The 72089-nt window shown below is 41.1% G+C and overlaps 2 protein-coding genes across 8 annotated transcripts; one reads left to right on the top strand and one right to left on the bottom strand.

Annotated features, from left to right (window-relative positions):
- Window positions 1-18407: 18407 nt before the first annotated feature.
- LOC115255345 (SPRY domain-containing SOCS box protein 3) lies at window positions 18408-71024 on the bottom strand. 7 transcript variants are annotated; one of them, XM_062850426.1, is made up of 5 exons: window positions 70252-71024; window positions 52236-53042; window positions 30001-30550; window positions 19169-19427; window positions 18408-19099 (listed from the first exon to the last, which is right to left on the bottom strand). In XM_062850426.1, the coding sequence occupies exons 3-5, from the start codon at window positions 30528-30530 to the stop codon at window positions 18842-18844; spliced, it is 1047 nt and encodes a 348-aa protein (XP_062706410.1). In that variant the 5' UTR covers window positions 30531-30550; window positions 52236-53042; window positions 70252-71024; the 3' UTR covers window positions 18408-18841. The 7 variants fall into 7 exon arrangements, with proteins under 7 accessions (XP_062706410.1, XP_062706408.1, XP_029709231.1 ...); XM_062850424.1 differs by having other exon boundaries at window positions 70442-71024; XM_029853371.2 differs by having other exon boundaries at window positions 52236-53037; window positions 70442-71024.
- Window positions 59996-61267, top strand: LOC115255503 (uncharacterized protein K02A2.6-like). Its single transcript, XM_029853633.2, has one exon. It carries the CDS (start codon window positions 59996-59998, stop codon window positions 61265-61267), a length of 1272 nt encoding a protein of 423 aa, XP_029709493.2.
- Window positions 71025-72089: the final 1065 nt, after the last annotated feature.

Genomic DNA, 72089 nt, shown 5'->3' with positions numbered 1-72089 from the left:
TCAGTTTCAGGCGCCACCGTGTAAAGGTCAGTGACCAAAATGGGAAAATTTTTGATTAACTTTTCAGAAAACTTGCCTATTGAAGATCATGGAACGTTGAAACATAGATTGGTTAACGTCAAATGGACGAAAATAAAGTTTTAAGTTGAAAAACACTTTCGCATTTTTTCCTGCCGCATACTGTATTTGCTTTTAAAAATTGTTCGGATTGGTCGAGGTGTTCCGGAGTTATGGCCATTTCAGTGATCCGGACCAGCACCGGTGGAACTGGCCGTATACAAAACTGAGCCAAGTCCCATCAAACTGCGGCGAATTTTAGAACCAAGATGGCAGCCTAATATTAAAGATGGCGGCTCCAAATTCAAGATGGCGGCTGTTCAATGGAGTTTTAGGCTTTAAAAACATGCAATATGTGTATATTTGGTATGAGGTCCGGAGTCCAAAAATGGCATCCAGAATATCCAAGATGGTGGTCTAAGATCCAATATGGCGGCTCCAAATTCAAGATGGCGACTGTTTAATGACGTTTTAAGACCTGAAATCATGCAATATGGGCATATTTGGTTTGGAGTCTGGACTCCAAAAATCGCAACCAGAATATCCAAGATGGCGGTCTAAAATCCAAGATGGTGGTTCAACATTCAAGATGGCGCCTGTTTAATGGAGTTTTAAGCTCTAAAAACAAACAATATGTGTACATTTGGTATTGTAAAGATGTCTTGGGTCAAAAAATAACTTATTAAAATATCCAAGATGGCGACCAAAATATCCAAGATGGCGTCTCAAAATTCAAGATGGTGACTGTTTAATGAAGTTTGAAGACCTGAAACCTTACAATATGGGTATATTTGATATGGGGAAGAAGTCTGGACTCCGAAAATGACAACCAGAATATCCAAGATGGCGGTCTAAAATCCAAGATGTCAGCTCAAAATTCAAAATGGCTTCTAATGGAATTCTAGGCTCTAAAACCATGTAATGCGGGTATATCTGGTATTGGGAAGAAGTTTGGAGTCCAAATATGACGATTAAAATATCGAAAATTGCGACCAAAATATCCAAGATGGCGTCTCGAAATTCAAGATAGCGGCATGAACTTCAAGGTGGCGGCTGTTTAATGGAGGTTTAGGCTCTAAAATCGTACAAAATAAGTATATTTGGTATGGGGAAGACTACCGGAGTTCAAAAATAGCGACCATTATATCCAAGAAGGTGTCTCAAAATTCAAAATGGTGGGTGTTAATTAGAGTTTCGGGCTTTAGAACCATTCAATATAGGTGTATCTTGTATGGGCAACAAGTCTGCACTCATACAAAAATTAAAAATTTACACATGACGAAAATCATCAACGCACGTAAATATTCCATAACTGAATGGCAAATTGGACTAAATTTTACATCCATCAATTGATTGCACAAAATGTCAACAAACCCATCCCACCAGATACGCAGAAATAGTTCAACATTGATCATCGTCCGTTCAACTCGGTGCAATAGCCCCGGAGGTATAGTGTGTGCTTTTCAACCAGTAGACCAGTGTTCGAATCCATGCCAATATTTTACTTTTACTGTTTATTTTTTATTTTACTGTCAATTCGGTTCTAGCGATTGATAGGCCAATTGTTGCTGTTCAAGGAGATGCAAATTTGAGTCAAACGGGCCGCTCCTTTTATGTGCATCCAAGTGAACTTAAATTTACATGATTTTTTCTCCAAAACTGACGACCAGAATTTCCAAGCTGCCGGACTTAATTCCAAAATGGCGGCACAAAATTCAAGATTGCGGCTGTTTCTCAAGAGGTTAAGGCTCAAAAATCAAAAGCCAGATAAACGATATGATCTCTGATAACATGAAATGGATTTCTGTTAATTGTATGAACGTACGATATTCATCAGCATGTAACTTGAGTTGTTTTGAAATGGTTTTCGAAGGCACGAGAAAGGCGCCATCACCGCTAGGTGGATTAATTATAGTTTTATTTCTTTTGTCAACCCTTTGGAACTGGAGGGGTCAAATATGACCCCAACATAGAAACGGCTGTATAAAATCACCCATTAAATAAAACAGAATACTGTCTTCGGCAAAGTTGTTGTAAATTGAGTTCTCTATTGAGGAAAAATGAGAATATTTGTATTTGGGATGCTCTAGATGTTCCAAACTGCCCTATAGTGAAGTCCTGCAAATCTACAAGAATAATTCAAATAATAGCATTGCAAAACCTACTGGGATCCGTGAAGCCCTTGACTTCTACCTTGACATTTATGGACACTATAGGGATATTCCAAGTCAGCCAAACTACCTTGGAGTTCAGGACTTCAGGTCTACACTCGTAACAGTAGCCCTACCTGTTATACTGAGTAACATTGCATAATGAACTGCAGTTACTGGAGCAATATGAAGTGTACTAGCTTGATATAAGCTTTTGGGACATTCAGGGTTGTCCAAACTGTTCTATAATCATGTCCTTCATATCTACAAGAATAACTTTATGTGTTTTCGTCATCGTCATGGGACATTCAGGTTCGTCCAAATTGTTCTGCAATGAAGTCCTTCAAATCTACAAGAAAAACTTTGTGTTTTTACAATAAATATTGGCATAGAATAATCTTCGGAGACCCGTGAAGCTCTTGAAATCTCAAATGTCATATAGAGACACTATGGGAATATTCCAGGTCAACTTTTGAGTTCAGAACTTCAGGTCTACACTCGTAACATCAGCCATATCTGACATACTGAGTAACGGTGACTGGACCAACCTAAAGTCTACTATATATTATTATGATCCTTTGGGACATTGAGGGTCGTCCAAACTATCCTGACGTTTAGCTCTTGATATTAACAGTTGATATTCTCACAATGAACTTTAAACTGTAATCTGTAGTCCCCTGTCATATCATGAGTCATTCCAAGACTGATTTGAGATGTTCCAGATCAACAACACTATTCCGGGGACCATAGCAGGTCTACACTTGTGACAATAGCTTTTGCCACTACGTGAAGTAGTGTTACATAGTCCACTGTACTTACCAAAGTAGTTAGAGGAACAATAAGCGATGTTATATATTTTTGGAATATTGTGGGCTTCCTTACTGTTATGGAGCTAAGTTGATAAAAACAACCACTGTAACTTTCGAAAGACTTACTAGATATGATAGATTACAAATCTTAGTTTTATATGAAACAAGTTACCGTTACACCCGTAGACTTTAGGATCTAAACTTAAGAACAGTTTGTATGACCAAGGATATCCCGGCTGATCTGATACTGTTTTTCAAATTTCAGAAGACTTACTGAACATGATTGATTACAAACCGCTACTTTGTATAATGAAAGAAGTTACCGTTACACCCGTAGACATTACGATCTAAACTCAAGAACACATTGGATGGCATAGGATATCTCGTCTGAACTGATACTGTCTATTAAACTTTCAGAAGACTTACTGAACATGATAGATTACAAATCGAAGCTTTTTATAATGAAAGAAGTTACCGTTACACCCTTATACTTTAGGATCTATACTCAAGAGCAGTTTGGATGACCTAAGATACCCCGACAGATCTGATATTGTCTTTTAACCTTTCACAATACTTACTGGACATGAAATCGTAGCTTTGTATAATGGAAGAAGTTTCTGTTCACCCGTAGACTTTAAGATTTAAACTCAAGAATAATTTGGATAACGTAGAATATTTACATTCACATTACAAATCACTGCTTTTTATAATGAAGGAAGTTATCGTTACACGCGTAGACTTTAGGATCTAAACTCAAAAGCAGTTTGGATAACCTAGGATATCCCAACTGATCTGATATTGTCTATTGAACTTTCAGAAGACTTACTGGGTATGATACATTACAATTCGTAGCTTTGTGTAATGAAAGAAGTTACCGTTACACCCGTAGACTTTAGGATCTAAACTCAAGAGCAGTTTGGATGATCTAGGATATCCCGACTGATCTGATACTATCTATTGAACTTTCAGAAGACTTACTGTACATGATAGATTACATATTGTAGCTTTAAGAAGTTACCGTTATACCCGTAGACTTGTGGATCTAAACTCAAGAACAGTTTGGATGACCTAGGATATCCCGACTGATCTGATACTGTCTATTGAACTTCCAGAAGACTTACTGTTTAATATACATTACAAATCGTAGCTTTGTATTATGAAAGAAGTTTCTGTTACACCCGTAGACTTAAGGATCTAAACTCAAGTATAGTTTGGATATCTCGACTGATCTGATACTGTCTATTGAACTTTCAGAATTCTTACTGGACATGATAGATTACAAATCGAAGCTTTTTATAATGAAAGAAGTTACCGTTACACCCGTAGGCATTAGGATCTAAACTCAAGAGCAGTTTGAATGACCTAGGATATCCCGACAGATCTGATATTGTCTTTTAACCTTTTAGAAGACTTACTTGTCATGAACTGTCTATTAAACTTTCAGAAGACTTACTGGACATGATAGATTACAAATCGTCGCTTTGTATAGGTAAAAAAGTTACCGTTACATCCGCGGACTATAGGATCTAAACTCAAGAACTCTACTGAACTCTATTGAACTTTCAAAAGACTTACTGATTATGATAGATTACAAAACGCTGCTTTGTAGAGTAATAGTTATTTATGTAACGAGTTGCAAAAAGTTGATTTTTTCAGCACGAGTCGTACATTTATCCAACGAGGCTTGCCGAGTTGGATAAATACGAAGAGTGCTGAAAAAATCGAGTTTTGCAATGAGTTCCATACAAAATTTTATGCAATGATTTTTTCATTATACAACTCATTTGAGTTGCATAATGTTCATAATGCAACTCAAATGAGTTGTATAATGAACATTATGCAACTATTTTTCATTATGCAACTCATTTCAGTTGCATAATGAACCGGTACGGAAAAGTAAGTCATTATGATACTGAAATGAGTAGTATAAAATAGAAATTATAATACTGAATTGCATTAAAGAAGTTACCGTTACACACGTAGACATTAGGATCTAAACTTAAGAACAGTTTGGATGACGTAGGATATCCCGACTGAACCAATACTGTCAATTGAACTTTCAGAAGACTTACTGTTTAATATACATTACAAATCGTAGCTTTGTATAATGAAAGAAGTTACCGTAGACATTAGGATCTAAACTGAAAAATAGTTTGGATGACGTAGGATATCCCGACTGATCTGATACTGTCTATTGAACATTCAGAAAACTTACTGGGCATGATAGATTACAAATCAAAACTTTTTATAATGAAAGAAGTTATCATTACACCCGTAGACTTTAGGATCTAAACTCAGGCTCAGTTTGGATGACGTAGGATATCCCGACTGATCTGATACTGTTTATTGAACTTTCAGAAGACTTACTGGGTATCATACATTACAAATCACAGCTTTGTATAATGAAAGCAGTTACCGTTACACCCGTAGACTTAAAGATCTAAACTCAAGAATAATTTGGATGACCTAGGATATCCAGAAAAAGATTCTGCATCATATTCTACCGTTTTGCCTTTCTCGTACACTTAGTGAACTGGAAAGGCTATATGTTCACTTCAAAAATTACTTTTTGATAGAAGCCTCAGAGGGTCGAGACACATATACCAATCGACTCAGCTCGACGAACTGAGGTGATTTCTGTATGTGTGTGTGTGCATGTGTGCGTGTGTGTATGTGTGAGTGTGTACAAAAAAATTCACATCACTTTTTGGTAGTAAACCTTAACCGATTTTTATAACCGACGGTTCATTGGACGCAGAATTTGGTCCCATGGTTTCCTATTGAAAATTGTTCAGATCGGTCCAGCCGTTCCGGAGCTATCGCCATTTGGACCGGTACCTCAGGAAGGAGCCATATATGAAAATTCTACAAACCCATGCATACGACACATCAAACCGCGGCATTTTCAATAACCTGATGAACGGTAAACAGCAAAATATTCTCAGTCTATATCTGAACCGGTAGTGTTCCGGAACCAGTTCCGGGTGTCCCGACGGAAGTGGCCAAATATAAAACTGAACCAAACCCATGCATGTGACACCTCAAATTGCGGCTTTTTCGGTAACCTAATGAGCAACCAGTTTGAAAATAGTCTCAGACCATATCTTAACCAGTGACGTTCTGGGACCGATTCCGGGTGTCCCGTTGGAAGTGGCCAAATATAAAAGTGTACCAAACCCAAGCAAGCGACACATCAAACCGTGGCATTTTCAGTAACCTGATTAACGGTAAGCAGGAAAATAGTCTCAGTCTATATCCGAACCAGTAGTGTTCCGGAACCGGTCCCGGGTGTCCCGCCGGAAGTAGCCAAATATAAAAGTGAACCAAACCCATGTATGTGACACATCAAATCGCGGCTTTTTCGATAACTTGATGAACGGTTAACAAGAAAATTGGATCAGACTACACTTGGTAGTTTTCCGGAACCAGTTCTGGGTGTCCTGACGAAAGTGGTCAAAACTTAAAGTGATCCATACCCATGTATGGGCACCCAAATTACGGTTTTTTAAGTAACGCGATGAACAGTTAGCAAGACAATAGTCTCAGACCATATTTGGGCTAACCGGTAGTGTTCCGAAACCGATTCAGGGTAACTCGCCGGAAGTGAAAAAAAAAATCTGAACCAAACCCTTGCATGTTGCGACACATTAAATCAAGGCTTTTTGATAACCTGATGACTAGTTATCAAGAAAATAGGCTCAGACCCCATTAGAGTCTACCGGTTGTGTCCTGGAACCGGTTCCGATTATCCTGATAGAATTAGTCGAATATAAAAGTACATACACCAAACCCATGCATAAGAAACCTGATGAACAATTAGTCAGTAAATAGCCTCAGACTATATTTGGGAGATCTGGTAGTGTTCCGGAACCGGTTACGGTGTCCAGTCAGAAGTGGTAAAATGTATAAGCGAACCATACCATGCGGCACATTGAATAGCGACTTTTTTGATAGTCCGATGAACGATCAGCAAGTAAATAATCTCAGGAAGTGGTGAAATCTAAAATGAACCTAACTCATGCATTCGACACATCAAATCGCGTTTTTTTCAACAACCTGCCGAACGGTTTGCTAAAAAATAGCCTCAGATCACATTAGAAACAGCTAACAGTGATCCGGAACTGGTTCCGAATGTCCCGCTAGAAGTAGTCAAATCAATTTGTCTACCTATGAATGCGACATATAAATTCGGATCTTTTTAGGTAATCTGCTGAACAATTAACAAGAAAACCAATCTCAGACCATATTTGAGATAACCGGTAGTGTCATGGAATCGATTCCGGGTGTCCCGCTGGAAGTGGTGAAACGTAAAAATGAACTATACCCATTGTGCAGAAAAAACTTTGTCGAAACACGCAACAAGATCTGTGATTGTGAATAAAGTTATATCCTAGCATGTAATTATTGTCTTGATATTGATCGTCCTCCAGTGATCAAGCTGTTAGTGATATTTTTCAGCACTTTTTTGCCGTCGAACCTAACGTCGGAGTATGTGCCATCAAAAAATTTCTCAATTCGGTGATGGCTTTACTAAAGTTGTTACTTTTCTTAATAAAGTATTCTCAGGATTCAGGAAAACATCGGCTAACGTCGACGGAAACATCATGAGTACATATACGACAAGAAAGGCACTATCACCACTAGGTGGATTAATCTGGGGTTTTCATGCCATTGACCACCAAAAATACAGAAAAACGTAGAGAAAAAAAAAACTCCATTATAACACATATAAAAAAATCCGGCTTCGAAGGGATAAGTCAAGAGATTAATGACAAAATTAATAATCAGTTTAAGCTGAAAAAAGGGATAACAAAACTAGTTTCAATTCAGTTATGATTTGACAAGTTTAGTCTCACATAATTTGATATCATTTTGTTATGAAAATATCTCAATTTATTATACTTTTGTTTTAATTAGAGGGAGTTTTATTCGATTGTTTGTTATTTTAACTACTAACGGTACATGACGAATAACAACAGTTACTTCAAAAATCATTGAAACAAAATTACAAAACCTGTAATAATTTTGTTTTTTTTTTTTTCATCAAGTCGGGTGATCCCCAATGGACAAAAATGGATACTTCTCAGAAGATAACACAATCCATTCGAAACCAGGATGTCATCAGAATGTTGATAAGAAAAAGTCGGATTCTCGTTACATGGTTACTTCAAGTTTTCGTACATTTGCATTTTATTTTCATGACACATGCTGCAAAAAGGCGTAGATAATTGTTAAGTATCAATTCTATACTGAACATACCGTTTGCGTTGTTTGTTCGTATTTTTCTTTTTACGCGCTGTATTGTTTCTACTCTGCGTGTTAATGCTATGAATTTGTTTAATATCAGAAATCTCTTAAGGAAAAGTACAGATACTGTTTTTTTTTACTGTACAGCCTTAAAATCAGTTATTCACTATTACCAATTTTCATGGCTCCGTTGCTCAAAACGAAACGAATTAATTTACTTAACCACTAGGTACCTCGAACTATAGAAAAATAAACACCGTTTGCTGCATTCGCATTATCTTTGATTCAAGTGCTTTCCTTCGTTTGTACACATGCTCGAATTTTACATCCTCTTTCCGTGTCCGTTCCCGGACGTATTGCACACTCTATGGCCCATTTATTGACTTTCACACACATATATTTCCTATTGTTTTTTGTTTTTTTTTTCTGTATCACTCGCAAATACATATTTCTATGTGGAATGAAGTTGATCAAATGCTTAAGTAGTTTTGCCGCAGGCTGTTTCAGTTTATATGTTCAAATTCACATCAATGTACGATAAGTTGTTTTTTTCTATTTTATGTTATGCTTTACAGAATATTTTAATTAAGAAAAACTGGTATAAGCGGAGGTGATTAAGCCAAACGACTAATCGAATCTATGTGACAGTATGGCACATACTCCAAATCAGCATACCCGATTGGAGTAAGAGTTTTCACGGGATTATATCTTTACCTACTTGGTTATTGTATCAGCTAATATCAAACAACTCAACTGTGTGCGTTTTGTGAATGAACAAAGTTGGAAATATACAAAATCAAATCACAGAAAGAATGACTGTTTATCTTTTGTGTTTGCAAAAATTGAGACATGACTGAGTATTTTCCAACGTAAAACACTTCAACAGCCAGATTTGTTATTATTTTAAACCATTCAATATGGAAAATTCTAAAACTACCATCACTTCCTACTAACTTACTAAATAACCTCGTCTACGGGTTTGTATTCGACGATGCGCCTTCTTATTGCCTATACACATTCGAAATATCCTTCCTAATGTCATCTATACATCATCCGCGAACCAACACATTGCATTGGATGCCTGCCTTGTCGCCCACCCGCTCCCATCATTACTGTCTTATAGCCTAAAAGCAAATTTTGAATCAATTCGAAATTTTGCCGATTGTAGTTTACGTTTGTGCTCTGTTTTGGAGATCGATTATGACTTGCTGCTAGGAAATTCGATGAGATGCCGATCATTTTCATTTGGTTCTATGTTAAAAAAGATTTATCATAATCTTTGTACAGTACTGGACAGAATAATGTGAGCATTGGCAGTTTTTCATACAAACTGCTCAAGTTCGGGGGTTTGAATCTCAGCTTCTAGTGCACCGATTGCTCTCAAATTTGGACTGGGCATTATTATAAACCTAAAACTGTGAGGTATGTATCTATGAGGAAATAAGATATTCTAAAGCAAAATTTTTTTTAAATATCACAGAACTCCAATATTATGAAAAATAGATTTGTTTTTTTTTACTCTCTTGTAAATGAACTATTTCAAGAGATTTTAAGTAAAAATTTTGTTTAGACAAGTTACGTATTTCGTTAGAATGAACAGTGATATACAAGAGCATATTTGTTTGAATATACAAATCTCAAAATAAAAAAAAATTGCGATTTTTTTTAAATGAGAGATTTATGATAAATTTAAAAATTTTGCATGAAATGGTCTCACTTCTTAACATGGTTAATTTCAAGTTATTAAGAATGCCCAATTAAAATGTGAAGTCTTTCTGTGGTCTACAAATTAAGATTCAGAGCTCCAAACTTGAGCATTATGTGATTATCGGCTAATGCGTACTTTATTCTGTCCGGTACTGTATTAGCCACCTATACTCAGTCTTACAGCTTTGAAACATCTCCGAATTCATTTAGCAACCATTCCATGTTTGGTAGGCCGAGCTCTTGGAATTATCATTATTAGTCGAGACGACGACTAGATAAGTACCACAAACATAACAAAAAAAACAAGTTTCTTTGCAAGGGACTGCCTCCGGAACGGATTCCATCCGTTGAGTTAGGCGAAAAATATTCAAGTTCATTTCAAAAGTGGACTGCCTCAGGAACGGATTCTGTACGTTGAGTTAGGTGACAAGATTTCCAAGCTTGCCTCAAAAGTAGACAGCCTCTAGAACGAAGTTTTCCGTTGAGTAAGGCGTTTCACGAGACGAGATAGATCTGCTACGTTCTAATTTCCGGGTACACAGTTAGAAAAAATCACCGACTTCGGTAATGTTTTACCGAAATCTCAACCGTTAAGTTTGTTTTACAAGAAAAAAAATCGGTAGAAGTAGCAACTTTTACCGAAATTCGTTAGAGTTTGACAGATAAACGATAACATTTTACCGAAATTTGGTAATTTTTTACAGAATTTCGTCAAAACCCCATTACCGAATGCTCAGCGGTTGAGATTTCGGTAAAAATTAAAAACGCGATTATCTGTGTATATATGCAATCCTAAATTTGAACGGTTGTAGCCCTCGATGCGACTATGAGAAAGTGCCATCAGCTTAAAGATTGCGATTAACAGGCGATGGTCGGTTTCGAATGCGAATTGGTAAAATCAGAGGAAATGGTTACTCAAGGTTTCTAAATCTCAGCGCTCCCCATACTGGCAAGGCCCCCTTTGGAATGTCAACATTACGCCGTACGGAAAAAATTTCCAGGGGAATTACGTTTTTACGAAACTTTTACCGTTATTATCGCGGAAGGGGCATTCCTGCAGGTATTCGTTTTATGAGTTCAGCCAGAATTCTTCTAAATGGACCGTCGAGTATTCTTTTAGAATGTAGTCCATCCCATGTACTTCTTAACAAATTCCTCCATGATTACCGTCATTTTGCAGAATGATTTTAACGAAAGGTCCCCTGAAGATTGCCCCAAGGATTCTTTTTGAATGCATTCCAGAGATTCTTTCCGAAATTCCTCCAGCAATTATTCTTCGGAATGCTTTCAGCTGTTTCTCAAAAAAATTCTCAAAATATTCAACTTAAAACTATTCCACGGATTTGTTCGAAAATTCATACAGAAATTCATCCAGGGATTCTTTCAGGTAATAATAAGGAAGTTCCTCCAAGGATTGCTGTGGAAGTTCGGGCATGTGTGTTTTTTTATATGTATTTCTTTAAACGTTTATGTCCAAATTTTCTCTAAAAATATCAGAATTTCTGCTAGGGTTTCCCTTAGGATTTCTCCAGAATTTTTTCTAGAAATTTCTCAAGCAATTGTTTTAGGATTTTTTTAATGCGTTCTCAAGGACTTCCACCAAGGATTGCTTCGAAATACGCAATTCCAAGAGATTTAGCTTTGCAGAGTGTCGGAGATTTTTTTCGGAAATTCATCTATGAGTTTCTTTTAGAAATTCTATTTTTTTTCAGAAATAATTCCATATATTCAGGCTTTTTTCATGCATTTATTAAGAAGTTCCTCCAAGGATTCTTTCATACATTTTTCTGCTTCAGATATTTCTCCGAAGATTATCTTGATTCCATTCAATTCAGTTTTATTCAATTACTGCGCAAATTACTCCAAAATCAATTCCAGGGATTTTTTTCTAGGAATTTTTCAAGAAATCCTCGTATGAATACCTGCCGGAGGTCTTCCAATTCCTGTGGCTGAATTCCGGCGCACAATATCTTCGAAGAGAAGAAAATTTCTTCCATTGCTCATCAGCAAGAAAATTTTCTTTTTTTTTCTAAGAAAAAGTGCGCTGGAATTCGCCTTCTGTTCCGCCTGTTTTTTTTTTTCTTTTTTTTTGTTTCTGCTAGATTTTTTTCAGAAATTTATCTTTCGGGTTTTTTTCTCAGGGATTTTGTATAATTATTTCTTCAGAAATTGTACGAGAAATTCTTCTATCAACGCCTCCAGAGAGAGGTATCTCCAAAAGTTCTTCGAACGATTCCTTCAAGGATCCATGAAAAATTAATTGATTGATCACCTCAAGCATTCCTCCAGTACAAATGTCAGCAATTTCCGTCGGGATGTTCGGCAAAAAATCCTCTACAGATTTCTACAGGATTGCTTCCAGAAATGTCTCAAGCAATTTTTTCATGAAATTACTTTCAGAGTTCTTCCAGAAAGGTGTCTCATGATTATTTTTTTTCTTTTGAGAATTAAGGAGAATTCATCATGGAATTCCTCAAGAGATTACTCCTGAAAATGTTTTACGAACATATGTCCACGAATCTCTTAAAAATATTCAAGTTTTCCCTCTAGAAATCTCCAAAGATATCAACAAGAGTTTCATTAAGAAGGGATCCCTTGTGACAATCATCCAGGGCATTCTATAAAGAATGCCATGGAGGAAATTCATCCAAATCTCTGAAGCAATGTCTAAACCAACTCCAACAAAAATCTTTGAAGGAATCCAAGGAGTTATTTTTGCTGGAGGCACACAGGAACAATTTCTAAAAAAAAAAATCCTTGTGGAAGTTTCCACAGGAACCCCTGAGAGAATTTCTCATGAAATGTTTGAAGGAGTCCTTTGACAGATACGTATTTCGACCTCAACTGTAAGGTCGTCTTCAGTGTCCTCTACTTGACTCAACTCACTCGACTTACAGATATTACCCCAACAAGCCCAGGTTAATCATCATCATTTTCGACGGTTTAAATCCATGAAGGAACATTTGAAAAAATCACTCACTGAAATTCCAGAAGAAAGCATCCAAATTCCGATGAAATCTCAGAAGATATTTTTGAAAAAAAAATCCCTTATGGAATATCAGAAGTAATTCGCGCAGGAATTTCTAAAAGAATCCCTGAGAAAAGTTTTGAAGAAATCTCCCGTAGAAATTCCCAGGAAGTACTTTTGAATTAATCTCTAAGGGAATATCTGAAGAAATCCTTCGGAAATTTTTGATGAAATCTCAGCAGGGGTTTATGAAGAATTGTATAGAGAAATTTCTGAAAAAACTCCTAGGAAAGCCTTGCTGGAATTTCTAGTTTATTTAGTAATTAAAAAAAAGCTCATAGTGAAATTCATCGACAAAATTCTTGGAGGAGTTTATGAAAGTGTTCCTGGAGCTATCTGTGGGTGGACATATTCCCGAAGAAATTCTGGCAGGAATACTTAGAGAAACACCTTGATTAGCTTCTTTGAAAATGTCTAGAAACACTCTTCAGGTATTTTGAAAGGAATTCCTGCAGAAACTCCTAGGAAACATATCTAAATAAATTCTTAAAGAAATTCGTGTAGAAATTCTTAGAAGTTTCTTTGAAGGAAATGACCTAATATATTTTCCGAAAATGCATGGAAGAATGCCTGCAGGAAGTCCTGAAAAAATCGCTGTATGAACTCCTGCTGGATTTTGTGAATGAATCCCAGTAGAAATTCCTGGACACATTCTGGCGAGAAATTTTAATGGAATCCTTAGAGCAATTCCTGAACAAATCTCTGGTGGACTACCAGAATTATATTATTTCTGAAGGAATCTCTGGAAGCTTTTTTTTTTAACCACAAAAATACAAATGGAATTTGTGAAAGATTCTTTCAGAGCATTTCTGACGAAATCCCTGTTGAAAATTCAGAAGTAATCCTTCGAAAATATCCCAATGGAATCCTGGGATAAATTTGCAAAGAAATCTCATAAAAAATTTATGGATTCCCACGAAGCGTTTCTAAAGGAAACTTTCGACGAATTTTTGAAGGATTCTGTGGACGATTTTCTGAAAATAAAATCTGTTAAGAAAGAATTCTGCATTTTGATTTGCTGAAGGAATTGCAGAAAGCAATTCTAATAGAATCCGTTGATGATATCATGAATTTCCGTACAGAGTTTTTGAAGAATATATGGGGAAATATCTGAGAAAACCCATGGAAGCTTTTCTGGAAGAAATCTTCAAGAAGTTTCTGGAGGATTCTCTACATGTCATTCTGAAGGAAATTCTTGAGCAATTTCTGAATAAATAGTAGCTGTTCTAATAGAACTGTCAGAAGGAATCCATGGAAGACTTTCTGAAAGCGAAAGATTTTCTAAGGTAATTCTGGGAGCAATTTTGAAAAAAAATTGAGGAAGGCTTTCAAATGAGTATTTTTTAGGATTAGTATTCTATAGGAAACTATGGAGAAAACTTCAAAATAAACTATTAATTTTCGGTGGCATTCTTTGGAAGAATCTCAGAGAAATCTTCAAAGGCATTCCTGGCATTTTTTTTTTATTTTCTGGAAGATTTTCTGAAGGGATCGCTTTGGGAATTTCTGATGAAATACCAGGAGGGTTTTTGCGGTAATATCATAGAGGAATTTTAAAAAATATACATGTATTTGTTTTCCAAATGAATCCTTTGGTAAATTTCTGGAGGAATTTATCAAGGAATTTCAAGTGAGTGTAATCAGTTTCATACCTTTTAATTCCGCCAGATACGCGTATTTTGACTACCACTTGTAATCTGATTACACACATTCGAAGAGGGTATTCTGCTTAGAGGGTTCGAAAAGTCGGTACAAGAAGAAATTTCAGTTATTTATCCCGAAAACCTTTTCTCTAGAAACCCCACCTAAAATTGGATCAGGAAAATATCCCAAACCTCTTCCAGGCATTTTTTAAAATGACTTTATTTCATAAAGTTAGCAGAATATTCTTTCAGAAGTGCCTTGTCCAGCAATAAGTACATGAGCACCTCCAAGCCCCCCTTACACTTAATGTATTTGGCCTAAATTTTCGCCGTAGCTCCTGAAAGACCAAAACAACAGAATTGGGGTGTAAGACTTTGCTTTTTTTGAGTATTTTGTTGTTCACATAAGTGTGGGCCGCCCTACTCATGTATTCTAAAATTCTATAGAAATTTCTTCTTGCGATTTTTTATCGAAATCTTAAAAATGTTTTTCGCAAGAATTAAGATTTTAGATAGAAAATCTTTTAGAAGTTTTGCCCTGGCATCTTGTCAGAAATGCTCAGAAAAGTGGAGATTATTCCATAGGTATTCTGAATCTCCACGCCAAACTAGCCCGAAATCAAAATTTTAATGAGTTGAATCGCCGATTTTTTACTGGGCGGAGCTGTCAAGTAGTTGCCCAGCTGTCAAAAAGTGATATGAAAATCTCTTTGAAATTGATTAAAATTGTAGGTATTGAAAAAAGTTCGAAAAATCCGTAAAAATTAAAAAAAGGTGCTCTTTTATTTATTTTTTTATAAGGGTATTCGTTCCCTTATTAAGCATGTGGCTCCCATTTTCATCCTACGAAAAACAAAGGATTGAAGCGATGTTTGTTTTGTTTCTTATTTTTGTATTTTTTGTTAGAAATGAGCACCCATGGAAACAACGGAATCAATTCGGTTGTTTTCGAATAGGATGAATATGGGAGCGTGGGATTAATGATGGAACACATACCCTATTTTTATTATTTTTATTTTTATATGTTTTTTCTTCAATTAACTTCATCTGCTTACGCTTGATGAAGCTTAAAGCTGAGAAAATCCATTTTAAGTAGACCAAAACATAAGTTATCCTCATACAGGCGTTAAAAACTCATTTCTTTAAAAAAATGTACAAAATTTAAAAATCATTTTAAAAAAAACAATTTCTTTATTTGTTCCTAAGGCGTTTCTTTGCGGGTTTTTTTTTCTGAAAAGATCTAGATATTCCTTCTGATTTTCCTCGGCATATATCTTCTGAAATTCATGCAGAAAGTCCCTCTGAGAATATGCAAGGAATTGATTTAGGAATTTCTCCTGAATTATCAAGATAGAGCACCTTCTGAGAATTTTTCTCCTGGAATTCTTCCATTTGATCCTTCGTGTGTTCTTTCTGTGGATCCTTCTAAAATTTCAATACGGCATTCTTGAGAAGTACCAAAAGGCACAAATGAGGGAAATCCTTGTGGATTCTGAGGAGGACCTCTTCAAATGTAATTTTTGAGATAAAAAAGACCAGAGTCCCAGAAGAAATACCGGTAACATATCCCTACAGAACCTCTGGTAGAAATAGCTCAAGAAAGTCTTGGAAAAATATCAGACTTCTTCATAAGAAGTCGGGAAAAAGCTTATTGAAGAATTTCAGAATATCAGAAAGAATACCAGAAGCAATTTCTGAAAAAAAAAAAAAAAAAACAAAGAATTTAAAAATAATTCTGTAAAATTAAAAATAAAACATTACGAATCTAGCAGCCCTTTTTCAAAAACTTTACAAAAATGTGCATTTCGGATTCCATATTGAACGAGCTGTCAAGCAGTTGAACAGCGCTGCGCAGAGTTAAACCAACCTCTTTGAAATTGATCTTATAGGTATCCAATTATTGGTCTTATGACGGCTTGGTCTGCACTGAACTCATGAAAATTCTGCTCTTTGCATGTACATCATCATGAATTAGTAATCTTTTTATCTTAAATGAAACATACGTTACAAATCAACATGCGTACAGTTTGAAGTTCGTAGGCAAAGATGCATTGAAAAATTGACATTGTTCTCGTGGGATTTGAACCCACGACACCTGAATTCGTTAGACAAGGCGCGTTAAAAAGCTACGCCACAGAACAGATAACGACTCTGTGACTTTCTATTGCGAAGTTGGTTAACGCGCTGAACCTAGCAACTGTTTTTGCATTTCAACTTGTCCATTTTTAGCACATCTGTTCCTATGAGCTTCAGATTTCTTCTTCCCAACATAGACAAAGCCTGCTTCTCAGCTGTTCTATGAGCACTTCCGCAGTTATTAACTAAGAGTTAACCTCTGCAAATGACCATTTCTATCTGAAGACTCTATGTCCAAGAAAGTCAAGGAAATTTTCTTTTCAAAAAGTTCCTACATGGACATGCTGAATACTCACGCCTTTACAGCTGTGACTATATGAGCTTCAGCTTTTACGTATGTTCAATCATACCATATGGGCTTGCTAGGCGAAAAACAACAACATTTGTGTTGAAAAAAGGACGTCAAAATATCATAAATATCATTTCGAACTGTCAAAAAAAATATGTTCAAAGTGATATTCACTGGAGTATTTTCACCCTGATGAACTATCTTTGGTGTTCAGCGAAAAACAACGAGGTGTGTGTGACATTTACGGTTTTCTGACGAATCAATGATTTAGGTATCCCAAATGTCGTTAGTCATCCACTACTTTTCATAATTTCATTAGCTTCCCGAAATGATCTCAAGCTGGCATATTTTTCTAGTTCAGTATTCAGTATTATTCCTAAAAGTATCTTCTTTACTCAAAATCGGCAGATATCCTGGTAAGTGATCATGCATTATCTAAGTCGTAAACTTTCTTGCGCTTGACTTCGAAGTAAGATATTCGCAACGTCCAATCATTCGCAAAATCTTGCCACATCAGCTATGAATATGTCGTAACTCACCGGAACAACCCGTTTTAAGCCATCTTAGCAAACTAGAGTAGAAACACTTGGCATTGTACGGAACTCACGGCATGCTGCTTGCTGTCACTAATGCTTGATAGGGGAAGAGCAGCTAAGGGGGATGACACTATCGTTGCTGCTACCCCAAATCAGCAGCACAAAAAGCATGCGCTAGACATATATTTTTACAATCGTGTTCAAATTACATACATAATCATCAAAATTCCTAGCAGCAATCGATTTCCATAATTTTGAAACTAAAACTTAATAGCCAAAAATTCCATACTTCAGCTCAATATATCCCTGTGTACATTAAACCAACTTACTTCTTAACAACACATCCACACAATTTCGCGACAAACTCAAAAAGCATTAAATTTATGACGATAACTTCATTCTCAACCATTCAAGTCCATCTTTTGACTCCGTCCCAAAATCATCCATATCTCTACGATCAATGGCATAGCTACATATATTTACAATACTTTGCTAGTTCCTTGTTCTTTTCGTACTGTTAAGTTTCATCTACACACTGCATCGCACCATATTATATTAGAGTCCAAATTTGTCTTTTTTACTGCCATAAGCTATACTTAACCTAACACTGAGATACACACTTTTATATAGATAATCTTATGTATATTGTGTTTAAATACAAGAATCACATGCAGTTTATGTGCAGAAATGCATTTTTATCAGTACCCTAACGACTAGAGTGGTTTCCTACTGCATACACAGCAAAGTGTGCACGCTTTTGCGTGCTGTTCTCACCAGCAATCGCAAAATGACTAGAATTTCACTCACTTTCGAGCCACTACTGGCTCGTTGGAGGAGGCTTTAGAAATACATACTTCTTCGATTCGTTTCGCATTCAGTCTACATAGTGACTAGAAGCATCGAAGGGATCAAACATATTAACAAAATAATTAACGAATAATTTGATGAAGTCACAGACAAAAAGACAACAAATTTGATTTTTCAAATCATATACCTACTTGTCGTTGCCCTCATCTTAGGGTTATCTTAAGCTAAGACTAGTTCAAAAAAACGAAACTGATTCGTTTCCTTCGAGTACGGCCTTGAGATCAACATAAAATTTGTTTTACAATAATAATCAATAAAAAATAAGAATTTACCTATCAAAATAACAACATTGAAAAATAGCACTAAAACTGCAAAATTTACCACAGAAAATACGCCCCACTCTGGAAGCACACAGCACCACCGCCCAACCAGCTAAAACAGATAGTAATCAATCAGGTGCTGGTCCAAGGGCGTCACCGGAGTACTGCTATCGGTCAACGCATCGGCCAGATAGTTGGTAATACAGTGCGGCAGATTCAGTCGATCGAGCTTCTCACGTGTCTTGATGTGCTTGATGATGATCGCCCGGCAGCGGTCCTGCAGGTTGACAAAATCCCGCCGCGAATCCGTCAGCACCATTTCCGTTTTGGCGGCCGTCGAACAGACGATCGGGTACAGAGGTTCACGAATCTGAAACAGAGAAGACTTGTTAATGTTAACTCATCCAACATTTTCCCACATTTCAACCAACAATCTCACCTCATTCAACCCCCGGAAGGCAATTCCCAGGCACACCTCGTCCTTGTAGTACGTCAACGTTCCGGCAATCCCATCGAACAGTATCCCAATCTTGGTGGCCTGATTCTCCTTGAAGCGTTTGGTGTAATTCCGTGCCATACCATCGTGCCACAGTAGTCCTTTGTGCGATAGGCCCCAGCCGTTCTTGTCCTCACCGAGCAGGTTGGTAAAAGCGTTCACGTGCAATCGGGCCTTTTTCGTACCGATGCCGAACATCATACTGTGGAACGAGAAAAATCATGAAGTCGAAACGTTACAGGCATGTGACATTTTCCTGTTTTATAGAAAGTGAAATCAATGAACAATATTTTGTTCCCTAACTAACATTCCTTTCCTTGCCTTGGGTACAACTGAATGGCCAAGCTATTTGTTTGCTCCAACAGTATACCTCAATGTCTCATTTTTGCGTTGTTTGAAATAATCTTTTCATTGAGTGTTTGTACATTGAATAAATTATGTTTTTCATCACACTTTTATTATCCATCCATGAACCAAGTGTTAAACACTTGCATTAATGCCTGAACGGTTAGCATGACTGGTAGTTCCATGGGTGTTAAGGGGATTTAAGGAGTGTTCCAAGCAATTTCAGCAGCGTTCAAGTGTAAAGGGGGTTCAGTGGCGTTTCAAGAGGTTGCAGGAGGTTTAAAGGCGTTGCGAAGAGTGTTCCAGGGGATTTCAGGGGCATTCCAGGGATGTCAGAGGTGTTCCAGAGCATTTCAGAAGGTTTCAGTGGCGTTTTAAGGCTTCTCAAGAGGTTTCAGAAGCTTTCCATGTGGCGTTCCATGGTTGTCTGGGGTGAACGTAGAGTTTCAACGGCTTACTCAAGGATTTTCAGTGGCTTTCCAGGTAATATCAGTGGTGCTCCATGGGTGTCTGAAGTGTTCCAGAGAGTTTCACGAGTATTTCAGGGGGTTTTCGAGGGGTTGCAGGGGCTTTCCAAGAAATTTTAGGGGCGTGGGTGCTAGGTTCCATAGTGTTTCAGGCAAGGATGGGAACACTCACTTGCAAAGAGTTACACTCACTTGCTTTTTTCTCAGCTCAGAAGTGTGCTATCAAGAAACGATGTATGAACGACTTTTACCTTGTGGTTTTGTCTAAAAGTTGGCCGAATAGAGTAAGGGTCGCACACACATACCGAAGACGTGAGAGAGCTGCGAAGACAACTCTCCAAGAGGTGAATGTAAATTACATTCACCTCGTGGAGAGTCGCTTTCACAGCTCTGTCACAACTTTTATATGCGTTTGCGACCCCTACTCTATTCGGCAAACTTTTAGACAAAACTATAAGACAAAAGTCGTTCATACATCGTTTCTTGACAGCACGCTTCTGAGCTGAGAAAATAGCAAGTGAGTGTAAATCTTTGCAAGTGAGTGTTCCCTTCCCTGGTTTCAGGTGCGTACCAGGGAGTTTGAGGTGCGTTCCAGAAGTTTCAGAAGAAGAAGTTTCAGGGGTTTTAAAGATGTTTCACGGGTATTTCAGCGTTTTAGGGGCGTTCCAGGGGGTTTTCATAAGGTGGGGACCTAGGATTCTTTTCTACGCGAACCATATCCGCACACCAGTGTGGGCTTACCAGCTTTGGCACCGGGAGGTGAACGAGCACCGGGGCATATGGATTGCTCAAACGGAGTAAGCCTAGGCGGGGGCCCTGCAGTGGGCTCTGCTGAGACTCTTCAGATATTCCACACATCTGGAAGCAGTTTCTGAGTGGGAGACGGATATCGCCATCATTTCGGACCCATACCGAGTACCCGCCGGCAACGGCAACTGGGCCTCAGATGGGACCAGAAAAATGGCGGCGATATGGACGACGGGTAAATACCCCGTTCAGGAGTTGGTGTCTACTACCTATGAGGGCTTCGTGGTCGCCAAAGTAAACGCGGTCTTCTTCTGTAGCTGTTATGCGCCTCCGCGGTGGCCGATCGAGCAGTTCACGCAAATGCTGGACCGCTTAACGACCGTGCTAACAGGGCGAAGGCCGGTGGTAATAGCGGGCGACTTTAATGCCTGGGCCGTGGAATGGGGAAGCCTTTTCACGAACCAGCGGGGTCAGATCCTGCTAGAAACACTGGCCATCTTAGATATCGACTTGGCTAATGTCGGTACCAAGAGTACCTTTAGTCGAAACGGAGCGGAGTCAATTATTGACGTGACCTTTTGTAGTCCTGGCCTAACAAGTAGTTCGAACTGGAGAGTAGATGATGGCTACACTCACAGCGACCACCTGGCGGTTCGCTACAGTATCGACTACAACAACAGCAGACAGCGGATAGAAGAAGAGGCGGCTAGGCCAAGGCCAAGCCCTCGTAGGTGGAAGACATCATACTTCGACGAAGAGGTATTTAGGGAAGCGCTCCGCCGTGAGCGAAACTTAATCGGTTTAGACGGCGACGAGCTGGTAGCGGTGCTCTCACGTGCGTGTGATGCGACCATGCCCAGGCGAGTCCACCCTAGAAATGGGAGGCCACCGGCTTACTGGTGGACCGACGCGATTGCGGACCTGCGCCGCGCCTGCCTACGGGCTAGGCGGCGGATGCAGAGAGCACGATCAGAGGAAGAGCGAAACGAACGGCGGGTGGTGTTCGCCGCTGCAAAAGCCGCGCTCAAGACCGAGATAAGAGCAAGCAAAAAGGCCTGCTTTGAGGGTCTCTGTCAGAGTGCCAATACGAACCCGTGGGGTGACGCCTCCAGGATCGTTATGGCCAAGACGAGAGGTGTGATGGCTCCTACAGAGCAATCTCCAGAGATGTTGGAGGGGATCATTGGAGGACTTTTTCCGCGTCATGATCCTAGTCCTTGGCCTCCTTTCGTAGGACAGCCGGGGACTGGGGCTGGCGATGAGGAAAGGGTCACCGATGTGGAACTTGCGGGGATAGCTAAGTCCCTTAACGTAGGTAAGGCCCCAGGTCCGGACGGAGTTCCGAACCTGGCCTTAAAAGTAGCTATTGCAGAGGCTCCCGAGATGTTCAGGTCTGCTATGCAGAAATGCCTGGACGAGGGAGTTTTCCCAGAAGCTTGGAAGAGGCAGAGCCTGGTACTATTGCCAAAGGCGGGAAAACCACCCGGAGACCCGTCGGCATATAGACCAATATGCTTGATTGACACGGCGGGGAAGGTGCTCGAAAAGATCATCCTCAATAGAATGTTGCGGTTCACCGAGGGCGAAAATGGTCTTTCGAGTAACCAGTACGGCTTCCGGAAGGGGAGGTCCACCGTAGACGCTATCTTGTCGGTTACAAAAACCGCCGAGAAAGCACTCGACCCTAAGAGGAGGGGAATTCGCTTTTGCGCGGTAGTGACTCTGGATGTAAGGAATGCGTTTAATAGCGCCAGCTGGTCTGCTATTGCCGATGCGCTCCTGCGTCTGGGCATACCGGAGTACCTGTACAAGATTCTCGGAAGTTACTTTCAGAATCGTGTACTAGTCTACGACACGGAGGTGGGTCGGAAGTGCTTTCACATAATCTCAGGTTCCGTCCTGAGTCCGGTGTTATGGAATGTCATGTACGACGAGGTGTTGAGGTTAGAGTATCCAGTGGGAGTGGTGATTGTCGGATTTGCCGACGACATTACGCTCGAAGTCTACGGTGAAACGATCGAGGAAGTAAAGTTGACTACCAACCACTCGATCAAGGTTGTGGAGGCGTGGATGCGGTCCAGGAAACTGGAGCTGGCTCACCACAAGACAGAGGTGACGGTTGTTAACAACCTGAAGTCGGAGCAGCAGACGGAGATCAGTGTAGGAGAGTGTACCTTCGGTAGCCACGTCGATTATGCCTGTAAAAGAGCCTCCACAGCTATTGCGGCACTGTCCCGGATGATGTCCAATAGCTCTGCGGTGTACGCCAGTAAGCGCAAGCTTCTGGCTAGTGTTGCTACGTCCATACTTAGGTATGGCGGCCCGGCGTGGGGCACCGCGCTAAGTACTAAATGCTACCGACGGAAGCTGGAAAGTACTTACAGGCTTATGTGCCTGAGGGTTGCGAGAGCATACCGTACCGTGTCACACGACGCTCTCTGCGTCATTACTGGTATGGTGCCTATCAGCATTCTTATCAGTGAGGACATGGAGTGCTTCGAAATGCGCGGCACAAGAGGCATACGCAGGACTGCCAGGATAGCCTCTATGGTCAAATGGCAGCGCGCGTGGGACAGTTCCACCAAAGGAAGGTGGACCCATAGGTTGATACCGAGGGTAGATAGTTGGATTAATAGGCGCCATGGGGAAGTTACATTCCACCTGACACAGGTCCTTACAGGTCATGGTTGCTTCCGACAGTATCTACACCGTTTCGGGCATGCGGATTCTCCCGAATGCCCAGTGTGCAATGGTTCGTGTGCCCGCGTTTTCGTACAATGCGTGACCGCATGGTTGCCACATGCGGGGAGGACACAAACCCGGACAACTTGGTCCAGAGGATGTGTAGGGATGAGTTTGGCTGGAACGCCGTTTCAACGGCTATCACCCATATCGTCTGGGAACTACAGAGGAGTTGGCGCGTGGACTCGGAGAGTGGCTAGTCCAGATGCAATACAAGAGGTGGTCCAGGGGTTCGGAGTCGGCTTCGTAGGTCATACCGGTGCCCTGCGGTCGAGATCGACCCTTACAACGATTAAGTGGCCGCGGAGAGGAAGTCCCGGTAGCGGTGCTGTCGTGGCGTCGGTCTACTGGGCTGGATCCGAGCCCGCGGTTGGAAAGGGGTCCCCGGCAAGGGTCGGGGTAGGTGAGATCCTGCTGTCTGCAACCTACGGGTGCATCTGATAGGGCCTTAAGGGTAGTGATACCCTTCCTTACGGGCAGGTCAGATCGGGTTGCACGTGGGCATCAGTTCTTGATGTCCGCTCAGCAGTAGGGCGCGGGCGGGGTTGACCCTGCCCGCCTTTCGAGGACAAAGGGAGTGGCGAGGACCACTCGGGAAACTGGCTAAGCGCCAGCATGCTACCGTGATGGACTCTCCAAAGCGAGTCATCGATGTTCGTTGCTGCAGGCTACGCAGCTAACCTTGTGGGTGCGATGTGCACTAGCCCCTCTCTGAAGCAATACCTCCGGCGACCATAGGAATGGTTTAGTGGGTACGAGGAGAGAGTAGTCCTGGATTTTACTTTTGTTGTAGAAGACGGCCTGTCAGACCTACACTATCCTAACCTTCTGTTAGGGTGTCTGTTGAGCAGATTATCCCCCTATGGTTTAGAAGGAAAAAAAAACACATCCGGAAGCAACTCAGTACACCGCTTCTAAAGTGTCACAGCCCAGCTTGGAATGCCTCGGACACATCAGAAACGACTCCAGTAAGTTCTTGATTACGGCATACTGGTCTTGCTTTGTAATTGGTAAATGAGATGGTACACGCTTAGGTAACTACGCACAAGTGAGCGTTAGGGCCTAGGCCAACCCTCGGATGGCCTCTCTGCTTGCATAAATAACCACTAGGATCACTGACGACTTCTTCATTTGCAGTGAGGGATAGTGGCTCCAAGGGAGGGGGCAACAAAAACGACGACAAATAACCAGGAACAACAACAATGTGATCGAGAGTGGGGAGGCCGAGGGAACTGCGTTGAATCCGTTCGCGCAAGGAGGACTGACAATAACGCCACTACGAGGGGCTGGTGTACCCACCAGCGAGCAGCAGGCAGGAGGTTCAACAGGAGAAGCACGAGGCGGCGCAGCACCGAGGGAGGAAACGCAGATGACTGGTACGGACATCACGTGGGCGCTGAACCGCAAAAGGAGCGGTCTACCAAAGATGTTGGCAGTTGCCGAACAGCTGAACATGCTGATAGACTACACAAGCGGGTGGACTACCATCAGCAAGGACCTGAGCCTTCTGAAGCCGCAAATCGCTGGCTCTGACCAAGAATGTTCTAGTCGAAGAGCGGAGTGCGGCTGATGCGAGCAGGGAGGAGCGGTCTACCCTAACGGACAGCTTCGTCTTTGCTGGCAACGCGACGATACAGCACGAAACCATGCAGCTCGCTGAAGCCGTAGCGGAGAGCTCAAACCGCCCTACGGCTTGAGCTGTATGGTCGAAACCTGCCGAGTAGACGCGGCCCAAGAAGCGTCCGGCAGGGGCGGGCGAAAAGCCAAAGAGGAAGAAAGGGGCGGTCAGCACGAGTAACCAGGCTACCAAGTCGATTGCAAAATGCTCAAGGGGCCGGAGAAATCAAGCCTCAAGAGGCCAACCCTAAGAGGAACGGCGGCCAACCGCACCAAGGGAAGGAGAACCCTTGGATTACGGTTGGAAAGAAGAAGGTAGTGAGAAAAGTGAAATCAACTCGCAAACGCGAACGGAGCGACGCGCTGGTCTTCAAAACCGAGGCGAACACGTACACCGAGGGTCAGGCGAGGCGAAAATCGTCTCTCACCGCTGGACGCCCAGGACTGGAGAGATCAGGTATCAGTAGGTCGGCTCGAGAGGCACGTTCTCCTCCATTTGGGAAATTTGTGCCATCGCCATAAACATGAGCCTATTTATCATTTACCTGTGGGAGAAGGGAAGGAAAAAAGGATGGGACAGAGACAATGACAGGTATGGGAATAGGATCGCAGACACGCAGCGTCCCGAAAAGGGCACAATAAAATAGGTCGTACTGACAGGCCTTTCGTACTCTTTGCTTCTCCATACGATGCACGCCCTTCTATGGACTTATCCACGGTCTTCTTTTTTCCCCGAGTTGATTCTTCTTTTCTTCTACAAATGCGGGCACTGCACAGTGGTCCACGAACCAGATTTACGAGGAAAGATGCATTCAACGCCTTCAAATGAGTGTTTAGGCAAATATGGCCTTCTACAAAGTTGTCCCTAATAATAAGGCCCTCTTTAAAATGTGCATGAAAATTAGGGTGGTCCATATTTTCAAAGAAATTGGGAACCAAACTTTTTTATTTGCTAGAATAATTGTATACATTCTACGGGAAAGTTGTAGATCTATCAATTTTGAGCAAGTTTGCTGAAGACACTTTTTATGTAGCTTTAAAATTGACCGATCTAGAGGTATTTTTCTGAATAAACTTAGGGTGATTCAAGAAAAACCGGTTTTCTGGCGTTAACTTTTTCAGTTTCGATTTTTCATCAAAGTCGCCTAAGAAACACTTGTAGAGCATTTGAAGACGCGTCGTTTCGTGCGCTGAGATGGTCGTTATCTCTTTTGGTTCAAAAGCTACAGGCGTTTTTCTTTAAAAAAATCATAGTTTTTTTAAAAGGGTTTATGATGAGTTGGGGCAAACATAAAAAATATCTTTTGCCCGCATTTAAAAGAAGAAATGTTGTTTTAAAACATATCAAAAAATTAGAGGGGTGTTATTTTTGTAACTCTAGTGAAAAATACTTGAAAAGTGCTCATTTTTTCTAGAAAACCATCAATATCTTTTGAACGGAATGACGTAGCAACATTCTCAGCGCACGAAAATGCGCGTTTTTGGAAGCTCTACAAGTTTTTCTTGGGCGACTTTGACGAGAAATTTGAAACAAAAAAGATAAAGCAATAAAACGATTTGTTCTTGCGTCATCCTATGAAAACTAAGGGAAAATGCTCCAAATTTGGTCAAAACAGTTCAAACGCTTTATCTTTTTTGTTTCAAATTTCTTATCAAAGTTGTCCAAGAATCATTTTTAGAGCATGCGACTGCTCTTTCTTCAGGATTTTTTCCTATTTTCGGGCTTTTCAGGAATAAAATCATGAATCATACTAGAGCGACAAACATTAGACATACATGTACTTAGGGGCAGCTTATCTAGCTCAGGAATATCTTTGATCATTTCAGTAAAATTTATTCTACCAGAACTCAGTATCCAACGATCATGACATGATGAAGTAAAAAAACACTTCATGTTAAACCTCCGTAATCAATAAAGCAACTTATTCGTAATCCTCCATCACAATGTGCCTTTTTTCGATCTTATGGGTATTTACTTTGATTCACAGTAGGATTTTGCCCGCCTCAAATGCATACTGCTGGCTATTCACGCACCGTGTTACTTCCTGTTCCTAATTGGTTGCTGCTTTACTTTGCCACTGTTCTACCCTTATTTTCGCATGAGGGTTCAGATTTTTATGCTTGTTCAATTGTATGCTGCCGTGGCGTCGTCCTAGTTATTTACTTCGGGAGGTTTTTGAAACAGAAGAAAGTGTCGAAGAATCGACGTAGTTCCAGCTTATGAAGTGTCATGTCATTTTTCAATGAGAGGGATTCGAAGAGAGCGATTAAACACACAAGTTTATCATTTAGATCTACTACATCGATTTTCGCATAATAATGCTATTTACAGATGAAAAAATAGAATCCACCTTATAACAACAAGTGTCCCACCACCCCACACCCAGCCTAGCAAACGGCACAGACAAACAAAAATATCCCGTCATGCTTTCCTTTATCGATTTTCCGGTTCCTTTTTGTGCCTCTTGCATCATCACGCATCCAGTCAGTCAGCAACATTGGCGCACTCATGGAAATCCATGTGCAAAACATTTCATTATTTTTTATCCTTCCTCACTTATGGCTAGGGGCGGGTCGGATAAAATGTATGGTTTGTTGTGAACTCTTTGTGCACTTTCACCTCAAGGCACCTGATGCATATTGGATTCCAAAATCAATTTTCATTAAATCTAGGCACAACATTAAACTAGTGGCTTATTGCTTACTTGAAGTAAGCTTAGAATGTTACATAAAAAATATGGAGCGGTAGACCTCGAATATTTATAAGGCGACATTTATTCCACAGATTACACTAGTTTACAAAATAAAACGAAAGTCGTGAACTTCTGTCAACGACCAAAATTTTCGAAGCACAATATAGTGCTAATTTCGAAACCAAGCTTCAAAAAATTTTAAGTAGAGCAGTTTTTGAGTTTTAGCTCAATATCGAGTTATACAACTTTTAAAAATATGGAATTTACTAAAATTCAAATATCTTGCGTTTTGTTCAACCAATTTCAAATCTTTTTCCATAAATTAAAAGCTGAATACAATACCATTTGATCATCTGAATGCAGGTTTTGCGTCAGATTGATGAAATTCAAGATATTGGCGAGTTTTAGGGACGATCTTCTTAAATTTTAGCCAAATTTCCAAAAATATATGAAGAAATGTATTTTTTTTCAATAATAAAAAAACAATCTAAAAATTCTTTCTCAACGTTTATTCGGCATATCATATGTAGGCAAGTTACAGTAAAAAATGCAGCTCAATCGGAGCATTGATTACGAAGAATGAGATGTATGAAGTGAGCGACGTTGCTTAAAAATAGAACAAAAATCGAATTCAAATCATCAACCTTGTATGAAAAGTCGAAAAATGTCCGCTCTACTGTATTTTTTTACACCAAAAATGATCATCAGCTTACCGAGTTCAAAAATGCTGTAAACTAGTGTTATTGAGCAGTGAAGCAATAGTTTGAATTCAATAGATTTTTGAGTTGTTGATTTCAAAATTAGTCGTAATTTTATCCAACAAAGCTTGCCGAAACTCATCTGCTCAATTACATGTTAAATGCTGTATACGGCTTAAGAGACAGTATCCGTCAAACATGATCATAATAATTATAAAGTGACCAGATGATCAGAGCTCGAACGCGGGACATTAATTTGGAAAGATGCATAGTAACGTGAAATCATGATCTATTTTTTTTTTTTTTGTTCTTAGAATACGAAGCACTCATTTCTTCTACCAAGCATATCTTTCTGCGTTGTGAGCTTCGCAGAAGTGGGACAAACTCATAAACATTTTTTCTACAGTCTTCAAAAGCAACCTGATAATTGAATCTAGCTGTCAAAAATGGTTTTAATATTTCAACTCTCAATTGCTTTCAAAATTAAAATTAAGGTGCTTCGTACATAACTGAAACAGAAATCGTTTATTACAGCATTTTTGGCTGACAAGCATGACGTGAACTCTACAATTTTTTGAGGTTATTATTACCCTCAAATTGCCTGAAAATGTTAACCAATCTAGCTTCTGCTTGTCCAATTTTGTCATTTGCCTACTGTTTCTTATTGGATGAATTTAATTTACGAGCGTACTCGTACCAGTCAATGAAGGTTTTGATATTCACCCATTTGAAAAAAAAAAATAACGCAGTCAAAATAAATTTCCAATAAAAGTTTACTATACTGGGTTCGGAAAGATTTTAACTTCAGGCAACGAATTCCCTCCAGATTTGTCATCTGACTGTGCGCAGTGCGCACTTACATAGTTTTCTGCCCTGAAGTTTGAACTTGAGACAGTTTCTTCTACTACTATTGTAATTGTACTCTTGTAACTCTCTATTTTCTTCACCGAACTGTAAAATGATGCTGTCTGACTGTGCATAAAAATCAACCAAATATTCGATTTTTTTCTTTTAAAATAAAAAAAATGCTGGGACTTTTTTATCGCTCGATAAAAAAAAAGCTTTCAATAGATCAAACTTTACTGTAACCCACAATCTTCATGTACTTTCTCGCCAAAATCTTTCAGTTTTTGAACTCTGATGTTGAAAGTTCCGTTAATATGTTTGGTGTGATTTGTGCTTTGTACAAAACCGGTTTGAATATTTTGGCTTTGAAGTTAGTACAATATTTTGAATGCTTGTTGAATTTTTCTCAAACGCGGGACATTTTTGCGATTTGAGACGAACGCGGGACATTTCGCGGGACATAATTTGTCGCGGGACATTTGGTCAAAATGCGGGACTGTCCCGCGAAACGCGGGACGTCTGGTCACTTTATCATAATACCTAGTAGAATTTGTCATTTTAACCCAAACAAACATTTCACACTAATTCCCATTAAAACAACGAATATCCCCGCTACTCACCTCGTCCCGAAGACCCGCTGCGACACACTTAGCTCCCAGTAGTAGCGTCCATTGTTGAGCACCCGGGTGCCCCTAATCCCGGCCGTGCCCTTGCTCCAGTTGGGATGGAAGTGCACCGTCCGATTGTTGGCCCCGCTGAGCCACACCTCCTTCGAGCGGTCCCGCTTGCTCCAGCTCCATTTGTCCTCGCAGCCATTCTGCAGGGGCCTCTCACCTCCTCCTAACCGGTAATGGTTGTTGTTATCTTCACCTGCCGCTGCCACAGCCACAGCCACTTCGTTATCCATCGCAGCAGAATGATGGCGGCCGGAAGTGGTACCGGCAGCCGATCCCGCCGCCTCCACTGTACTGCTGCTATTGTTGCTGCTGCTGCTGCTGCTCGAACCATTACTGGACAGAACGGGAGCACGTACGGTTACTCTCGCATGACTTGAACCGGAACTGGTACCGTTGAGGGACGAACTTGGACCGGATTCTTGCGTGGTCGTATGAGTGCTGGAGGTACTGCTGCGGCTATCCTGAATGGTCATTGGTGACGGGGTTGTAGTTTCTGGGGATAGAAGAAATTTTCTTTTATTTAGCTCTCTGCACAGTGGTCCAGATTTGGTGTTATTCATTTCTCCCTTAAAACAAAATAAAAATGTATCTGTGGATATCCACCATTCGAACGGTTTTGGGAAATGCATATAAAAGGCATCTTTTATAGGTTTCCATATTTCAGACTCGTTTGACAACATCAGTGCCTTGAACGAAATGTTCTTCATTATGGGCCCCTTTGCCACTTTACTAGAATAAGGTCAATACTTATATATCACCCGTAATGGCTTGTATCTGACGCTACAGAGAACGGTAAAGATTGGCAAGAACAAAAGAGTAACTAACCCAAGCATGAAAAGGCAGCATGGAAAGAGTGTGGTAACTGAAGCGCAGGAAAGCATGTATTACAACAGTATGCGAAGGTTTTATGCAACTGTCAATGGTGAGTGACACAAAACTGCGCCAGTGCCCAACATGTGAAATACCTAGGAAGACAAATTGCGTATAGACAAAACAATAGTGACAGTCAGATGGAAGGAACACAAAGATCAGTTGGAAGGTAAAAGCAAAGGTGAAGGTGCTGGTGATAACGATCAAGCTAAACTGGTGTCATCGAGGTTACTCACAGAGTAACCAGCTCTTGACATAAAAAAAATGTTCAACTCCCAGTATGAGTGCCTATGTAAAGATAAAACCCTAATTAATTCACCTAGCGGTGATGGCGCCTTTCTTGTATCTTCGAAAACTCTTTTCAACAAAACTCAAGTGTCATGTTGATGAATATCGCACTTTCATACGTTTAACAGATATCCATTTCATGGCTCCAGAAATCATCGTTTTTTTCTGGTTCTTGATATTTGAGCCTTAAACTCTTGAAAAAAAAGTCGCAATCTTGAATTTTGGTCGCCATTTTGGATGTAAGTCCGGCATCTTGAAAATTATGGTGGCCATTTTTGGACTCCAGACTTCTTCCCCATACCAGATATGCCCATGTTGAATGGGTTTAGAGCCAAAACTCCATTAAACAGCCGCCATCTTGAATGTTGCGCCGCCATCATTGATTTTCGATCTCCATCTTGTATAATCTGGTCGCCATTTTTGAGCTTCGGACATCTTCTTCATACCAAAAATATCCATATTGCTTGGTTTGAGCGCCTTAAACCCATTAAATAGCCGCCATCTTGAATATGGAGTTGCCATCTTGGATTTTAGACCGCCATCTTGTATATTCTGGTCGCTATTTTAGGAATCCAGTTATCTTTCTCATACAAAATATAACCATAGTGCATGATTTTAGAGTCTAAATAGCCGTCATCTTGAATCTGGAGTTGCCATCTTGGGTTTTACACTACCATCATGGATGTCGTCATGGTCGTCATGTTTGGAATCCGAACACCTTACCCATACCATATATATTCCTTTCGGGACGGAGCGCAAAAAAGTGAAATCTCCATACAAATTGCACAATTTTGGCTCTTCTGAACTCTTACATATCCCAGCAAAATAACAATTATTTTTCCTCATTTGGAATAACTACTCTTTATCTTTCGATTTCTAGCTTGATTTCTAATTGAAAACAAAAAAATAGACGACAGATGAAACTTTTTCACTTTTGTTTACTTTGTTGTGGTAAATCTCACAAGCAACGTAAACAAAATTTTGTTTGCACACATACAAGTATAAGTAATGGCTGAATTATTAAAACAGTTAACATCACGTAAAACAAAGTCTAAACAGATGAAAAACATATGCAAAACTGTTGCTGCTCAACAGCACAATTGTGCTGTTTCGTCAAGAAAGGTATTATTATATTGCATGGGCCTAAAACTTCATTAAACAGTCATCATCTTGGACTTTATTATAAGACCGCCATCTTGGATATTCTGGTCACCATTTTTGGAGTCTAGACTTCTTCCCCAAACCAAATTTACCCATATTGTATGGTTTAGGTCCTAAAACTCCATGTAAAAGTCACCATCTTGAATTTTGAGACGCCATCTTGGATATTTTGGACACCATCTTGGATATTATAATCGTCATTTTTGGACTCCAGATTTCTTCCCCATACCAAATATACCCATATTGCATGGTTGAAGAGCCTAAAAGTCCATTAAATAACCGCCATCCTGAATTTGGAGCCGCCAATATGGATTTCAGACCGCCATCTTGGATTTTCTGGACGACATTTTTGGCGTTCAGACTTCTGAACTTCTGAACTTCATACCAAATATATACATATACATGGTTACAGAGCATAAAAACCATTAAATAACCGCCATGTTGAATTTGAAGCCGCCATCTTGAATTTTAGACCGTCATCGTGAATATTGTGGTCGCCTTTTTTGGACTCCAGCAATATTCCTCATACCAAATATATGTAAGTACCCATATTGCATGGATTTAGAGCCTAACACTCTATTAGACAGCTCCCATCTTGAAGTTGGAGCCGCCATATTGAATATTCGGCTGCCATCTTGTTGAATTTTGGGTCGACATCGTGGAATTTCATGTCTCCAGTGTTGATCTTTGCACAAATTGTAAACCATGCTAAAGGTAACAAAAATTGCCGCGGTTTGATGTGTCGCACGATGGGGCTTGGTTCAGTGTTGTATACAGTCAGTTATACCGGTGCTGGTCCGGATCAATCAATCAAATGGTCATAACTCCAGAATGCCTTGACCGATCCGGACCATTTTCTAAAGCAAACAATGTGGTAAAATTTCGATTCGATTCCGAGCTATAATCTGAAAAATCAATGTCAATGTCAATGGGGAGTGCCATAAAAGTGAGTGAACTTTTTTTGCGCAAAGACTTACATACATACACACATACAGACATCATCTCAATAGGACGCAATCAATGAAGTACTAGATTGAAAGTAGTGAGCTGGATTTTGTGAGATGAACAATTCTCCATTTCTGCAATGAATGGTGCAAACAGCGTGGGTTATATTTTTCCTTGACTAATTCGATGCTGTTTGAGCAAAAGTTTTGGTGTTATTGTATTATTTATATCTTGCAACTGCTCAAACAGCATCAAGTTAGTCAAGAAATCATATAATCCACGCTGTTTGCACCATTTTAGTGCATAAATGGAGAATTGATCATCTCACCATACAAAAATCCAGCTCACTACTTTCAATCTAGTACTGCACTGATTGCCTCCAAATCGTCGAACTGAGTTGATTGGTATATGTGACTTGACCCTCCGAACCTTCTATCGAAAATTCGTTTTTTGAGTAAACATATAGTTTTTCAGTACACTTCGGTGTACGAAAAAGGCAAAAAATCTATGATTTTTTGTTGTTGTTTTTTAAGCTTCCATACATGTAAGAAAATAGCTTCTCAGAGAAATTAGGATTTGCTTCCGCCCTATTAAATATCAGAAAATCGCCAACACAGAAAAAAACTGTTGTGTAATATTACATCTGAACGGCTGCAACCCGATCAATACATCGGTAGCATGAATATTACATCGGACGATGTACACATAAGAACAAAAGATTTTACATCAAAACGATGTAATCGTACATAGGAATCGTGATTACATTGATTATTTAGTACATCGGAATTAATTACATCGGGTGGGTTGCATTTATTTTTTGCTGTGTACTATTTGGGGTGCAAGAAATTAACATTATGCAATTCAGTATCATATTTTTTTTATGCAATTCAATGTCATAATTTCTATTTTATACTACTGATTTCAGTATCATAATGGCAAACTTTTCCGTACCGGTTCATAATGCAACTGAAATGAGTTGCATCATGGAAAATAGTTGCATAGCAATTCAAATGAGATGCATTATGAAAAAATCATTGCATAAAATATTGTATGGAACTCGTTGCAAACTCGATTTTTTCAGCATTTCGTATTTATCCAACTCGACAAGCCTCGTTGGATAAATGTACGACTCGTGCAGAGAAAAAATCTACTTTTTGCAACTCGTCCCATAAATAACAATTACATAACTCATTTTGGTGTCGTAATGGCCAATTTTTCTGAACTGGTTCATTATGCAACAGAAACGAGTTACATAATGAAAAATAGTTGTATAATGTTCAAAATGCAACTCATTCCTCCGAAATTTCTCAAAAGATTATTATAGAATATCTTCCATGATATGCTTTAGAAATACCGCCACGATTTTTTAAGAGCGATTTCTTCAGAAATTGTTTGAGAGATTCATTCAGAAATTTATCGAAGGATTCATTCAGCAAATCCTCTATGAATGTCATCGGAAATTCCTCCTGGATTCCTGTAGAAAAACGTCCAAGTATTTCTTCAGAAATTTCTCCAATGTTTTTTTCGGAAAATCTTCTAGAGAATTTTAAAGCAATTCTTCCAGGAGTGCTTTTCCAGATTTCTCGAAGAATTCTTTCAGAAATTTTGCCAAAAACTCATAGTTTCCTTTAGATTTTTTTCACCGAAGGTTTCTAGAGATTACTCCAGAAATTAATTTAAGAACTCCTATTTAAAACCTTTCACTTTATTCTTTGGGTTTCTTTAGATAATCCTTCAGAAATTGCTATCAGAAAGTATTCTATGGATTCCTTTAGGAAGTTTTCTTTCTTCAGAAATTCCTTCAGAGAATTCTCCAGACGTTTTTCTAAGAATTTCTCTAGAAAAGCTTCCATCAGTTTCCTCAGAAATTCCTCTCTAACTCCAAGAATTTCCCGACAGGAATTCAGGAATACGCCCACAGGTGGCACCAGGATTAAAGTATTGAAATCCTCTAAAGATTTTACCAAATAATTTTTCCAGGTAAGTCATCAGTATACTTTTCTATAAATTCTATCAGAGGAGAAGTTTCTCCTGGAATTGCTTCAGAAAGTCCTTCTTGGATTTATTAAATAATTTGGGATATCATCAGATATTCCTCTAGAGAATCATTCAGGAGTACTTTCTACAGAGATTCTACTGGAGCTTTCTTCAGTAGGTCGGCTCCAGAGGCACGTTCTCCTCCATTTGGGAAATTTGTGCCATCGCTTCGAGCTTTCTTCTGAAATTCCTGCTCGGATTCCTTCTGAAATTCTTTATGGATTTCTTTGAAAATATCTCCAGAGACTCCTACAGAATTATATAGGGATTTCTTAATAAATTCAGCAACGAATTTCTTCAAAAGTTCTTCCATGGATTTTTTAAGTTTCCCTAAAAATGTCTTTAAGAATCTTGCAGAGGATTCTTCGGAAATTCTTCCAATGGTTTCTCCCTCACATTTCTACCAAGATTTTTTTTAGGAATTGTTCCTGCGGCTCCGCCAGAAATATCTCCTGGGAATCGTTCAAAGACTCGTACAAGAATTGCTTCAGATATTCTTCCAAAGTTTTTTTTTCAGAAGTTCTTCCATAAAATCCACAAAATAATTACTGGATGAATTAGGCTGATACAAATGATATTTAGACTTTTTGTCAGCCCCCCCCCCCCCACCCTTCAAAAAAATTTGGCTGGATTTTGCATTTTGAGAGGGCAGATGAAAAAATATTTATCAAAATGTCGGGGTTTGGAGAAAATTCTTTAACAAATCCGATGAGTTTTAAATATTTTTCAGATTAAATGCTTTATTATTTTTATCCCCCCCTCGGCCAGCCAAAGAGTGGTGGGACAAAAAGTGAAATAAATATTTGTAACGGCCTTATTAAAAAAAAATCCTGAAAGAATACTTTAAGAATTCCCTGGAGGATAGTCTAGAGATGTCCCTCAAAAAACTAAATTAAAAATGGATTCCAGCACAAAAACTCCTGGAGCAATTTCAGATGTTATCTTTATAGAATCTCCAGGATAAATGCTAGGCAGAATACCTGACAATACTTGCTTCAGGTGCCTCCTTAAATCCTAGAAAAAAAAACTGCTGGAGAGACTTTGGAAGTTATTCCTAGGAAAAATTGCTCGAAAAGTTTCTAGAGAGATTCCTGGAGAGATTTATGAAGGAGTCTAGAGGAATTCTGAAAGTATTCCAAGGGAAAATTGCTTGAGAAATTTTTGGAGAGATTCCTGGAGAAAGCCTCTTGAAAATGTCTGCAGAAAATCCAAACAAAAACTAAAACAAGGTACTGGTGGCGGCGTTCTTGAAGAAATCTCTTAATAAAGGGAGACCGCAGGGTTCTCTGGAGGATTTTGGAAAAACTTCTGGAAATGCCTTTGAAGGAATTCTTAGAAGAATTTCTTATGCAATTTCTGAACTTCTGCAGACGCGTAAAAAAAATCGTAGATAAATTCAATAGATTTTTCAGAAAATTGTGAAAATTTAATCTTTGAAAGAAAATAATAGACTAATTGCAGAACCATTTGCAGGCAATTATGTAAGAATTTCTTTAAATTTCTTTAAATCATCACTGGGAGAATTGCTGAGAGAATTCCTGAAGAAAGGTGTGGATAAATTCCTAGCAATCTCTGAAAGGAGACTTATTGAGATATGCGTGGAGGTACTTCAGGAGAATCACTTAAGAATTTTGCAGAGGATTTCAATTCTCGTGAAAAATTCAAATAAGTTCTGTTTTTCTAAAAGTAAACCTTACAGGAATTTCTGAAAGAATCTCCGGAAAAAATCTCCAGGAGTTGCATCTTTTGCAGAAATCTATGGAGAATTTTCTGGATAAACCCCTGAAGGAATTCCTAGAAAAAAAATCTGGAAAAACCCCAAAGAATAGCTCCTGGAATAAATTCAAGTATAATGCCAATAGGAATTCCTTCAGAAGTATTAAAAAACATGTAAAGCAATACATGCACTACTTTTGAAAAAAAAAATCGTGTACTAGGGTAAATCGCCAATTGTTGCACGGCTAAAAAATCGCCAATTATTGCACACCCCATAAGAAAAGCATGGAGTGTGCAACAATAGGCGAGTTTTTAGCCGTGCAACAATTGGCAAATTACCCTAGTTTTCAACATGAATGTTTTGAGAAATTTCTAAAAAAAAACCTCTTGCGGAAGACTTTACGAAAATTCCTGGAAGAATTCCTGAAAAAATGTCTGCAGGTATACTTGGGAAATTTTCAAAGAAATACATGTGCACAGGAATCCTTGCTGAAATCATTTTAGGAACTCATGCAAAAGTCTAAAAAAATCCGGCAAAATTTAGAGAAAAAAAAAAGATTTCTGGCGGTGCCTCTGGAGGTACTCGTGGAGAAAATTTTAAAGAAGTACCTGGGAAGGAATACATTCATAAAAGGTTCTCTGCAAAATCTTAAGAAAAATTCTGCTTCATAAAAGAAATTCTTCCAAGATTAAAAAAAAAACAAATCATGGCGGGGTTGCCCCAGAAAAATTCTAGGCACAATATTGAATTCATTTCTGCCATTCATTTCATTGACTGCCATGGGAATAGAGTATCTTCGTGCCACAAGATATACACATACCAAATGGTCACTGGCAGAGGAAGCTCTCAGTTAATAATTGGGGAAATGATCATTGAAAGCTAAGATTAGAATCAGGCCTTGTTCCAGTTGGGACGTTCAAAAAGAACTTAATGTCGTGGCAGTGGCCGTACTCGCGTTCGAACTGCGCGCAAAATGCGCCCTTTTCATCATCAGTGCTTCCAGAGTGTATGCTTCTTCTGCAAGGTTAGGTTAAATCTCTCTAATAAAGATACCTAACCTAACCTTCATCGAGATTATTATAGAAGATCTAAACGCTAAGGTAGGCCAGGAGGAGGGATTCAGACCTGCGATTGGAAGCTCCAGCGCCTAGCAACTGATAAACGCAAAAAGCCTACGGCTAGTAGATTGCTAGAATTCAGTAAAAGCAACCATCAACAACGCAGCCGAGAGCACTATCAAACACCTGGAAAGAATTCGACCGAACGAATGGTTTGATGGGGAGTGCAGAGCGATTTTGGAGGAGAAGAGCGCATCGCAGGCGGTAATTCCTGCTCGGATTCCTTCAGAAATTCTTTCATCAAGCAACCCGGCAGAACGTGCGGAAAAACGGAAACAGCAGATCCGCCTCTTTTGGGAGAAAAAACGCCACCTGGAAGAAGCGGAGTGTGAGGAAATGGAACTGCTGTGCCGTTCCCAAGAAACACGTAAATTCTGGCTTCGTGTCGAGCGTCTGATCGTCCTGATCAACTTAACCGAAGACGAAATTCTTCTATGTAGTATGATTCTCGAGATACATCAGCGAAGAATTTTTGAGATTCACTAACGCCACCTAGTCGATAAGTCTAGAACTAACTAGTTCACTATCGGGTAGCTTCTGATGTCCTGATCAACTTTACGCAAGACGAAACTATTTTATGTATGATTCTCGAGATACAGCACCTAAGAAATTTTAGGACTCACTAGCGCTACCAAGCGGATAAATCTACAACCAACTAGTTCACTATTGGATAGCTCTTGGTGTCCTGGACAACTTTGCCGAAGACGAAATTCTTTAATGTAATCTGATTCTCGAGATACAGAAGTTTGGATTTTTTAGGACGCACTAGCGCCACCTAGCGGATAAACCTAGAACCAACTAGTTCACTAACGGCTAGCTCTTGATGTCCTGATCAACTATGCCGAAAACTAAATTCTTCTATGTTAAGTATCTGATTCTCGAGATACAGCAGCTATGATTTTTTGGGATTCACTAGCGCTACCTAGCGAGCTAGATGGGTCGACCAAGTGGAGGACGACCTGCGGACCCTACGCAGAGTGCGGAACTGGAGACAAACAGCCATGGACCGAGTGGAATGGAGACGGCTACTATGTACAGCAGAGGCCACCTCGGCCTTTTTTTTCCTTCTAAACCATAGGGGAATAATCTGCTCAACAGACACCCTAACAGGAAGGTTAGGGTAGTGTGGGGCTGAGGCCGTCTTCTACACACTAAGATTCAGATGTTCCAGCTCAGTAATTTTTTCACTGAGTTCAGTATTTTTTCCATCTTTTTACTGAGTTTTCAACAGCAGATTTATTTCGGTACACTCGGTAATCGTATTTACCGTTCACCAGTAATGATACTTACCGTGCTTCAGTAACTTTTGACAGTTTGTGAGCTGAGCTCGGTAACTCATTTACAGAATATCCGCAAAATAAATAACCGAGCGTACCGAGTTAAATCTGCTGTTGAGAACTCAGTAAAAAAGATGGGGAAAATACCGAGCTGATCTTAGTGTGTACACAAAAGTAAAAGCCAGGACTACTCTCTCCTCGTATCCACTAAAACTAAACCATTCCTATGGTCGCCAAACTATACGTCTCTCCGGAACCACCAAGAAGGTATTGCTTCAGAGAGGGGCTAGTGCACATCGCACCCTCAAGGTTAGCTGCGTAGCCTAGCAGCAACGAACATCGATGACTCGCTCTGCAGAGTCCATCACGGTAACATGCTGGCGCTAAGCCAGTTTCCAGAGTGGTCCACGCCACTCCCTTTGTCCTCGGAAGGCGGGTAGGGTCAACCCCGCCCGCGCCCAACTGCTTTGCAGACATCAAGAACTGCCCAAGTAACCATGACGCTGGATATAGAGCATTATTTTCGCTTTATAGTGTATTATATGACATGCGATGTAAAGTTGTTTTGTCATATAGGTATCATTAAAGTAGGTTTAAAGTCGAAAGTGGCGCTACTATTGTTGATTTAAGGCAAGCTTTACTGTGGCGATTGCTAAAGCACATAAAATGCTTGTACCATATAGCTAATGCAATAAAATAGTATGGAATGCATACTTAAGGCATCATGTCAACAAAAGAAAAAAAGTATTTTTTCATTTTTGTGTCTATTTTTATCTTCTCATACCTGTTCCGATACTCTTACTCTGATGTTTTCTGTTCTACTTCGGGAATTGAACCTAGACTGCTGAAACTGGACCGCGATGAAACTCGGACGCGCTAACGATGTGCTACGACTACCATGTATTTTGCACCTGGAAAAATGTGCAACATAAAGTAACGTATACTCAGCTCCTGCTTTATTGAGTTGTGTTTTCAGCAGCTCTAAAAAGTTGTGCTAGGGTCTGAATGCCATCAGTTATCTTACTCTCCCAAATCCATTCGAAACAAGCGATTACAGAACCGATTGATTCCACAAACGAAGATAATATAAAGATATAAATTAGTCTGTGTTGATTCTGTTCTTATTGTTTTCATACGTGCTCACTTCTACCATTTCTTTTATGAAATCGAGTCACTATGTTGAATAAGGAAACCAATATCTCAACCCCACATAATTTTCGTTCTCCCAGCATCTGATTGTCTTCATGCCACAACCAGAAACCTAAAAATCCATATACAATATAAATTTTCAAACAGCAACATCTGAGCATGATAATCCAAGTTCCACGCAGCAATCTATGAAAATTTGGGTTTGTTTTTTTTTTCTGCTGAATGGTTGTGTTTCTAAAAATGTTTTACAGATTTTTTTTCGAACTGACTGTTTACAACGATGAAAGCATTAGTAAAGGCATATATGAAGTAATAAATCCTTGCATTATTGATTGCCATAAAGCTTTTAACATGGTAATGCAATGAAGCATTAAACAACGTCCCTATAGAACTATACCGAACTGTCAAAATCCCATAATGCTTCAATGCTTTCATAATGTAGAGAAAACGCTTCATTACTTGACAGGTGTAGAATAAAAGTTATCTCGCATTAGCTAAACTATAATACGATTGAATTAATGTTATGATATAATGCTTGTGGTTACTTGGGTGATGCCCACGTGCAACCCGATCTGCCCTGCTGAAGGCAAGGGTGTCACTACCCTTCAGGCCCTATCAGCTGCACCAGAAGGTTGCTGACAGCAGGGTCTCCACCTGCCCCGACCCTTGCCGGGTACCCCTTTCCAACCGCGGGCTCGGATCCAACCCAGTAGACCGACGCCGCGACAGCACCGCTACCGGGACTTCCTCTCCGCGGCCACTTAATCGCTGTAAGGGTCGATCTCGACCGCAGGGCACCGGTATGACCTACGAAGCCGACTCCAAACCCCTGGACCACCTCTTGTACTGCATCTGGACTAGCCATTCTCCGAGTCCGCGCGCCACCTCCTCTGTAGCTCCCAGACGATATGGGTGATAGCCGTTGAAACGGCGTTCCACCCAAACTCCTCCCTACACATCCTCTGGACCAAGTTATCCGGAGTTGTGTCCTCCCCTTATGTGGCAAGCATGCGGTCACGCATTGTGCGAAAACGCGGGCACACGAACAAAGCGTGTTCCGCCTGTGAATACCGGGCAACTCACTGGAACAATCCGTTCCCAGCCATCTTAGCAAACTGCAGTAGAATCACTTGGCATAATACGGAACCTCACGGTGATGACGACTTGCTCCGCCAACAGTCCACTCGTCAATGAGGCAGCATCACACTGACGACGACCCCGTCGTGGTGCTGGCTGTCACTGATGCTTGCTAGGGGAAATACACGCATGGGAAATGTTACTCAGCTTTGTTCATACCCCACATTCTCCCTCTTCTCCGAAAAAAAAAGTTTTCTTACTAGCAGGCTTGTTATTTTTACGCTCAAACCCTCAATTTCGTTCTCTTCATCCTTATGGCACCAATGCAACAAGATACACTTCAAGATACAAGAATTAAGACGAATGGCCACATTTACTTTTTTGTTTAGTAAACGCACTTTTGTTAATATCGAACCTATAGGTATCATTTGATTGATAACTTGCAATGCTAACCGATCATCTATGGGGTTTTGCCGAGCTCCAATAAAAATAACTACAACACACGCAGTTGGGTGATGCGTCTTCTCTCCTTCAAGCGCCCGTCTCGTTATGTAGCCGGCCCTGTTTTTCTCTCACTCAAATCAATCGTTATTCACGATTGCGAAAATTCGACGCATTCAACGAAAACGAACATATTTTGTAAGAATTATTTGTCAAAAAAGAAGAAAACAAGAGATTAACGAATTTGAGATTTATCAGACTAAAGATTCCGTATATCATACAACTCCATTTTCAATGCTTCAATGTGATGGTACAGATGGACCATATATAACACACAAATGTCCTTCATTATACGAAAAAAGATTCTACAAAACGAGTTCGAAAGAGGTTCTACAACATATTTTCAGTAGATATGTTTTCATTGCGTACTTCGAATTTTAAATTGTTTTACGATATGCAATTTTTATGGCCGGTTTTCATTACACGTCCCTGCATTTTCCTCACGCACAGCTTTCGGCAGTTATCATGCAACGCCATTTCCTTAGACGGGTTTCTTTACACATCGCTGCATTTTCCTGATGCAAACAATTTTCGGCAGTTTTTCAATAACGCCATTTCCTTGGACGGATTTCATTTCACGTCCCTGTATTTTCCTTATGCAGAAAAATGTTCGGCGGTTATCCAACAACGCCTTTATCTTGGACGGTTTTCACTACACGTCCCTGCATTTTCTTTATGCAGAATAATTTTCGGCGATTATCCAAAAATGCCGTTTCCTTGGACGGTTTTCATTACACGTCCCTGCATTTTCCTTATGCAGAAAAATTTTCGGCGGTTCGACACGCCATTAATTTGCCCAACCAAAAACCCGAGCAAAAACCAACCCAACCAACCAACGCCGCGAGTATTTTACGGCAACATTCACAATAGTCAAACACCTCTACCATCATGCACATCAACCTGTTTGCATTTACCGTTCAACCGAGCGACAACACGAGCATGTACGATCCGAGGAATCAACGAAAGCGCGACCATCCATGCCGAGCAAGAACATGAAGAAACATGCATGCAATCATCGACCGACCAACCACCTATCCACAGCGTGCTACCAGTCGACAACAAAAATCAACCACGTCACCGCGCCTTTGTTCATGTGTTTGTGCTAGAACCAAGGCTAAAACAGAACGCGGTTGGAATGACAAAAACTTTCCGCGCTCTAGCTTTCGTCAGGAACCGCAGAATTGCAACACCCACTTCACTGTGTTTGCAGCACCACCACACACTTCACACACCAAAACGATTTGTTTTCTCTCACTGTTTTTATGCCAAGTGATTCTACCTATTTTATGATTAACTTGTTATTGATTATGATGCACTCCTGGCAGGATCGCCAATGTGAATACCGGGCAACTCACTGGAACAATCCGTTCCCAGCCATCTTAGCAAACTGCAGTAGAATCACTTGGCATAATACGGAACCTCACGGTGATGGCGACTTGCTCCGCCAACAGTCCACTCGTCAATGAGGCAGCATCACACTGACGACGACCCCGTCGTGGTGCTGGCTGTCACTGATGCTTGCTAGGGGAAATACACGCATGGGAAATGCTACTCAGCTTTGTTCATACCCCACACCGCCGTTTCCTCTAAACCATTGCACACTGGGCATTCGGGAGAATCCGCATGCCCGAAACGGTGTAGATACTGTCGGAAGCAACCATGACCTGTAAGGACCTGTGTCAGGTGGAATGTAACTTCCCCATGGCGCCTATTAATCCAACTATCTACCCTCGGTATCAACCTATGGGTCCACCTTCCTTTGGTGGAACTGTCCCACGCGCGCTGCCATTTGACCATATAGGCCATCCTGGCAGTCCTGCGTATGCCTCTTGTGCCGCGCATTTCGAAGCACTCCATGTCCTCACTGATAAGAATGCTGATAGGCACCATACCAGTAATGACGCAGAGAGCGTCGCGTGACACGGTACGGTACGCGCTCGCAACCCTCAGGCACATAAGCCTGTAAGTATGTACTTTCCAGTTTCCGTCGGTAGCATTCAGTACTTAGCGCGGTGCCCCACGCCGGGCCGCCATACCTAAGTATAGACGTAGCAACACTAGCCAGAAGCTTGCGCTTACTGGCGTACACCGCAGAGCTATTGGACATCATCCGGGACAGAGCCGCAATAGCTGGGGAGGCTCTTTTACAGGCATAATCGACGTGGCTATCGAAGGTAAGCTTATCGTCGATCATCACGCCCAAGTGTTTGACGGAGCGCTTTAACAGGATAGTGCACTCTCCTACACTGATCTCCATCTGCTGCTCCGACTTCCGGTTGTTAACAACCGTCGCCTGTCTTGTGGTGAGCCAGCTCCAGTTTCCTGGATCGCATCCACGCCTCCACAACCTTGATCGAGTGGTCGGTAGTCAACTTCACCTCCTCAATCGTTTCACCGTAGACTTCGAACGTAATGTCGTCGGCAAATCCGACAATCTCCACTCCCACTGGGTACTAGCGTGGGACACAAACATACAATTCATACATACATTCAATCGACACCAGACTAGGCAACTACGGAGAAAACATTCGAAAAATCAACAAAACGCTTTATGGTTCGCAACAACCGAAACCTTCTTCAAGCCACTCTACGCAACAAACGACTTTCTCACAGAAAATTGATCAACTCACGCTCGACGATTCTAGTGATGCCCCCATTAATCGCTCACATTCTTGTGACGATACATCATTTTTTGAGATCCTGGACGAAGTAAATGGCTCGATTACACGCATTCCCGAGAAGTTCGTCGTTGGTGCCAATAAGCGCGTGCAGATTGTTCCAAATCAAGCCTCACGCAGCAAGAGTAATTCTGAAAAGAGTCCTACTCGGTTGAATGCTTCTACTCCTGCTGTCTCCGGTAATCAATCTTATCGACCAGTAATCCTGGCTAGCAAACCTTCTACAGTTCAGGCAGCGAGCTCAGTTGAGAGTGCCGGAGTTCAAACAGACCAACATGCTGATCATCACCAACCTGTGTTGAAAGTTGCCAACAATACCCAGACCTCATCCGATATGGACTCCTTCTATGTAACACCGTTTGATCCCGACCAGAGCGAAGATGACGTTATGCGTCATGTCGTTGACATCTCTAATGTCCACTCATCTTTAGTAAAAGTTACCAAGCTCGTCCCCCGTGGAAAAAATCTTCAAGATTTGTCGTTCGTTTCGTTTAAAGTGACTGTGTGCAAGTCTGTCTCCAATATTGTTGGGGATTCCTGGTACTGGCCCCAGGGAATTACGGTTCGCTTATTTGAACCGAACCAAAAAAACGGGACAGCTGTACGTCTTCCAAGCCAGCTGTAACATGGACCACCTCATCATCTAGTCATCAAGCTTCTCTACTCCCGGGACGCACCGTACATGGCTTTTTGGAAGCCCCTTATCCACCTGACACAGTCGCGCCGAATCCAGAGTCTTCAGATGTTTCAACAAGTCGTCCCGGCCCTGTGTTCAGAACTGGAGATGGGGTCTTCCAAATTGCCTTTCCAGGCAAGTACCCTTTCGATGTCAACATAACCCGCCCTGATGCTCTTCCGCATTGCAGCTCCAATATGTCAGAGCAGCTGACTTCGGCACTCCCAGGACGCACTACACTTGGCATTTTGGAAGCTCCTGAGCCTCCCGTCACAGTCGAGTCCCCGCTGCCAGCGCTCTTCAGTCGTCCTGGTCCTGTGTTCGGATTTGGCAACGGAGTCTTCCAGCCCGCACTTCCAGGCAAGTTCAATTCACTCAAGAACGTTACTTCCTCTGAAAACGTCACACTTCGCAGCGCAGCAACTCCATCGTCAACTTGTTCTGCATCGCACGCTTTTGGCACTGCTATACATCACCCAGGAGGCACCACATCTAGCACATTGGAAGCCCCTGAACCTCCCACCACAGTCGAGCCCTTCCTGCCTGCGCACAACAGCCCTCCTGGTCCTGTGTTTGGGTCCGGTGATGGGGTCTTCCAGCCTGTGCATTCAGGCAAGTACTCAAGCTCACCGAATGGTTCTCCTCCTGATGTTGTTAAAAATTCCAGCTTCAACGAATTACGCATCTATTATCAAAACGTGCGTGGCTTGAGAACCAAAATCGACGATTTTGCCCTAGCAGTGCGCGAGATGGACTATGACGTAGTAGTTCTCACCGAAACGTGGCTGGATGACTGCATACCCTCCCCGCAGTTATTCAGTAATTGCTACTCGGTTTTTCGGACTGACAGGAACGCCCACAATAGCAATAAATCTCGCGGTGGTGGTGTCCTTATAGCTGTTTCCTCTCGGTATAGTTGCTGCCAAGACCCTACTCCTGTCAGCAACTCACTTGAACAACTCTGGGTTAAAATTGAATTAGCTGATCACTCGCTGAGCATCGGTGTGATGTATCTACCTCCTGACCGGAAAAATTGCATCTCCGATATTCATTGTCACGTTGATTCCATTGGGAATATCCTAAGCAATCTCCACCCAAACGACGCTGTTCTGCAACTTGGTGATTACAATTTATCTGATGTCTGCTGGAGGAAAAACGAAGATGGATACGCGTCCATCGATATCAACCATTCCCATGTTAGTACAGCCACCAGCACTCTTCTGGACGGTTTCAGCTTTCATGGCCTTTCGCAACTTAACACTATTACAAATAGTGTTGGGGGCATTCTTGACCTAGCTTTGGTCAACGACGCTGCTCTTAACAACTGTTCAGTATACGAAGCCGCAGAACCTCTCACCCGATTAGACGGTTTCCACCCGGCAATTGAGATCACCATTCCTAGCGCGATACCAATGCAGCATGAATCTACCGACGACTTCACGGGCTACGATTTCAGACGTGCAAATTTTGATGGTATAGGCGCGGCATTATCGACCATTGACTGGATTTTTTTGGATTCTACCTGTGATGTTGACGTTGCTGTCGATTTGTTCACAAACGCAATTCATCGTATAATGTTTGAGAACGTCCCGATCAAGCGGCCACCGAGCAAACCTCCATGGTCCAACAATCGACTTCGCCTACTTAAAAGACGTCGCTCCTCAGCGCTACGGTTTTATTGCAAGTATCGCACACCACACTCAAAATCCTTGTTCAATCGAGCTAGCCGGCAGTACCGTAACTATAACAGCTATCTCTACGGACGTCATAAGCTTCGAGTAGAGCGAAGTCTACGCACAAATCCTAAACAGTTTTGGTCATTTGTCAAGTCGAAAATGAATGAGGACGGCCTTCCGTCGTCTATGTTTTTGGGGGAACTATCCGCTGACAGTGCATCCGCTAAGAGTGAACTTTTCTCCAAGCAGTTCCAATATGCTTTCAATGACTACACGGCATCCCTAGAGCAGGTTGACATGGCTAATAGCCATTGGCTATGTTAGACACACCACAAGATGTTCTGAGTTTTCGTTGTCTGCATATAACCAGCGCTGAAAATTTCATTTCGTCATATCTAAATTCAATCACCTACAGCTCATTTTAGAAGCTGAACCTGATAATATAGTATATTAAAAACTTGTGCGGCTAGATCAGTTCTGCAAGAAAGTCACGGAAAAACAGCTATTATTTGAATATTTAAGGTAAATGTCACGACCTACCTTTGAAAAATGCCAAATGATATTCACCGTGAATATCATTTGCATTTTTCGGAGGTAGTCCGTGACATTTACCTTAAATATTCAAAATATATCGTTTTTTCCGTGACTTTCTTGCAGAACTGATCTAGCCGCACAAGTTTTTAATATATCATATTCTCAGGTTCAGCTTCTAAAATAAGCTGTAGGTGATTGAATTTAGATACGACGAAATGAATTTTTCAGCACTGCATATAACCGAGCAAGATGTGGCCAGCGCTATAAAGAAACTCAAATCATCGTACGAGGGCGGGCCTGATGAAATACCACCGGTTTTGATGAAAAAGTGCTGCTCAGCTTTGTTGAAACCTCTAGCCAAATCGTTTAACCTGTCCTTGAATAGCGGAATTTTTCCTTCGAGCTGGAAAGTATCGTATCTCTTCCCGATTTACAAGAAAGGTGACAAACGGAATATTGGCAACTATCGTGGAATTACCAGCTTATGTGCAACCTCGAAAGTATTCGAAATCATCGTGAACGACGCACTCTTCAACAGCTGCCAACAATATATTTCTCCGGATCAGCATGGCTTTTTTCCTGGACGATCAGTTGTTACTAATTTGGCACAATTCACTTCTCACTGCGTGCGAACTATGGACGATGGAAAGCAAGTTGATGCGGTGTACATCGACCTAAAGGCTGCTTTTGATAAGGTGGATCATCGCATACTTTTGCAAAAACTGCTGAAATTAGGCGTATCTTCCAATCTTGTGGATTGGTTCAAGTCTTACCTGGTCGGAAGATCACTCCGTGTTAAGATAGGATCTTCACTCTCCGAATCATTCCGGAATATGTCTGGAGTACCTCAAGGAAGTAACCTTGGTCCGTTGCTCTTCTTGCTGTTCATAAATGATGCAACAACTGTTATACCCCGTGGAACACGTCTCTTCTATGCAGATGATGCCAAAATATATGTTGTCATAAGCTGCTTGGATGATTGTCGATATCTACAAGGCCTATTGAATTTATTCGAAAGTTGGTGCTCGCGAAACTGTCTCCTGCTGAGCATCAATAAATGTCAAACTATATCATACAGCCGGAAGAAATCACCGATCTGCTTTCCATACTCGCTGTCTGGACAAGTACTTGAGCGAGTGCATCAAGTACGTGACCTGGGAGTTATTCTTGATGCCCAGTTAACTCTCAGCTTCCACTATAACGAAATCATTTCGAGGGCGAACAAACAATTGGACTTTATTCTGAAAGTGACTGCTGATTTCAAGGACCCGCTCTGCTTAAGATCACTGTACTGTGCCCTAGTTCGCTCAATACTCGAATTTGCGACTGCTGTGTGGAGCCCGTATCACTCGTCATGGATTAACCGTATTGAAAGCGTGCAAAAGAAGTTTGTTCGTCGTGCCTTGAGCAGGCTTCCTTGGAACGATCCTGCAAACCTACCACCCTACCGGGATCGCTGCCAGTTGTTAGGAATCGACACACTGGAAACTCGACGCAATGTTTCGCAAGCTATGTTCATCGCCAAACTCCTGAAGAACGATACTGACTCCACATCATTATTGGCTGACTTGGATTTGTATGCTCCCGAACGACCGCTCCGAAGGCGTAACTTTTTCCATCTCAGTGCGCGTAACAGCCTATATGGCCAACATGATCCTTTAAGGTTTATGATGAGTCGATTCAACAGTGCTGCTCACTTGTTCGATTTTAATCTGTCAACACCAACTATTTTAAACGCTTTCTCTAATTATTTTAGAAATGTAATAGGTTAGGTTATGTGTATGTTTTAAGTGAACGATAGAGTAAGTATTTCATTAAGACAGAATAGTGTCAGATGGAATTGAAGAATGCAAATACAAATACATTTTATTCCTGTACACTTTTTGAGTTCCGTTTTGGCCCCATATCAACTGGGCAAAATTTCAGCTCGATCGGAAAAACTATATTTTAGCGCCAGCCGTTTTAAGATTTCATACGATTTACTATGGGGAAAATCACTTTTTCAAAGAAAAATCACCACAGGTTGCCCCTTAACCCCTAAAAATATATCGATGAATGATTTCTGTTGGAAATTTTACGAGGAACAAACCCTTTGAAGACCGCAAAGTGATCTAAGGCATGTGGAAAAAGTTATTGATTGAAAACCGATAGCATGCCAAAGCTGTTTAACATGTAAGGAATAACAATAAATAATAAAATCTCATCATTTTATCGATCGGGAAAGGCTTAATAACTTTTTCCACGAATGTCGCATCGCTTTGCGGTCTTCGGAGGTCTGATTCCTCGTGACGTTATCTACATAAATCATACATCGACATATTTTTAGGAATCAATGGGTGACGTCAAGCGATTTTTCTTTGAAGAAGTAAATATTCCCCATAGTAAATCGTATGAAAAACTAAGAATGGCGGGCGCTAAAATATAGTTTCTTCGATCGATCTGAAATTTTGCACAGTTGATATGGGACCAAAATGAAACTCAAAAAGTATACAGGAGTTGGAGTTTTTCCATTTTTTATATTTTCCCATATAAATCGTGTACCAGGCTACTGGGTACTCTAACCTCAACACCTCGTCGTACATGACATTCCATAACACCGGACCCAGGATGGAACCTTGCGGGACTCCTGAGGTTATGTGAAAGCACTTCTGACCCACCTCCGTGTCGTAGACTAGTACACGATTCTGAAAGTAACTTTCGAGAATCTTGTACAGGTACTCCGGTATCCCCAGGCGCAAGTGCGCATCGGCAATAGCAGACCAGCTGGCGCTATTAAACGCATTCCTTACATCCAGAGTCACTACCGCGCAAAAGCGAATTCCCCTCCTCTTAGGCTCGAGTGCTTCCTCGGCGGTTTTTGTAACCGACAAGATAGCGTCTACGGTGGACCTCCCCTTCCGGAAGCCGTACTGGTTGCTCGAAAGACCATTTTCGCCCTCGGTGCACCTCAACATTCTATTGAGGATGATCTTTTCGAGCACCTTCCCCGCCGTGTCAATCAAGCATATTGGTCTATATGCCGACGGGTCTCCGAGTGGTTTCCCCGCCTTTGGCAATAGTACCAGGCTCTGCCTCTTCCAAGCTTCTGGGAAAATTTCCTCGTCCAGGCATTTCTGCATAGCAGACCTGAACATCTCGGGAGCCTCTGCAATAGCTACTTTTAAGGCCAGGTTCGGAACTCCGTCCGGACCTGGGGCCTTACCTACGCTAAGGGACTTAGCTATCCCCGCAAGTTCCACATCGGTGACCCTCTCCTCATCGCCAGCCCCAGTCCCCGGCTGTCCTACGAAAGGAGGCCAAGGACTAGGATCATGACGCGGAAAAAGTCCTCTAATGACCCCCTCCAATATCTCTGGAGATTGCTCTGTAGGAGCCATCACACCTCTCGTCTTGGCCATAACGATCCTGTAGGCGTCACCCCACGGGTTCGTATTGGCACTCTGACAGAGACCCTCAAGGCAGGCCTTTTTGCTTGCTTTTGCAGCGGCGAACACCACCCGCCGTTCGTTTCGCTCTTCCTCTGATCGTGCTCGCTGCATCCGCCGCCTAGCCCGTAGGCAGGCGCGGCGCAGGTCCGCAATCGCGTCGGTCCACCTACTGGTGGACCCCCATTTCCCCCTTATAATTGCCGTAGGGGGGAAGCCGGTGGCCTCCCATTTCTAGGGTGGACTCGCCTAGGCATGGTCGCATCACACGCACGTGAGAGCACCGCTACCAGCTCGTCGCCGTCTAAACCGATTAAGTTTCGCTCACGGCGGAGCGCCTCCCTAAATACCCCTTCGTCGAAGTGTGATGTCTTCCACCTGCGAGGGCTTAGCCTTGGCCTACAAGTTTACAATTTTTTGGACTTACTAGCGCCACCTAGCGGGTCAACCTAGAACCAACAAGCTCACTAACGGATAGCTCTATATGTCCTGATCAACTTTGCAGAAGACGAAATTCGTCCATAGGGTCTGACTCTCGAGATACGAGCGCGACGGTATTGGCAATGGCTCTTGATGTAACTCCTATCAATAAGCAGAATGTTTCATGATCACTAGCGCCACCTACTGGAGCGAATACGTACTAAATAACGTACTATCGGAGAGTCCTTGCCCTCCTCAACAACTTTGCTGAAGACACCAGAGTCTTCCAGCATGCCAAATATCTCCACGATTACAGCAAAAGTTACTTATCTATAAATAGATCACTGGGAGTAAATGGGTGATGTTGAACGGAAAAATGTAGGTACCTATATTATGTGTTTATGGTTGTTTAGGTACTGACGTGTTTGTGTGTCCAGATTATTGCAGCTGCAGACTTAATTTTGGTGTCATCTGGAAGACCGTATGCATTATGTACTTCACCCGACTCAACTCCTCTTAACTTCAAATGAGCTTGAAATATGGACGCTTCCTTATTATTCCTTATCAAAAGATGCTTGTTTCGTGAATAAAAAAGCACCACATTAATATTTCATCTTGAATAAAATTACCTTCTAAAATCACCTTTCCGAACCACTGTGCATTGCAATCGCCACCCCAGCACAGCGCGCGTATGTAGTTTCCGACGATGACGACGTTGCGACAAGTGGTTTCCTTTTTTCCTTCTCCTCTCCTATTCGGATGATGGTGATGGTTGAGTGATGATATGATGGATTTGTCCTGAGCGAGCTAGCCTAGCGGTAGAGGGTCAGCGAACTTCCGACAAAGGATTTAATTCCACTAAAATGCGCTGGGTAATCGAAGATTTTGAAGGGTGGTGGTGGTACTGGTTCCGGCCAAACCGTTGATAAGATTTCAATCTCTGATATCGACTTCGGTTGATTCTATGGGTAATTGAATTACTATTTGCTACGGTGTCTAACTAGGTGAGTCACGTTTTCAAGCGGCGCCGTTCCATGGGAGGCGCACGACTCAGTAGTACTTCCCGTAGCTATCCCTATCGACTAGCAGTTGTTGCTGCTGCTGTTGCTGTTGTTGCAGTTGTTCGTTGCGAAGACGGCGAGACCGTCGCGGTCGAACTAGCAGATCCTTATCGTTGTAATAGAGCTTGTGGTTGCCAACCGTTCGGGATCGGTATCGATTCCCTCCGTGTTTGCCACCGTTCTCCAGGTGGTTGTTGTTCGGATGGATCAGGAAGGAGTTGTAGCAACGCAAAACCAATTTGTTAAAAAATATGCAAATGTTTTTCAAAAACAGCAAAATCAGTATCAAAGTCATACGAGTATCCTTTGTTGCTCGCTGGTCACACTGGGTAGGAGTAACTGGAACGCGACTGGAAATTTTCGGCCGGAACTAATCTTGATTTCAGAACAATGTTATTCTCGTTATGCAGTTCAGACAATTATTATCGAAGAAAAAACCATCAGGTAACTCGCAGGTATAATTTTGAAATAAAAATCACAGGGTCAATTTAATTCCAGATTATTTTGCTAAGAATGGCGCTATGTTTTTGTATGTTAACGTTATTTAATCTATTTAATTGTTGAGTTGTTGCAAGCATGTCCCATATAATGTATTCAGGTATAGTAATCTTTCGTTGTTTTCGACCTGACATGGCATTGGTTCACGTGGTTCGTGAACATCAGAACGGATCCCTGAAAAGAACATTTGCTAGAAGTTTACAGCAAGTGTCAAAGCTCCTGCCCAGAATTTGTGAGTTTGAGAGAACGCTTAGGGTCATTTCGGGTCAAATTTCTGACACAATTATTTGAGAAACTTGAGAGAAAAGTAAATTCTAATGGCATTTCTGAAACGTAGGTGGATCAATCCGATCAGATAGAAAAAATAAAATTATAACCGGCGGAGCTGATATAAAATTAGCCGGTTAGATGCTGATATGACAAAAAATATGACAATAACAGGCCTATCCATATCAAAATTATAAAAGGTTTTAATACTATTTTAACAAGCTTATATCAGAGTGAGATATAAAAATTCAAGAAAAGGGGATTATATCACATGTTGTTACAAAGCAGATATAATAAATACGTTAAAAGGTATCATACAACAGTTTTACAGTGTATCATTTTCTTATTATTCATGTTATCATAAAGTGGATTATTTATCGATGATACGACATATGATAGTACTTATCATTTTGGGAGTTTGAATGATAGACCGAATGGGATTTTAAGTATCGTTGTTTACTTTCGTCTTGTGTTTTATTCGCTGGAACGGGAGTCGAACCTATTGCCGTGGCCAAAGTTGTTTCCGTAAGTTCACGGTGTTTATCGAGGTGTTTATCAACTACGCCATGTGGAACCTGTGCCCACCGTTGACTGAAATTCGATGGTGTTGTGAAGGTCACTAAGCAGTTAACGAGGAGAACCGAGGGGAAGACTTATAGTCTCTGCTTTGAAGACAGAAGCTCCAGTGGAAAAATGCTCTTAAAAGGGAACCTTTGGAGATTCCGGCTTTGCATATGATCCGGTAACTTTGCAGTAATTAGCCGAAACTAGCTGCTGGCATGGAAACAGCAACCGTCAAGGGCAGCAGTTTTTAGTGACAACGCGTTCGCTGGTAGAGCAAATTGGAGCCATCACTGCTGTGCAGTTTATTTTGTCTGCTCAGAAGTACCGAATCCTGTCACTATTACACACAATATCGCTTACTATGGTCATTGTATTGTTTAAAATTGTGAGAACTCTCAAAAGCTAATATTAATCGTCAAACTTGCGAAAAGGAAAAATAAACAATCATTCATATATCATTAATGGTATCGTTATCATAAGTGTAATAATACTCGTAAAGTATTGAAAAAATTCAATTTAGAAACTTTAATCATCGAATCGTAAACCCATCGAACGATACCTTGAATTGTATATTTTTATACGTGGTAAACATAATATGGTTGAATGAACCATATTTCTTGCTCTAATCAATGCTTCAATTCTGGTTAGTTGAAGCATCCATTATCGTTCGACCTATTGTATTATGCGTGATACAATCTCAAAATAGGGTTATATAAAAGTCAATGCACAAATATGCTTGTTTAGAACCGTAATATGATTGACATAACTTTATTTTTTTTTTCCCGGGTATTTGTATAAAAACTTCCATAGTATCGGTAACTTAGCATAAGATGGGTCCTGCTCTTATCGATTGCGCACCACTCTGGGTGGAGATGCATGTGAAAGTTTGAAGAAATACGGGAAAATGCGGCATGAGTCAATGTAACAAAAAACGACAAACAGTTTTACTCTTGAAAAAGGCAAAATAAACAAGGCCGAAACGTCGGGCAGTCAGGCCCGGATTTAAGGGGGGGGGGGCAAAGGGGGCAAGTGCCCCGGGCCCCCCGATAAAGGGGGCCCCCAAGAATCCGAAATACAATTTATATTTTTCAATGAAACCATATAAAATTCACGTCAATGGGCGTTCATATTTTAAACAGGGCCCCTATAGCCACAGCTGTTAAGGCGTGGATATTCAGCATGACCATACTAAGGGTGACGCGATCAATTCCCGATAAGTCCAGGAACCTTTCGTAAAGAAAAATCCTTGACTTCCTCAGGAAAAGAGTGTCATCGTGCCTTCCTCACGATATACACATACGAAATGGTCATTGACAAAGGAAACTCTTTGTTAATAACAGTTCCACAGTTACTGTGGAAGTGCTCATGAAACACTATGGTGAGAAGCAGTGTCCCAGTGGAGACGTCACACAAAAAAAAGAACTTATAATTGGGTTCCTAAAGGTATCTAAATTATTTCTGGCCATTTATCTGGATTTTCTCTTAAGAATAATTCAAAATCAAAAGTTTCATAATTTTTGGTGCAGTGTTTAAAAAAAACGCGATTTTCTCTAAAAACCCTTGAAAGTTCTTATCAAATGGAAACACTTTTCCGTGACTTCAAGTTGCTACAAAAAGTGTCTCTAAGCAGAGTACATGAAAGTTTAAGCTTTTGAGAGTATCTTTAAGAGTAATTGTATATCAATATAAATTTCAATAGTTTCACAAATTTATCTATTATTTCACAATGATTATATTCTAAAAACAAATGCCTAATACTCATTTGCATCAGTTCGTTGCTATCATGAGAAAGAGAAGATAATGAATTCTGGAGATGTTTGGGAGTTAAGGCTAAATAGTTTTAAAAACCGAGTGTCCTCGAAACAGTAGCTTTCCATATCTGTATGATGGATTTTTCTGAAGATATTAAGATTTATTGCTACAGTTGCTCCCAAGAGACTAATCTTTGTATAATCTGCATCTTGAAATACTCGTCGATCTCGTGCAATCTCAAATAAAGTTGCTCCATGTTTTAGTAGATTTTTATCTGAACGCTAAGTTTTTAAACTTGCATAAATGTTTTCAATTCTAATGAAATTTTAAAATATATGTACTATCTGAACAAGATGTCATTTACGCTAGCATTTTGACATTTGAGCCAAATATCAAATTGAATGTTCGAATAATTTTCTATTTGTCAGAGCTTTAGAGAAGTTCAGAAATCAGAAGTTTTCAATATTATGCCTAAAACAGTAAACATTAAAAATATAGTAATACATAGGATTAAGAATAAAAGACGTAATTGTATGGTTCATTTATTCGAAACTTTGGTTCTGGGGGCCCACTTTATAGGATTTGCCCCGGCCCCCCCGAGGCCTAAATCCGGCACTGCGGGCAGTACAAAACAAGTCGTTTTGAATGTCCCTAGACTGAGAAAGCCAGCGAAAATAAACAATTCTATTCCAGTCGAAATTTAAATCACTGTAGCGATAATCGCAATACTCTCTGATAGTCTATCTACGAAGAAATGAGTACGGCAGCATTGAAGGTGACAGGCACTGCTCAAAGACGACCTACTTAGAACCTGAGTTCGAAGGACGAGAAGAAAATGGTCAGAAGCTGAATGTTAGTGTCGAGGACCTGAAAGAGCAGGGAAGCAACAGTAGCCGAAAAACGAATCCACCGCAAAAAGGAAAAAGACTATTAAGAAAATGTGATTGCTCAGGCGCAAGAGAGTGTGGAACAGAATGACATACGCAGGTTTTACGAAGCTGCCTATGGCGTGCAGAGAAAAACAGCGCCTTCTCCCGTCATATGTAATGACCGTGATGGAAAATTGCTGACAGATGAAACAATGGTCAATGTCTGCCAGGTGGAGAGAGCACTTCAATGTATTGTTAAACGGTGTTACATTTAAATAAATGTTCCATAGATTACCAACATTAAAATTGTTTTGTGAGTGTTTAGGAGTTAAACTTTTAAATTGTTAATAAAAATCCGCTTTTTGTCATGCCGCGAAACGCCGGGCTCCATTCCGACAGTCAGTGATAAACGCGAGTTGGCTTCCCCCCTACGGCAATTATAAGGGGGAAAACGCAATGACCAAGCCTTCGGTTAGGAATTTCCGCCCAATGTAGACACGAGCGACCGTGAAGAAGGGTCTAACAGAAAAACCGTCGAACAGAGCGCTCTCTTGTGTTCCTACCGTCGATGAGGACAGATCTATCGAGTGGGCCCACCGCGAGTGAATTCCCAACACCATATGACCGCCTCGTGGTCGTTACAGAATTGAAGTGCGGTCGGGAGTGAACCCTGCTGGGCCAGTGGCCGAATATTTGGAAAGCGGTCCTCCGGAACCTTACCCCGCGATTAAAGTGCGAGATTGTACGGTAAGGCCATTTGATAAAGTACCGAAAAAGTGCGGTTGTGAACCCCCGGGGCTGCAGATCGGCTATAGACTGGCCAAAGTGGTGTGTTTTGGAAGTTGGTAGATCTGGGCCGGTGATTAGCAGTGATGGAAAACAGTGAGGAATGCAGCTGAGTAGACACAAACGCAAAGCTATCCTACTCGTGAACAACAGAAGCCAGAATATATTCGCACTTCCTTCACTCGCGAGCTAACGAAGCTGGTCGCACTCGTGATTGATTCGCGAAGCAGCTCTGAACATTCTTCAATTTTGTGAAAAAACGAATTTACACGGCCGACAGATTAACTTTTCAGGAACAATAAAGCACAAAACACAACTATCTGATGGATAATTACTTGTTTTGCTATTAAAATCGCACTAAAATGCAATTCCCCCATCTCCACTTGTTCGCGAATAAAAATTCATGAGTGTTTTTGTTTTTGTTTTGCTTCATACTCGTGAAGCAAGTGGGTGCGAATAAACTCACACACGGCTTACTCTCGGCACCGTGAGTAAAGCGTTTGTTGCTTTTACACTCGCGAGTTGATTCACGATGAGAGTGTTTCCATCTCTGGTGATTAGTGGTCAATATGAGCTAAGAAGTTTTAATAGCTCAGTGAGAATATCACCTGTGAAACATTGAGCCTCGGGGAGTGGAAATCGTGAGCCCTTCCCCCCCTCGGCGAGAAAAGTTTTTGTGAGGGGTCCGGTAGCAAGCCGATAGCTACCAAAACGAGTGAGCGGGAGTGCCAGCAGCAGACCGGTCTGGAGAGCGTCGGAAGGAACCCCTTCCCAACCTAAAGTGCAGTCTTGGATAGGGAAGTAAGGCTAGCCTCTGAGAGTAACGTCACCAGGTGAGTCACACGCTCTTAAAATCTGGAAACTGCAACACTACCACGAGGTTAAGATAGTCATTAGAGGACTGAAGAACAACAAGGCTTCTGGGATGGACGAACTCCCGGCCGAGCTTATTAAGTACGGTAGTGAGCAGCTGTATCAACTCCTACAGCGTATTATATTGGAGATATGGGAAGAGGAAGAGCTGCCTGCTAGTTCATTGGATGATCCCATTTCAGGTATCAGTAGGTCGGCTCCAGAGGCACGTTCTCCTCCATTTGGGAAATTTGATCCCACTTGGCCTCCATACAAGAAAGGACATTGTTGAGAACCACTGGATTGTCTCTCATGCTCTCGCCTTTCTGCGTGCTCGCCGGTAGCATTTCGTGATGCTTTCGATCGATGCACAATCGCAGATATGATTTAGATTAGAAGAATTGTAATCGCCGTGTAGTGTAGTAACGTGTCGTCTTGTAATGTAATTTTAAGTGTAATAGTAGTTTACGCAACAAGGTGCAGAATGAAGATTTTTACAGCACGAGTCGTACATTTATCCAACGAGGCTTGCCGAGTTGGATAATTACGACGAGTGCTGTAAAAATCGAGTTCTGCACCGAGTTGCGTACAACGTTTTTTGCAATTTCATAAATTACCGCTTGAGGATTGTTTTTATCAAAACTTTTCCATCAAACTGCACACTGATGTTCATAGCCTTGTTTTAAATAATCTAATCATAGCAGGTTATACTGTGTAGCTGTCACAATTTTTCAAAACTGCATCCAGAAAGCATCAAGAAGTTGATCAAAACTGAAAACAGTGCTGTAATGGTTCATTACGCAACGCAAATCAGTGCTGTAATGAACCATTACAGCACTGTTTATTTGGTGTGGGAAAGTAGGCCTTTTCCTGTCAAATTTGCGTGAGGTAAAACAGCCTATTACGATGAGAAATTGCAAAAATAAAGTTACGTTTTAATGTGTTTATTTCGCTACACCTGGGAGTTTAAATAGACTGCTATGTCTCCCGGCCACCCCGAACTCCAGGTCGTAGGTAACAGTGGCGACGAGGATGGGATACAGCCAGCCGAATCGCGAAGGACTGGCAGTGGTGTTCGCTGTAACGAAATTCCACAAGATGATTTTCGTCAGGAAGTTTCGTTTGCAGACCGATCATGCACCTTTGGTTCGGATTTTCGGCTCACGGAAAGGTATTCCGGTGTACACGGCGAACCGTCTGCAGCGCTGGGCGCTGACGTTGCTGTTGTACGACTTCACCATCGAGTACGTGCAAACGGAGAAGTTTGGGAATGCCGATGTCCTGCCGAGGCTGATCAACAACCACGCCAAGCCTGACGAGGATTACGTGATTGCGAGCGTGATTTTGGAGGAGGATTTGCGGTTTGTAGCGGACGAAGCAGTAAGCTGTCTTCCGCTCAGTTTCAAGTCGGTGGAACAGGAGACGCAATCCGACGAACAGCTGCGCAAAGTGTACCGGTATCTTCGAGAAGGCTGGCCGGAAGAGGCGAAGATCGTGGATCCGTAGATACGCCGGCTCCATGGAAGGCGAGATTCGCTGTGCACCGTTGGGAACCCAAGTAACACACTTGTCACCGAAGAGTCACGGCGGCGCAGGTTTTTGTTACGCAGAAGTTACTATGACTTACTTCTAACAAATAAATACTAACTTGCTAAAAGTAAGTCGCAGTGACTTCTGCGCAACAAAAACCTGCGCCGCCGTGACTCTTCGGTGACAAGTGTGTTACTTGGGAAGTGCATCATGTTCGGAGAACGCTTGGTGATTCCCGAGAAGCATCGGCAGCGGTGTCTACGGCAGCTGCACCGGGGACACCCCGGAATCTTACGAATGAAGGCGTTGGCGAGAAGTTATGTGTATTGGCCGTCGCTTGATGAGGAGATTGCCCAGTACGTGAAGGCACGCAAGGCATGCGCTTCCGTAGCTAGAAGTCCACCGAAAGAAGCACCCGTTCCGTGGCCACGACCAACTGGCCCATGGAAGCGAGTTCATGTGGACTACGCCAGTCCCATCGACGGAGTACACTACTTGCTGGTAGTCGACGCGCATTCGAAGTGGCCAGAAGTGGTTCCAACACAACGGATCACTTCCACAGCCACGATCAGCATCTTGAGAAGCATCTTTGCCTGGCTGGGAATGCCTGAAACGCTCGTCAGCGACTTCACGAGCAGCGAGTTCCAGCAGTTCTGCAGCGACAGTGGCATCGATCACGTCACCACGGCACCGTTTCACCCGCAGTCGAACGGTCAGGCTGAAAGGTTCGTGGACACGTTCAAGAGGGCGTTGAAGAAGATCCAGGAGGGGAAGGTCGGCGTTGGAGAAGCGTTGGATGTTTATCTGTTAACCTACCGCACAACACCGAATCGACAGGTCGACGAAGGTAAATCACCGTCCGAAGCAATGTTCGGCCGGCGCATCAGAACAAGTCTGGACCTGCTTCGCCCTCCACCAGAGCGCCCACCGAGTGACGACAAGGAAGGAAACCGAAGGAGCTTCTCTGCACACGATGCCGTCTATGCGAAGGTGTACAGGAACAACAAGTGGCGCTGGGCACTTGGAACGGTGTGTGAGAAGATAGGCAAGGTGATGTACACCGTCTGGGTTGAGGATCAGCGGATGGTTCGAGCGCATGTTAACCAGATGCGCAGTCGTGGCGGTACTACACCAGGTAGCAGCAGACCGCAGTCTGCACTGTCCCTGGACGTTCTGCTGGATGCGTGGAGCATTCCGAGAACTGCGCGGAGCATTCCGAGAACTGCGCCGCCAGTCCCAACACCATCCTTGTTCCCGACGGACCCCGCGAACTCGTCAAGAGAGTTCCCACCGTTGCAACCTGTGCCGTCTGCGTCCTTATCGGTGTCTATGTCGTCATCAACGTCATCTATGTCTGCTACGTCAACATCCCCAGAGTTCGCATCGGCAGATAGCGAACCAGTTACTCCGGTACAGCTTCCACGAAGGTCTTCCAGAGCTCAAAGGCCTCCTCAGTGGTTCGACCCGTACCATCTCTATTGAGAAGGAGGGATGTTGGGGACAACTGGAATGCGGATAGCCCCTACCTATTCCGCCGCCGCTGGACTCGCGGGCGACTGAACATCTGTCACCCTTTGATGTCGACACAGCGCATACATGTATAAACGTTAATGTGAATGAATGTTGTCCTTTGTGAAAATGTAAATAAAGTTAGTTTTGTTATTGTCGCGCTTATCTTTTATTAGAGTCCTGCGGCGGTCGTACGCTCGCAAGGCATACCGCCGCATGACAATCGCAAGCCAAAACAAAAGAAAAAGTGTTCCCGCCAAAAACAAAAGCACGTGGGTTTCGCGAAGTGACAGATGTTTTTGAATGTATTTGTGACGAACGGCAAGAGTGGCTCAGTGGAATGAGTGTTCTTGCTGTCAAACCCCATATAATGGAATTATATATTTTTAAATCTGGTGACGCTGTTATGATTAGTGACGGTCGCGCTAATATCAGAAGCCAGAGGCAGATAATCTCCATAGTCTGATTTTTCTTGAGAGGCATAATATTGTTCGTTTTATCGCAACAACGCGTTTTAATTCGTTCGTCCGATTAGAGATGCTTTAATTTGCTTCTCGCGCTAATGATCTCAGTACGCGAGTTCGACCACCACGTACGGGCGCGGGATACAAAAGACATGGAATGGAGTACACGAACTACTGAGGAATAGCACTTCTCATTTCAGCGTACATATTTTGGTCCGGAATTCTGTTTAACAGGCTGAGGCCAATTGAGGAGTCCTTCGTCGGCGAATATCAGGCGAGTTTTCGTGAAGGTCGATCAACGACGCGACAGATCAGAAGATGTTCGCCCTATGGTTGATTCTTGATAAATTTCGGAACCACAATTTGGAGACCCATCATCTGTTTATTGATTTCCGGACAGCGTACGATTCAGTGAAGAGAAACAATTTATGGCAGATTTTAATCGATAATGGCTTCCTGGCAAAGCTCATTACAGTATGCGGCAGGAAATGCGAAAGTGTTTTTCAACTTCAAACCTCATTTTCGTCCATTTGACATTAACCAATCTATGTTTCAACGTTCCATGATCTATAATAGGCTAGTTTTCTGAAAAGTTAATTAAAAAATTTCCCATTTTGGTCACTAACCTTTACAGGGCGGCGCCTGAAGATGAAGACAACCAGAATTTTCAAACCGCAAAAAATCGCGCAGGTCGCTAAATTTCGCATCTGATAAAATAAAATTTTTGATTTTCTCTACAATATCATCAAATATATGTACTTATTTCATCTGGTATGTGAAACTACATGGATCTGGATCAGTGGGGTCTGGTTGTTCATCGAATTTGAGCTAATTTTGTTACTGTTATAGTCATTTTGTTTAATGACCATTGGGCGCGCAGTTTATTGATATCCGCTTATTAGGCCTACATTATCACATGTTAAACATCAAATATGTTCATTTTTATTTTTCAGTGCTAGAATATAGACATTGACTGATACACTGTCATGAAAAAATACACATATATATCCTATATTTAGCGTGTAATAGTGCCTTGAACTTTTCGCATTTTTTCCTGTCGCACCCTGTAGACTGAATCGTAGGACGTGAACTATGAACTGTATTAAGTATATAAAGAGATGGATGTAGTGAAGCGAATAAAACTCGGCAGGCTGCGGTGGGCTGGGCACGTAGCTCGTATGCCGGAGAAACGACAAGCTAAAATTAACAAAAAAAAAAGAATCTCGAATATAAGAATGTGGCAAATCCTTATTGTTTTGGACAGGTTTACTGCTCGATTGAAACTACGGGAACGACAGCAAATCGACTGTTCCAATTTTGACGTTTTTCTCTTTGTTTTATCCACACTCGTTAGCTCGTCGGCTTCGTGGAAGGAGGCGCAAACGTTGGGTTTTTGGCAGTTGAGGAGGACCTATGCTGCCGTTCTACGCCCCATTCTCCCATGTTGCATGGATATTCCCATAAACATGGGACAATTATGCGTAGAACAGCAGTATGGCTTTAGTCTAAATCTAAACCTTCAAGGCAGCTGGAAGAGATTGGCCCAGGACCGAGACCAGTGGAGGGGTATCAGGTATTAGAAGGCCGGCTCCAGAGGCACGTTATCCTCCATTTGGGACATGTGTGCCATCGCCATACATATAAGCCTATTTCATCATTTACCTGAGGGAGAATGGGACAAAGAATGGGAATTAGGATAGGGAAAGGTGATGAAATAGGAAGGGGTACCCTAGAAGAGGGAATGAACGCATAAGCGCAACGAGAGATCATACCCAAGTAACACAACATGTCTTATAGAAGTTATTTCGACTCCAATATGACCAGTTACAATGTTTTGGTTTGAAACAATAAAACCGATTTCCAGACTGCTATACGACTGAAAAAGCGCAGAAGGTGGAGCCTGTGCAACATCTTTGTGATGTTATATTTATGTTCTATATAAATCTGAGCATACTTGATTATGTATCTTAGTATGTTTTCCATTATATATTTTCAACAAATTCTAGAAAACAGTGCCTTGGCAGTCAAGATGTTTTATTACTGTAAATAATTAAGTTTCAAAATGTCAATAATAAAAATCGACAACTGCGAAAATCAACATTTAATGCGCCTTATAAATCAGTATTTTTAAAGAATCTTGCATCAAAATAAATAAATATTATTCATCTTATTTTAACACAAAAACTCAAACATGCTTTATTTTTCTCAAGAATTTGTCGAGTTTATACATACATATCACAAATTATTGAAAAATAATAGAATATTTGATAAATATTCAATAATTTAGAAATTAAATTAAATGACACTCTATGACATGGAATGATACATGTTTTGAGATATGATTCAAAATTGGTTTGATATTATTTTTGTGAATAATTTTGTTGTGGTTGTTGTTGGTTCTCATGTTTGGTTTGATATCTGTCAGGATTTGGAAAGACAACAAATATCAAGTATCAAATAATTATCACAGTTTATACATTGAAGCGACTCAAAGAGCATGATGCTCGGTATAATCGGCCCTCATAAATAATCATATATGTTGTGGTAACATATATTCCTGTCTTTTTTATATAGGTATTCATAGCTAAGATTCTGTTAGGAGTATATTTTTTTACGTAGGAAATAAAAATCGATTCAATATTTCTATGATCGGTAGTGTAGCATGTCCCTGTTCAAAAAAATGAATTGGGATTATGTTACACATGTTTTCTATCATACTGCAGAAAACCAAAATTCGACTAATTATAAACATACGTAACATACTATGTTTTGTCTAAACATGATTGAAAACAAGTCTTAAACAAAAAACTGCAAATGGTACTCCAATATATATAGAACATACTGAGCATGTATGGTAACAAACAAAGTGTACTTAAATAGAACATACCCAACATAATCGAAAACAACATGCAATGTTTGTTTGAGAAAACAAAATATATTCTTTAATAAGACTTCTAAATAGAAGATCACTGTGTATAAGTTTTAGGTATCATGAAAACGACATATCCATGACATAATATGTTTCGAAAAACTTCATAACAACTGCTGAAGGACAAAGTAAATATTTTGCTATTTCAGATTATGTTTTCGGTGTTACTTGGGTAGCCCATACCACAACGGATTTAATCAGTGCCCTGAAAAGGACACTGTAAAACGCATAAGCGTAAAGAGAGCCTATAGCTCATTGGAGGTAGCTTGTGACGTCGTGCAACTTTCAATATGACATTGAAAGGCACGTCATCGAAAGCATCCTCAATATTCAAGAAATCACCCAGGCAAAAACTACGTTCGAGCGAGTACTTTCTTGAAAACGTATACAACTTTGTGTAAAAAAGTCACTGTGGACATCCCAAATTGGGAGGCATGTGAGTTCATATGAATAGGCATGTCAGCCAGGCGAACATCACAGATGTGATAATCGACAATGCGTTTCAAGCATTTCAGAGAAGAACGAGGTAACCAGGAACTCATTTCTTCTTTATACAACGCACGCACCCTTTTGTGATAAAACTATCAAGTAATAATCACGCCATGAAAATACCCAATAGAAAACAACAAGAGTTCAAAACATGTTTGAAATACTTAAATCCCTCTGGAGAAAAATAGGACAAAACCCCATTTGCTCCTGGAGATTTGAAGTAAGCAGAGCTTTTTCGGGCCCACTAAGTGGATTATATAGCAATCAAGGGTGCGACCATTCATTTGCAAAGATTTACATTCATTTGCTATTATCTCAGTTCAGAAGCATGCTATCGAAAAACAATGTATGGATGAATTTATCCTTGTAGTTTTATCTGTAAGTTTGCCGAATAACATTGGGGTCGCAAACGTATACCAAAGTCGTGAGCGAGCTGTGAAGGCAACTCTCCACGCGGTGAATGTAAATTACATTCACGCTTGTTGCTATTTGCAACAATTCTCGGGACGGAAGATAGAGATTCGTAACTATACAAATGAATGGTTTATCCGGAGATATTTCGAATATGAACAGATCAGAGTTCTATTCAGGAATACCTCTTGCGGTCCGTACAGACCGCAGAGGACAAGCTTCTTTCAAAGCAATAGTTATGATATACCACAAAGGAGGGCGTTGTAAGGCATTGTCCAGTTAGAATCCGGACGCAGATAATTACTGTAAAAAAAATATGGTTATGATCATTTAGAGCGTCACAATAAATTATCCTTTGCGTCCGGATTCTAACTGGACAATGCTTTAGGTACAAAACCACAATGAGACTCTCTTGGAGTAGCAATGGAAGCGAGTTATCCATAAAATGTGGTCGCAACCAATTAGTACAGGTTCCCTAGTTTGTTGAGCAGGGACGCCTGAATACGCAAATTTTGCGAAGGAACACTCAAAAGTGCAAATAATGTCAAATGGATACTCCTCATCTGACCCATGCCAATCAGTCAGCTCATTATAAATTCTGCTCGTGAGAGTTGGGTTAGGTGCAATTCTATGATAAGTTATCCATGAACTGTACTACCTAATTAATCCATCAAACTGAAGCACCTAAAATTATTGTTTGAGCTACTTCAGATGATGTAATCATCGTAACAATACTGCCAAAAATCAGCGAAAAGATACTGAAAACAAGAGCTTGCTTGAAGGCATTCATAAGGAAAGGTTGAAAGGTTGCTTAAGGCACGACTTTTCATTTATAATGAAAGAAGCAAAACTGGGTTCACAAGGTAATCAATACAGAAGTTACCCTACGGAAATGAACTTTTTGAAGTAGAGTCACTTGGGCTATGCACGTTTTTTACGCTGAAAATTTATCTGAGGTTTCCTAGCCGTACCCACTACCCAAACTAGACAGGATTACACTCTTCACAATCACAGCACAAAAAGGAAACATCAACGAAAAACCAAATCGGTGTCAATTGAAAAAACACCAATGGCGAAAACGCATTAAGCGAACCCATATAGGTACTAATGTAAGCTGATCTGCAACATTTGAATAATTCCTCCCTTATTTAGCCTCAAATTTGAGACTTAAGCAGGGCAACTGATTTTCTCGGAGAAACACAAGGTCCACTGCACTATTGCTCCAATTAGCGCAGTAAGGGCGTAATACTGTGGAGGACGCCCTAATTCTTCACAGGCTCCGTTTGTCACCATTTTACCATTTGCCATTTATTAACCCCCCTAACCATTAGTTCCTTGACACGGTAAGCATAAAGCCGCATAACACCATGAATTAGGGGTCAGCTGTTTAGTGGATTCTTACCACTGGATCAGGTGGTTCGTAGTGTTATTCTTAGCTAATTGAGACCACCGCTACCGACACTATACAGCTATCTAGGCTGATCGGGAAAAGAAGTTAACATTGATGGTTAACTTCCAAACGAGCCCGAACAGCCCTGAAAAATAGATTGGCCCAGGACCGAGACCAGTGGAGGGGAATGCTTCATTCGGCATTCACTCACCGTTACGAATTGTAGCCCATCAAGTATCAAGTATTAGTATGAATTTCAACTTCTGTAAGTTCCCAGGCACCCCGGAGACACTAAACTATGGTGAACACCGCTTGTCGGCGTTATTTAAAGAACTGTAAAATGTGAATTGTGAACTAGAATGTGCTCAAAGATCTCCAAGATGTCTAAGACGTCTAAGAACAATTGGTCGGCGTTAAGTCAGAGAGGACTATGTGTCTTTTTACTAATTTCGAGAAAATCGGCTTTGAAGTTTACAGCTCTGTAAACTTTTAGTTTTTCAATTTATTTTCTTGATTTTTTTTTCCATAAATCTCAATAACTATTCATCAAAGCATCACTCTGTATAGATCATGATAAAACGTAAAAATAAAGCTTAAATCCGAGCAATTGCTAAGTAAGCAACTATACTTGGTCCACTCTGACTGAACGATTTTTGAAAAACCTACAACCAACTACATTAAGCACTCAAGTTCTTACATATTTGATTAGAAATTAATGCGCAAGAAGGATGAGAATTAACAAGAGTGTTTTATATGTGAATTAAAAGTTTGAAACTTTGAAATTATTGTTATACCATTGAAGATTACATTTTTCAATTTTTATGTTCAGTCAGAGTGGACCAAGTGCAGCAGTTTATGAATGGTAGCCAACAATTGACCTATGTAAGAACTCTTGACTAGAACATGTAACAGCCAGCACATTTTGAACGTGTTTTCAAAGTTCGGTAAGTTTTCGGAATATTGTAGTTACACAATTCATAATATTTTTTTCAGAGGACTGACGTTTTTCAAATATTCGTTCAGTCAGAGTGAGCCAAGTACAATTCTGCCTAATTACTGGTAAAATCAACTTCTCCGTCAAACGGGTAATGGTGCATTTCAATATGATGCCCAACAGCATATAAACAAACATCCCAACTAACATTTTCAGCGCTATAAGCTTCAGTCATTTGCTTTCTGTTGTGTAACCATCGAGTAAAAACAGTCAACGCTGAATAAAAGGAAAGCTAGACAAATATAAATCATAAGCTAATACACGACTGCAAAACAAGCACCATACAGCTACCAAACTCGGTTTCCAGAAATCCATTGCTTGTCACTGGGGCTACCTTTACTCCACTCTATTCCAACTCCGGGAGATTTCCCGAAAGATGTGAAAACTTGAACACATCGAATCGGAGTCCCCACTAACAAAACAGCTGCTACTATACAGTACAATTCGTTATACTGACAAATCCCCATACCAGCAGCGCTTTAAAAGCCGTTATGCGATTTCATTACGGCTAGAAGCTGTAATAAAGAAACTGTTGGTTTACCAACACGGCTTGTCGGATATAAACATTATTGTCAAAACAAACTTTAGGCGGGATATATAGCTACTACACAAATTCTTTACAGCTATCCATGTCTGTGCTGTGATATTATTTGGGTTGCTTTTATTGCACTTTAATTCAATGCCGGAAGATTTGCCGGAAGATGTGCAAATCGAGTAAGAGTCCCAGCCACTACAACAGCTGCTTTTATACAGTGCGTTTTGTAATGTTGCCAAAACACAAAACAGCAGCGCTTCGTAGCCGTTTAAAGAACACTCTTTCAGCTAGAAGCTGTGAAGAAGAATCTGTTGGCGCAACCACACAGCTTGTTCACTGTAAACATTATTGCGTTTGACGTTTCACAAGCTTTTGCAGCAATATGAAGTTGGGTAAGGTTTCTTGTGGCACAATTATGAAGCCTTGTCTGGAGTAAAACAAAACGGGCTATTTTCTATATTATTTATATATAGCAGTGTGGCAGCGAGGACATCATCGGGACCAGTGGATACGGAGATCGGGAGTTCGATTCCAAGTAGCGGCAAGTACTTTAATTATTCAATTTTGAAAGTGATAATTCCAGTTCCACATGTATTGCGTCACGGTATCCATAACCTAATTATATTTAATCGTTAAATTTGGGGATGCCGTAAAACTATTATTTAACAACTGCGAAAAGGCTGAAAAAGCGCCTTCTCAAGATGTTATTCAGTTAGTGGTTACATAGGAGCCGAGAAAAGAGCTATGACTAGGTGGCATAGAAGCTGATCGCACAGCATGTAAGTGGATTAAGTTCGCCAGATTCATTGGTATAGGGCTTGCATAGAAGCTTCCGTCCATATGTACAACACAGTAACTCAGCATCAAGCCGTATTGAGGACGCTTTGTTGACGTTTACATTCACAATAATTGTTAGTTGGGATATGTTGATAGTCATAATTTGCTTCAACAAGATTATCTGCGTGGAGCGAACCTGGTGTGATGGTTAAAGCACGTGACTATCACGCCGAGGACCTGGGATCGAATCCCACTCCCGAAAAACTCACTAAATGTGAGTTCTTCCTTCGGAAGGGAAGTAAAGCGTGGGTCCCGAGATGGCTAGGCCTAGCTAACGGAATAAAGTTTATTTTTACGTGGTAACTTGATCCATAATAATTAGAAAATGCGCCGAGGATTCATCCGATTCAGAAAAATATTACATTTTGGTGATGAATAATTTTGATAATTGTATTTCAACTAAAACATTTTTTTTATTCTCTTGACATCAAACATTCTGACAGCACAATATTGGGTTTCTCATTAATGTTTAGACTACTGTGATAATTTGAGAATCCACTGAATTATCATTTCCAAGCGAAATTTCACACTAATCAAACTTATTTTGTTTACCTGTCGTGCATCCGACGCCCCTGTCATGAACTCAACCGAACTTGTGTCTAAATGGGTGTCTAAATGGGTGCAAATGGGTGCAAATGTCGCAATATTATTGATTTTCGCAGATCAATCAAAATGAAATTGTGCTATAACTCTTGTTAATTGTAACATTTCGCCAATCGGGTAGAAGTACAATGTAGCTAGTGTATTTCTTCATCAAATGCGTTAAAATGTCATTTTAATCAATTTTGTTACTTGGTCCCCTCTGACTTAACGCCGACCAATTGATCTCCAACAGTCGAACGCTGTCCTGGTCACGTCCTTGCGTCAAATTGAACGTTTAAACCATTGTTTTGTACGGTAGTTATTACCTAAACATTCGAAAGCATTTTAATGTTGTTTTTTGAAAATATCACCAAAAGTGAGTTGCGAGCACTGATTCGATGGTTTTACATTTCTTCGACAATAGCAGTCTAGGGAGCACTGAGATTTTCCTTTCTTTCTTTCGATCTTCGAACGCCGGAAAACACTCCCGCTATGGCAGGATAAATATTTACGCACCCAAACCCGACGACACCGATGGACGACGCGGGGCCAGCAAGGACGATGACAGACTGTCGGCCGCAGCCAGAAGAAGGATTCGCGACGGGCAACCGAGCAACGACTACTGCGCCGACGCGCGCTCACTACTGAATGCGACCGACGAGGACGAGGACGACGACGACATCTTGGAAAATCCCAAGATCCTTTCTTCGAGGGGATTGATTTTCTTCAGGTAGATTTTCCAAGTAACGTTGCTTCCAAACCAAACCGGAACGCAACGTACCGGAAGTTCGTTTCGTTACACTCGCGATTAGCTGAGAATTAGCCGCGAACAGTACCGATTTCAGCAATTCCTGAAGGAGCTTTTCCGATCCACCGTGATTATTCACTATCCACTTAGTCCCAGCTGCAATCACATGCAGTTCGTTGTGTCCGTTCACTGTGCCACCCTCGTAAAGACTGATGCAAACGACGGCGACGACGACAACGGTGGAGTGGAGTTCATACACTACACTGTCTTTATGGATGTGGAAATGGAAAACCCTAGGATGCGAAGAACAAGGGAAAGAAAAAGAAGTGGATGGGGCGAAGCGATATCCTGACGACGACGTTCGCAGCCAGCAATAGAGGGTGTGTTTCGATTCAAAGCAAAGCAGACGTCGCGACGGAATGAGGCGCGCGACGCGTATAAGCACGGCGAAACGTGGCACGTGTTTTCGGTGTGTTGGTGTTATACGGCTATAGGGTAAAGTGCCAATTGTTCTTTGTGGAGTGCTAAAGTTATCTCAATTTCTGTTCTGTTCTGTTTTCTGTTGTAACGTCACTCTTCAGATTCGTTTACCTACTTCATATTTTTATCAAAATTTGATTACTAAGTAGTGATTAGTAGAGTAATAAAAGTATTGATTTGTGTTGTTTTTCAGTGTAACGTTACAACATTTGTTTTTCAAATCTCCTTGCTCAAATTTTGTAGCTGAATTAACACACCAAATATGTACCATGATAGGAAAAAAGTGAGAACTAAAAGCAAATATTGTGCGTTTAGCACTAAATTGATTTCCGAAAAAACTTCATCGACTTCCGCTGCCTTTCCTATGCGTTAAACATAACGTCGGAAGTAGTGCGCTGTATAGAAAACCAGATTTACTGTACAGCGCACTACTTCCGACGTTATGTTTAACGCATAGGAAAGGCAGCGGAAGTCGATGAAGTTTTTTCGGAAATCAATTTAGTGCTAAACGCACAATAGGTGAATCCAAATGGTCCCCCATCGTAGAGGCGCTGAGTGAGATAAGGAGAAAATCGTTTGTTTACATAAAAACGTCAATTTTTTGTCGTCAAATTTTACTCATTTTTTGCTCTAGAAGTTGCTATTTTCCATTTGCAATGGCTTCCATTATCATCATTCTTGATGCCCATGCCGACAGACGCCGGATTGGCCCGCTAACAAAAAATCCGGAAGATTGCCCGCCGGAGGCATAGCAAGAGCTCCTCAAATTAATCACATAAGTTGTTCGTAAGTACCTACCGGATCTAAGCGCATCTGAAAGAGATTTAGATTTTCTTTTCAAAAAGTGCTCGTTTGTTTCTCTACGATGCGGAATTCGATATGAAAAAGTGAAAAAAGTGCAGTTTGCCTATGCTGCGCAATGGCAAATTTTGGCGG

This window comes from Aedes albopictus, chromosome 2 (genome assembly GCF_035046485.1).
Source record: "Aedes albopictus strain Foshan chromosome 2, AalbF5, whole genome shotgun sequence".
Taxonomy (NCBI): Eukaryota; Metazoa; Arthropoda; class Insecta; order Diptera; family Culicidae; genus Aedes; species Aedes albopictus.
This window is presented reverse-complemented; position numbering and strand designations above follow the sequence as displayed.

Bases quoted from the DNA above. Each gene is read 5' to 3' on its own strand.
- LOC115255345 (XM_062850426.1), bottom strand. From the start codon at position 30,530: ATGACCATTCAGGATAGCCGCAGCAGTACCTCCAGCACTCATACGACC. The intron at 19,428-30,000 runs GTGAGTAGCGGG...CTCGTTCCACAG, and splicing joins CAGCGGGTCTTCGGGACGAG to TATGATGTTCGGCATCGGTA. The intron at 19,100-19,168 runs GTGAGATTGTTG...TCTCTGTTTCAG, and splicing joins CCTTCCGGGGGTTGAATGAG to ATTCGTGAACCTCTGTACCC.
- LOC115255503 (XM_029853633.2), top strand. From the start codon at position 59,996: ATGTTCGGAGAACGCTTGGTGATTCCCGAGAAGCATCGGCAGCGGTGT.